The 65,095-nt window shown below is 35.9% G+C and overlaps 1 protein-coding gene and 1 long non-coding RNA gene across 4 annotated transcripts; both read left to right on the top strand.

The window, feature by feature from the left end:
* Positions 1-4,391: 4,391 nt before the first annotated feature.
* Positions 4,392-6,076, top strand: LOC147475562 (uncharacterized). The gene is made up of 2 exons (XM_086585455.1): positions 4,392-4,730; positions 5,621-6,076. Exons 1-2 carry the CDS (start codon positions 4,392-4,394, stop codon positions 6,074-6,076), a joined length of 795 nt encoding a protein of 264 aa, XP_086441581.1.
* Positions 6,077-9,120: 3,044 nt separating this feature from the next.
* On the top strand, positions 9,121-14,899 carry LOC147475561 (uncharacterized). Of its 3 annotated transcripts, XR_015209471.1 has the most exons (6): positions 9,121-9,498; positions 9,636-9,693; positions 9,786-10,539; positions 12,968-13,056; positions 13,162-13,221; positions 14,642-14,899. It is a non-coding gene; the product is annotated as an uncharacterized LOC147475561 (long non-coding RNA). The 3 variants fall into 3 exon arrangements; XR_015209472.1 differs by lacking the exons at positions 12,968-13,056; positions 13,162-13,221; positions 14,642-14,899 and having other exon boundaries at positions 9,791-10,657; XR_015209470.1 differs by lacking the exons at positions 12,968-13,056; positions 13,162-13,221; positions 14,642-14,899 and having other exon boundaries at positions 9,786-10,657.
* Positions 14,900-65,095: the final 50,196 nt, after the last annotated feature.

The raw sequence follows: 65,095 nt of genomic DNA, 5'->3' as shown, positions 1-65,095 counted from the left end.
ATTTTCTTACCAAACTAAAACTAAATAAAAAATGGCTAAGGAACTAAAATAATACAAGGTAAGAAAAAGAAGTCAAGGGAGTAAATGGAGTGTCCCCCCCTTGTTTTGTTTTCTTCTCTATTTGAGAGACATCTCATTTCCTCCCATGTTAAACATCAAACCACATTTACTTCATTTTTATCCACCACATTAAAACAAAGTGACACCTTGCCTTTTTTTTTCACTATTAACACCTAATCTAATTAATTACATGCAAGGTGTCAACTTTGTACCAATAATTTGTCATTTTTGTCTTGACATGCTCCATGATTGATGACTCATCTAATCTTGTGGGCCCGCATAGTGGGTCCTATGTGTAGTCCAGTGGCGGTCTGGTCTTTGGGCAATTTTACAACTTCTCGCCTATGCGTAGAGTTCATCGCCCTGATTATCTGAGAAGCTCATTTGTCGTATTTGGAGTCCTAGTTCAAGAGGTAGGAGCTTTGGAAGTTTGATGCTTCTGTGTGGATTTGGAAGAATTCATATATATGTCGTTCATCGTGCTTTATCGTAGGTTTAAATAATATTTCCATGTTTACTGCAAATACCTGCAAAAGTATGAAAACATATTTATTTCATGATTATTAAACACATAATTAACCAAATTTATATGTCTCAATGGGGTTTCATAATACACTTTTGGGTGCTTATCAGTTAGTATCGAACTTGAGTCTTGCCGCAAGGAGGGTCCACTCAACAAAGGCTAGCTACTTGTTTTGGCAGTTGCTACTACTTCCAGGTAATCCTCTTCTTCTATCCCTTATGTGTCAGGAGGCTATGTATAAGAAATTAGTGTAGTTGTAATGGCCCACATGTCTGTTAGTTAGTGGTCCAGGTGCCAAATTGTTAGGTTTGTTTGGTTCAGTATTTGAAACCAAAAGTGTATTTCGGAGATATGAATTGAAATATATTTCCTATCTTATTGTCTAAGTTCCCCTTCTCTGACTTCACCTCCCTCTCTCTGAATCCTCATTCTTCCTCTTCTTTCAACTCTATGTCCCTCATTTATTCATTTCTCTTTTAGAGTGCTTAACCCCCAAGTCCTATTCCACTAGGGCATGATGATAAGAGCCCAAAATTGTAGTTTTAACCCCTTAACAATATTGCTGTTAGACCAATTATGCGATTAATAATATAGGTTTATCACTAATTACGTGCTTTTGAGTATTTCAAGCTTCGGAGTTGAATAAATATAAATTCGTAACTAATTAGGTGCTAAAAGGAGCTAAAGTGATTGCTATGAAAGTTCTATGAAGAAAGTCAAGTTTCATGGAGAAAAAACCCTTAAAAAGCCCAAGTCAAAGCTGTTAAGTGAAAGTTAAACCGGATTAGAAAGCTGAAGAAAAGTTAACAGAACTTCAAAAAGGCCATATCTTTTGGCTCAGACCTCAGATTTGGGCCCATTTTATATCAAAATGACTGGCTCAGAAAGCTCTTTCCAATGGTCCAAACCTTAACTCGATCAAAGTAGTATAAGTTGGTGAAAACTCTTGCGACAGTAACACGACCAGAATGGGAAGTCTTGGATTCAACAAATTGGGTTTTGGGCTCGATTTTTTGGCCCAAAATATGGCTCCTCAACCCATGCACGAATTTGTGGATCTAGCTCTTCTATATCAAGAGACAAAAACTTAGCTCTTAAGCTATCTAGATCTAAACCTAGTTCTAGTTCATAAAATTTAGTTTTATAATATAGAATTAGTTTTAATTCATTAAATTAGTTTTTATAGATTAATCTAGTTAGTTGTCAATTTTATTAGTTGTTAGAACAAGTTTTGAATTTTATAATAAAATACTTAGTTTATATTTCAATATTTAATTTTGAATTCAATCTTTAATTCATAATTAGTTTGTCTTAATTTTATAATTAGTTAATCATCATCTTAGTTCTAAATTAGTTTTAAATCTTTTTTTTAATTCATTTTGAATCTTAGACTATTGTTAAATTAGATTTATGAAGTTTAATCATTTATTCAATAATGAGTTGTGCTAGTTGTTCTCATTTTAGAAATGATAGTATAATGATTCAAGGCTAAAACCTCTATTAGAGGGGTTTGAAGAAGCCTTGATAAAGCTTGATTGTTGTTAGCGTAGAATAGTTCGTAATATTTCATTCCATTCTAGAAAACAATTAATTCACCATGAGAATGGGTTTGAATGTTTCACATGCTAGTTGTTTGTTGGTAGAGATTACCATGAACAATTAGGGATTAGGAAGCCCCAATTGCTATGCGAAAGCATTGCAATTTGGATTACGACAATTCCTCACTAGTTGATTAAGTTGAATTAAGGTGGAATCAAATCCTCCTAATTCCTTATCATATTATCAATTTAGTATTTCCGTATTTTAATTATCGTATCTTGATTAGTAGTTTTTCCTTCATAGTATAATTTTCATCGTACTCTCATTAACTTTGATAGACTGATTATCGTAGTTAACTTGAATTCTAAAGAACTAGGAGTGGAACGAATTTTCTATTCCAACTATATTGCAATAACATCAAGAGTAGAAAACTTTGATAATATAAGCACAAAATAGCTTTAGTTTTACTTGCGTATAGTTTCGTAATTGTATTCGTAGGTAAAACTATCATTTTCCCTTTTATCACATGACAAAAGTGGTATCAGAGCAATAGTATCCTTATTGAGAATATGACAGAAGCAAGGTTGAAGGAGGTACTCGAACGCGATATCGACAAAAAAATGGCTGAGCTGCACCAGAGATAGGATGGGGTGGAAGAGAAAGTTCAGATTATGCAAGGTACTTTAGAATCTATGATGCCTAATATTACTAATCAATTTTTGAAATTAAATGAGAAACTTGAAAAACAGCCAGAAAAATTTATTGATAGTAGAGATCAAAGGGGAATATTGGGTAACCCAAATGGGATTTTTGGAGCACCTGATGTCATAGATTTAGATAGGAGACAATGCTCAAATAGGTCTTTGGGGAACTACAAGTTACCAAGGGCAGAGTTTCCAAGGTTTAATGGTGAAGAACTGAGGGTATGGGTGAAGAAATGTCAAAGGTTCTTCACGATTAATCCAATTGTAGAGGACCAGAAAGTACTTTTTGCTTCCTTATATTTCAAAGGTAAGGCAAAAACATGGTTCCAATCCTTCTACGAAACTTATGCAGGAATAACTTGGGATGATTTTACTAAGAAAATATGTGGAAGATTTTCTGATGAGGGTTATGAGAATGTAGTAGGGGAATTTAACAAATTGCAACAAATGGGTTCGGTGGCTTCATATTAGGAGAAGTTTGAAGAGTTGATGCCACTAATACTAGCTAAGAATAGACGGTTATTTGAGGAATATTTTGTCTCAATCTTCTTGAGCGATCTTAAGGAAGAAATAAGGAATCATGTGCAAATGTTCTGCCCCACAACCTTAACTCATACTATTCTTTTGGCAAGACTCCAAGAATCCACCCTTAATTCATTAGCCAAGAAAAATTATTTGAGGTCTTACTGTTCGAGTTCTAGTACAAGCTTAAACTCTAAGGCAAGTGACATCAAGCTTGACCCACACCAAACCGCTCAAATGCCAGCGAATTCCATAGATAAAATGAACCTAAGAAACTTCACAACATCATCAAACCCCAATAAGAATTTCCAGTCTAACACATCTTCTTTTCCGCCCATTAAAAGAATAACTTCCGCTGAGATGCAATTAAGAAGAGAAAAGGAGCTTTGCTACTATTGTGACGAGCGCTACTCCTTTGGTTATAGATGTAAGAAAATGAGCATCCATCTGTTAGTTACCGAGGAAGAACATCAAGAAGATCATAGTAACGATAGTATAGAATCTCAAGTCAAAGGGAAATTAGAAGAAATCATTGATGAAGGAGTCGACATGGCCATATCCTTACAAGCTATATCTGGTAGCCGGTGTTATCAGACCTTAATCATTCAAGGCAAGGTCAAAAAGTACCCTATCACCATTCTTATTGATACAGGGAGCTCCCATAATTTTCTGGATCCCATGATTGCCAAGCAAATCAGATGTGAAGTGATTCCTACATCAAAATTAATGGTCACCGTAGTTTATGGAAGCAAAACGTGCAGCAGTGCGGTTTGCCCCAAATTCAATTGGCGTATGCAAGGAGAGGAGTTTCAAGCTGAAGTAAGGTTACTAATACCCTTAGGTGGCTGCAATATGGTTCTCGGGGTCCATTGGCTTAAGAGTATTAGTTCAATGACATTGGATTTGAATGAATTACAACTTAGTTTTGTCAAGGACAACAAAAGAATTACACTCCAAGGCAACAAGGAAGAGGGTCAACTGTATACCATTTCGGAAGTAAATATGTAAGGTTACTTATATACCAGAAAAGTAAATATGGGGTGATGGCTCAACTGTATACCATTTCGGAAGTGCATACGGAAGTAAATGTCCCTCCTTTACTTAAATCAGTATTAGTTGAGTACAATGATGTTTTTAAGGAACCGAATGCTCTTCCGCCTAAGAGAGACCATGACCACAACATACCCCTCAAATATAGTAGTGAGCATGTTAATATTAGGCCTTATCGATACCCTTATGTGCAGAAAGCGGAAATCGAGAAAATTGTAACTGAAATGTTAGAAAGTGGGGTGATCAGACCTTCAAGCAGTCCTTTTGCTTCCCCAGTTATATTAGTTAAAAAGAAAGACTACTCATGGGGGTTGTGCATCGACTACAGGCTGGTAAACGACCTTACCATCAAAAATAAATTCCCTATTCCCGTAATTGATGAGCTACTTGATGAGTTACATGGTGCTTGTATTTTTTCTAAACTAGATTTCAGATTGGGATTTTTCCAGATAAGGGTATATGCGCCGGACATTCCGAAGACCGCATTTCATACTCATGACGGACATTGAGTTTTTAGTCATGTCATTTGGGTTGACGAATGCTCCTGCCTCATTTGAAACCTCATCTCAAAAAGTTCATCCTTGTCTTTTTTGATGACATACTAATATATAGTACTTCTATGGATGAGCACAAGGAACATTTGCGTATTACACTAGATTTCCTGTGACAACATCAACTATATGCCAAGAGTTCGAAATGTTCTTTTGGGAAAGATAAGTTTGAATATCTAGGGCATATTATTTCTAAGCAAGGTGTATCTGCTGATAAGTCTAAAGTGGAAGCTATGGTTAATTGGCCTTTACCTAAGACTGTAAAATAAGGATTGCAAGGATTTTTGGGTATGACGGGATATTATAGAAAGTTTGTTTAGTTTAAATGGACTCCAGCAGCTGTAAACGCCTTCAATTGTTTGAAACAAGCAATGGTATCTACACCTGTCCTCACTCTCCCAAATTTCAGCAGGCCATTTGTGTTAGAAACTGATGCGAGCAAAGATGGTATAGGCGTAGTTCTTATGCAAGATGGTAGACCTTTAGCATTTATTAGCAAGGCTCTTCCCCCTCGCAAGTTGGGTCTCTGGACATATGAAAAAGAATTGTGGACCATAGTTTTTGCAGTGGAAAAATTGAGGACCTATCTGTTTGATAACCACTTTTTGATCAAAACAGACCACCAAAGCTTAAAGTATTTGCTCGAATAGTGACTATCTTCTATGTTGCAGCAAAAATGGTTGACAAAACTATTAGGCCTTGACTATGAAATAGTCTACAAAAAGGGGGTTGATAATAAGGTTGCAGATGCTTTATCAAGAATACCAGAAGAAGAAGGCAGTTTCCACAATCTTTCTACACTCCAATCCTCTTGGTTAACTGAAGTACAAAAGAGTTTGGAAGGGAACGAATTAGCTGAACAGTTGGTAACTCAATTAGTAAGCAACCTTCACGATGTGTCTGATTGTTCTTTCAGGAATGGAACATTGCGATTTCAGGGCAAGTTGTTTATTGGGGATAATGATAGTTTGAGGAAGCGAATTATAGAGGAATTACATTCTTTGGGTACAGGTGGACACTCTGGCAGAAAAGCAACTATTAAAAGGGTAGATCAGCTTTTTCTCATGGCCTACTCTCAAACAGGATGTGCTGAATATTGTTGCAGCTTGCGATGTGTGTCAACATAATAAAGGTGAACATATCCCATACCCTGGCCTTTTACAACCTCTAGCTATCCCTACCCAACCATATCAAGATATCTCCATGGACTTCATTGAAGGTCTTCAAAATTCAACCTCCAAAAATACTATTTTTGTGGTAATCGACTGAATGACGAAATATGGCTATTTTATAGCTATCACTCATCCTTATACTGCTAACACAATCACCCAAAATTTCTTTGATCAAATCCATAAGCTTCATGGCCTTCCTACCACCATAGTTTCAGATCGAGATACCATCTTCCTTAGCCAATTTTGGACTCACTTGTTCAAGTTAGTTGGTACTAAATTACATCATTCCACTGCCTATCATCCCCAATCTGATGGCCAAACATAACGGTTAAACCAATGCCTTGAGAATTACTTTCGTTGTATGACTGGTGATTGCCCTACCCAATGGGCAAAATGGTTGTCCTTAGCAGAACGGTGGTATAACACAAGTTACCACACCACTCTACTTACTACTCCATTTGAAGCTCTTTATGGCTATCCACCCCCTCATTTAGCTATTCCCTAACAATTAGGTACCCGTAACCCAGAAGTTCACAAGTTTTTGGAGGAGCGAAAGTCTACAATGCAATTACTATGGGAACAACTTAAGCAAGCCCAACAACGAATGAAGTTTTATGCCAATAAGCACAAAACTGAACGGGTTTTTGTAGTAGGGGATTGGGTGTATCTGAGGTTGCAGCCTTATAGACAAACTACGTTAGCCATGCGATGAAACCTCATTTTTGCACCAAAATATTTTGGCCCATACAAAATTATTGAGAAAATTGGTTCAGTAGCATACAAGTTAGACTTGCCTGCAACTTCAGCTATTCATCTAGTTTTCCATGTGTCCTTCTTGAAGAAAAAAATTGGTGAAGATGTTAACCTTGTGCTACAATTACCTATCACCAATGATCAAGTCAGTTCTTGGTGGACCCCATTGATGTATTGGATCGAAGGATGGTTCAAAGAAGGGATAGACCAGTGACTCAAGTCTTAGTTCAATGGTTTAATACGCAGCCTGCTGATGCAACATGGGAAGACTATGATAAGGTTCTTGCGTAATTTCCAAACTTTGATCCTTTAGGACAAGGATCTTTTGAAGAAGAGGGGTATGTTAGGAGGCTATGTATAAGAAATTAGTGCAGTTGTAATGGCTCACATGTCTGTTAGTTAGTGGTCCAGGTGTCAAATTGTTAGGTTTGTTTGGTTCAGTATTTGAAACCAAAAGTGTATTTTAGAGATATGAATTGAAATATATTTCCTCTCTTATTGTTTGAGTTCCCTTTCTCTAACTTCGCCTCCGATCCCTCTCTCTGAATCCTCATTCTTCTTCTTCTTTCAACTCTATCTCCCTCATTTATTCATTTCTCTTTTAGAGTGCGTAACCCCCAAGTCCTATTCCACTAGGGCATGACATTATGCGAGTTTATTATTTGTTTGGTTTTGTTTGTGGTTTCTTTATCCTCTCTTCTATTAGATACTTAGAATTTCGGAAGAATAGTGTTAGATGCGTGTTTCTTGTTTTATGTAGTATAATTTGTTATTATTATTAGAAAATAGATATGTTGATCTCATGTTTATAAATTATGAGAAATTGGGCGCTTGGTCTATTTGTTGTGGATGCATGAACTGTCGGCAGTTAGTGGATTAATCACCTCTTGATACTTATTAAATCCACTACGGGGGTTTTAATCTCGCTAACCATTAAAGTTCTGAAAATCTAATTTAAATCAACTTAACAAAATAGCTTGGTTTCCTTACTCGCGGCCGGGATTCGATTTCAGGGGGTATAAATCGAGGGTCACCATGCCGCCACGTTGGATTAGGAATTAATTAAATGTCTTAATAGTGAAAACCCTCGGTTAAACTTTCACCATTAAGGTAGTTACTTCTCCCCAATGGTGGATTAGATATTAATTACCTATCTTAATTATGGAAACCGAACAAAGAGAAATCTTTTGGTCTTCACAATCAACAAATTGGAAAAAAAAAATAAACCCGCGTTCCCTTCAAAACCCTTAGTTCTCCAGAACTCGATCATCTGCCAGGTTTGTCTTTTCTCTTCTTCTCCTTCAGATGTTGTAATTTGTCCGTTTTCATATTTAGGCAACACATATATTGTGTTTTTGGGTTTTTTTAGATAAAACCCCCCTAGTTTGTCTCGCTTTTGAGTGAACCCCCCATGATTTGGCAACTCACACTTAACCACCCAGTCCGTCCCAATTCTGTTTGGGCAACATCCATATTTGCATTATTGCCCATTCTGCCCTTGTCTTCCTCTATTCAACAGTTAAACCCCTCTCTATTTTCTTCTTTATTGCTAAGAATTTTGTGATTGTAGTTGACTGTTGGGATGTGATATGATAAAGTTTAGCACGTGGAAACTGAAGTCGCCATGCTGAATTACAAAGTGATCTGTCCAATCTCTTATAGACGCGTGTTAATCCTTCTTGATTGTTGCACCAAGTGAAAATGCTGCCAACGAACCCCAAGTCCATCAGAGCACATTCATTAATAATGGTTCTAAATTGGTTTGTTTGAGAAATATTAATGGGCCGTACTCCACACTTTTCATCATGATTGAGAACATAATTGAAGTCGCCCATACATACCCAAGGTTCATGATTATGGGGTTGAAGTTGAGGAAGTGTTTCCCATTGCCATCTTCCCATAGCAGCTACAATATCCAATCAATCAAGAAAGTAAGAAAGCAAAGTACTGTTAAGGATGCCACACCTTTCAAAAGAGTGACACCTGATCCTGATCAGAGACAAACCAACAATAAAAGAAAATAGCTCGAACTCAACTAGAAAGCCTGCTAACTTTGGTCAAACACATTCGTTACAACTACAACACCATCGACCTCCTGAATTGCAGAAAAGTCCCCAAACCAGAACAATCTGCCACTCAACTGCCCGAAAATGAAAGCACTCTCACGGAAATTGTATTTACCACACCGAACGGGAAAATCTCGCTGCAGTTAGCTGTCGTCGAACGGTATTTCTCTCAGTAGGATTTTGTTGTCGTCTTTTTAGGGTGGTTTAACTATTCAGTACACTCCCCTCAAAGATTTCTAATTTAATTGTACATGCAGCTATAGAAACTAGCAATTTGAAGGAAGCTAGTTAAGAAAAAGAAGATCAATCATGAAAAAATCAGTGGAAACGGCTATAATTTACATTCTCTCTCTAGAAGTTATAGAGAGAGAGAGAAATACTGTATCAAGGACCAACAATTAGAAAGGGGTGGGTTGAACTGTTGAAGAGAGGAAGACAAAGGCAGAATTGGCAATAATGCAAATATGGATGTTGCCCAAATAGAATCGGGATAGACTGGGTGGTTAAGTGTGAGTTGCCAAATCATGGGGGGTTCATTCAAAAGGGAGACAAACTATGGTGGGTTTTATCTAAAAAACTTTTGTTTTGTTTTGTTTTGTTTTTGTTTTTTGTTTTTTTTTTTTGTTTTGTTTTTGTTTTTGTTTTGTTTTTGTTTTGTTTTGTTTATTTCTGTTTGAATTGAATTTAATACTCAGATTGTGTCGAATTTATGAATTGCACACTGGTTCTTCACGAAAGAGACGACATCAAGTAGTAAGTTAGTCATCCTTTTTAATTTTTTCGGTTCTTTCTCTATTGCCATTTTATTTAATATTACCATTTTTTAATTAATCATTCTTTTAAAGTTTAGTGTTTGTGAACGTGATATAAAGATGGAAATGAATATAGACTTTGGATAGCGTTCAATCATTCTGATAAGCTTTTTAGTTGAAGGTACTCTCAAGCCAATCTAAATATACATTTTTCATTCATTTCCATTTTATTGTACAATAAATGTCTCCATCTTGAATTTGTGTAATACCCAATCATCCTTAGTAATCTGGCTCATAGGTGTTTGACTAAAACACATAACTAGATGCATTCCTTTTAAAAGGAGCAAGTAGCACCCATCACGGTGTTGGCATGTTTCCAACACCCATTATGGTATTGAAATTTCATTGTAAATAGATATGCATGACTAAGTCACTTCAAGGTTTAAGACGATTTTCTCCTGTGTAGCTTAAGGGCTTTCCATGGATTTTGCAGTCGCAGTTATTGCACGACACTAATTCCCCTGTCGAATGGCACATCTTTTACCTAAGTAAATCATGGAATTATACTAAGAAGAAATGCTACCTTATTTTTGTTGATGCTTGGTAGTTTGTCTTTCCAAACAACATTTTCAGAGTATTTAAACCCCATTTCTAGCATGGTTAAGGAATTTCTCATTGAATTTCAGTCTTATTGGCGGGCTAGCTTAAGGTAAATTTTTCCTCTTTTGTTCCAATCATGTCTTTGCAATTTTTCTCAAGTCTGATTTTTTTCTTAATATAGGGAGTTGTGCAACAGTAGACCGACGTCATCAATCAGAAATTTCCATCAAAGAAGATGGTAACCATGGTGAGTTTGTATAGTTCGACATTGTCATTGAAACAACAATCAACTTTGTGCAGCGAGCAAAGAAATTTATGTATATATTGCAATGCTCAATACTACTAAAGTGTATTGGTTTTTTCCATTGTGATGGTGTATGGATATTTTTATATATTACATGCATTTATGATTGTATTCTATCATATGATCATATTTCGTTATATTTCTTTGCATCCATTTTTTGTTTAACACCAGGACATACTTTCACATTTTTTAGTTATTGTGTTGTAAAAGGGTCCACATTTAGTTTAGGTGTGCTAGAAAAATATTAACTAAGTCAGGACTTAAGATTCCTTGACTGCTACTTAGTGCATATATTATTTTCACGTAACAGTCTAAAATGATGCATTTATTGCGTATATTTAGGAGTCATTGACACGTGCTTCTTTTATGTATGAGATGGAATATGGATGATGTAGATAGATGATGGTCGTTGAACAAAATAGATGCGTATCAAATCCTAATTATCCCTCAATAAGTAAATGATGAGTAGGGTATCGTTCTACTTTTAAGTGTATATTTATATGAGGGATTAAAACTATTATTATAGATATTGTAGATTCTAATGCTAAACTAAACTAAACTAAACTAACTAAACTGTTGAGAATTTGTAAGAGAGGGAATTCAAGAGATTAGAATCCACTAATACTTTTGATCTATGACCTTCTGCTTCATGGTTGTTCTTATAAGTAGACTACAATTAGGTAATCGAGTGAGTGCCGATGCCCTCTTGGACGAAACATCGTTAACGAATAACTCTATTTAAGGTTGTTTCTATGTTCATGTTACTAGTATCTTCTTTCCTTTTATGTGAGCTTGGGCAGCTATTCAATGAATCACTATCTAAGGCAAACACAAGAAATACTTATTTTACTCTAAAACACTACACAACTAGAAGAAAAGTAGAGAATAATAGTTTAATATTCAATTACAATAAATAAAACCCTATTCTAGCATTATATTCAATTGCAATAAATAAAAGCATGTCACTAGCAAATATTCAATTGCAATAAATAAAATCCTAAACTAGCATGATATTCGATTGCAATAAATAAAAACCTTAATCTATACTTCCATCCCCTGGTCTGGGCAATGGAACTAATAACTAAAAACATAAAGAACTAACCTGATTGAAGAACACCATGAACCAGAAGAATCATTAAATCTTAAGCACCGACTTCATCTCCTCCTTGAAGGAGAAATATTAGCCTTCCGGAAAAGAAGGAAGAACACGAAGAACGAGAAGAAGAAGAAGAGTCGAAGAACATAAGACTAGAAAGACTAATTTATTAAGACTCGGCTAGTTAAAACTGAATCTTTTATTATTAATCTCTCTCGCCTCAAGTTAAGAGACAAAGAGTATAAGTGAATTGGAAAATTACATGAGGCACTTAGGTCCTCTATTTATAGGGGTTACAATGAGTTCTAGAAGCATTCCAAACCGCCATTTGTTTCCTAATACAAATCAAGTTCTTTCAGAGTCCAACTTCGTCTCCAAAACTGAGAAAGAATTGGCTACAGTGTTGTTTCATACATCTGGGCGCACGATCCATACGTCTCAGACGCAAGAGTCGCGTCTCAAGCGCGAGACTCTATTTTTCCTCTTTTGCTCCATCTTTCTTTCCTCTTTTGTGGGCTTTGGTCCAAGCGACGAATCCTTTTGCCTTGAACTTCCAAATAGGCTTTAAAATAGGTCCAAGTCGCATATTTAATAGCTTCAATTCCTTGGCCTTCTCCATGATTGTCTACGGGCTTCCCATGTGATCTTTAATGCTCCGAATTGCTCTGTTTTACCCCTTTTTCTCTAATATTCCACAAAACTCTCTTTCACTTGTAGAATCATAAAACATAACTTAAAAACACTATTAGTCCACTAAGATGGCTAAACAAGAGGCATAATCGAGGGTTAAATTGCATTTTTTGAGTACTTTTCAATCATCTGTTTTGATTTTGGTGGTGGCTGGTTCTAACTTTGGTACTTTGGCATACTATTACCAAATATATTCACTGGACTATTACATCTCTCACATTGCTTCCTCTTTGAAATTGATTTATAGAATGAAAGTACGATTGACAATGTGACAAAAAAGTGTAATCTATACAGATACTGCTAGCACAATCGTAATTGTAAAACTATGAGTTAGTGAGTGAGATCAAGTGTAATTTGTGCTCAGCGCAATCTGTATTCTCTGATTTTTTGTTTTTTTTTCTTTGGTAAGATTTGAATGTATTTGTAGTATATGAAAAGCTGTCAAGCAATTGAACTGTTACATACTACTGTATTTTACCATCACACAGACCAACTGTTGGAACAATGGAAAGTATCTACACTTATCAAGTATCGTAGAAATGTTTCGGGCATTCTAATCTCAGAATTGGTGTTGTCCAATGCTAGCATATTTATCACCATTACTTTCACAGTCACAAGTTCATCGATTAAACTTAAAGGAGAAACTTTGAACTAAAGCTGTGAAAGAAACCGAGGTACGTGTATATTGTGAACAAGAAAGAAAGGTTTCTTTTTATGTGAAGGAAGTTGGGGTATGCATATAATTTTGATTACTGAAAAATTTGTTTTTTTTATAACAGCCAACTGTTCAAGCAATGGTGAGGGAGGATCTTCACCCTCTAACTGTTAATGAAACCATGGTACGTATATCTTCTTCCACGATAAAAAAAAAAGTTGTTGTATTTTTTTTTACTTCATGTCTTACTTATATTGGATAAAAGGGGTATATAATACTCCATGAGCATGTTGCTGTCATAGTATACATATATAGAAAATTGCATTTTGCTAGCAAACTTTGGGACCTGATCAGCTCCCAAATGTGTGTTTCATTACCCATATATTGTTGCATTACAGTCCCCCTTACTCTTAACGAAAATACAACTCATAGCTTTTACTGCATTTTTCAAGTTAAAGAGTATTTCAGACCACTTATCATAAAAGCTGCATCTTAGCACCCAAAGGAGTCTTATTCATGCTTATTATGAGGACCAGTAACTACTATGGAAAAGTGCTAAAAAAGTCAAAGTCAACTGGTCAAAGTCAACCGGTCAAAGTCAACAATCAAAGGACTCAAATCAGAAGACCAAAGATTGAGGCCCTTATTTCAAATTATGAAGACTTATCCCTAAACCTACCTTGGTTAAGAAAGCACCAAAAAGCAAAATCAAAAGCAAAAGTGAAAAGGGTGAGGTGTCTAGTTTGTAATGGAGAATGGCAAATCTGTAAATGGAAAAAGTAGGGGTATATAAACAAAAAACAAGGGAGAGAGAACTTATCCATTGTCTTAAGATCCAAAACATTTGGTTTGTTTATTTTCTTGTCTTGTTTTTCAATTCATGTTTTTAATTTCTTATTATTTTATTTTATTTCAATCAAACTTTCTATTTCCTTTTCTTATTTCAATCAACTTATTATTTGTTCTTTGTTTTAATCTTCAATCTTGTTTGTACTTTCATTTCAATGTTTTAATCAATCTTCCTTTCATGTTTTCAAGTCATTTCAATCAAACAATCAAAGCTTTCAAGTTCATTAGCTTAGAACCATTCTAATATTCAAGAGTCTACATTTCTTCTTCTTATCTCCCTCACTCAAACTCTAAACAATTTAGGATAAACCTCAACTCTTAATCTAAACTATTTTGAAGTATACTCACTACAATATTAAAGCCTCAAATGGCACTGCTGTCATGGATTGAAGGGGTGAGATTGATTGGTTGATAATCTAAGAAGGGAGCATCATTCTTACCTCTCCATTTCTATTTTTTTTTCAATTTTTCATAATTTTATTTTTATTGTTTCTCTGTACTAAGACACCTCACTCAAACTCTAAACAATTTAGGATAAACCTCAACTCTTAATCTAAACTATTTTGAAGTATACTCACTACAATATTAAAGCCTCAAATGGCACTGCCGTCATGGATTGAAGGGGTGAGATTGATTGGTTGATAATCTAAGAAGGGAGCATCATTCTTACCTCTCCATTTCTATTTTTTTTTTCAATTTTTCATAATTTTATTTTTATTGTTTCTCTGTACTAAGACACTTTTTTGCAAATCAAGTTGTGAAACAGCATAGGTGGAGAGGAGTTGATCAAACAGGCGAAAGACGACTGCCATCCACCGGCGCAGGCGGGCATCACGAAGGCGACCGCCCGGGCACCTCTACAGAAGTGTGTTCGATTTTTTCATATCCCAGTTCATTTGTGACACACAGTTGTACTCTGAGCCTGGATTTTGTAATAGAGTAGGAGAAAACAATGGAACTTGTTTGTAATAGTTAGTGATAAAAAGAAAAAAGAAAAAAAAAATTGGTTTTTGATTGATTTATTATGATGAACTTGAGTTAAACTTGGTTTAAGTTTAATACTTACCAATGGATTAGAGTTTTAATTGGTTTGGGAAGTTCAAGTGTGTGAGGCAAGTTGTGGATCATAGCTCACACACTTTGAATCAACTTGGTAATCAACACTCTAAGTCTAATTGACTCTAGTTAATATAGGAGATTAATCTAAAACTAGTTAATTAGATTAGTATAATCTTAGTTTTGTTTTAAATTTGAGCCCTTGAAGGCAAAGTTGTATAAATTGTCAAAAACCCAACTTGTGGGCTTTTTAAGTGGGCCTTTATTTATAACTTAAAATAGGGTAAAGCTCGAAAGGTTGGGCCTGATTCTCAGATCAAGCACCCACCGACGTCGTCTTCTCCCCAAACAGCGTATAAGCACGGCTTGAGAGATAAATTCTAAAACTCCTCGAAGCCCAAGTAAGATGATACTTGTGTGTTCAAGCATGCTTACGTGATTGTTTGAAATTTACTTTTTGCACTGCAATTTACATTCGCACATAAGGCTGAACCCGAGCCATAACAACCATTGTCATTACCCAATGTAGATAAATTGGTCGTTGCTTGATTCTTGAAACCCTAGACCAAAAAAAAAAATTAAAATCAATCAACTAAAGCCCAAAGTAGTCACGCTCTTCTAGAAAAGGACAAAAATATAGCCACGAGGATTTAGAGTAATCAGTTACCAGATTCCGGTTGACCAACTACCTTAACTTCCTCACTCCCCTCCTCCAGATTCATCATGAGTGAGATTCTTGATAGCACACCACTTGGTGAAGTGACTGCCTACTTTTTTGAGACGTGTAGTAGAGCCATCCTAGTCTCGCGCCCAATTGTTATCTTGAACATGGCATAGTAAAAAGTTTTCAAAAAAAAAAAAAAAAAATCCAAAAAAATGAATTTCTACTGTTTGTGCATCATCATTGATTGAGCATTCATGTCTTATTAATTTGTATTGCAACCGTCATGGAATTATAATGCAAACCCAGAACCTTGTTCTTTTTGCAGTAGTCCTTATCATTGGTTATGCCATTATCCATCATATTCCGAATTCGAGTCTACTATGGGAAATCTTTACGTTTACGAACCTCAATTTTCAAACTTTCCTAGTACCCGATACACTTAAGAGTTTTCTAGTCATGCCGACAATTCATGAAGTTCCACCACAAATAGTCAACCACCATTCATATATCCATATGGTTAGTTAGAGTGAGGTTTCATCCAGAACCCATTACCATTCACATCACCATCCATATCAAATTCATATTCCACTCCACCATCAATCACAGACCAACTCTACTAGGAAATGGCTATGCAGACAATACTAACTCAGCAAATAGCAACTTCCTTATGTTTTCTCCAATCTAATTCAAAAGAGTCCACATCTAAGACTAAAATCCTTCCACCCAGTCCAGAACCTATCCAACAAGAGAAACAAGGTGTTACTATAACAACGCCCATTGCTAAAGCCCATCCTGATATTAATGACCAATTAAAATCCCATCACCATCCACCTGACTATCGTGTGAATTCCAGATCTTATGACGATGAATATCTTTCTAAAGTTACAGTTTCCCTCACATGCCTTAACGCGTCATCACCCATAAATGAGAAAAATCCGGCAGAAGAAACTCAAGAGCATGTATTGGACTCGACACATTTAGAAAATAACATTGAGAAAATTTATGAAGATCTAGCAAGAGAGGATAAAGAAAAAGAAGTGCTTGGAAAAGAGGGAGTAAATACTATGGTGGAAAGTGAGTTTTAATTTAGTTTGGTCGTTAAAGACTTATAGATGGAACAAATTTGTGACATCCTTACTATTGCAGATATAAACCATAATCTTGTGGAAAAGCCAAAACTAGATGAAGAATTCTCTGAGTCCTCGAGATCATGTGAAGAACCACCACCTAATCATCACTATCCCAATTTAACACCTCTTGAAATCCAACCTCCATTCATAAAAAATCCGCCAATTTATGAGGACTGCACCACTAAACCATTTCAAAGAAATCTCAAATTCGCACCTAAGCCAATTGCCTTTGATTGAAGTGCCAGAAAAAGAGGAAACAAAATCTATGGTGGCATGTGGATCCCAATCTAGTGTGGTCATTGTGGACTTAATAATGGACGAAATCGATGATTTTCTTAAAGATGTCGACACTAATCCCAATTTTGTAGATACACCCAAGCTAGATGAAGAGTTCTTAGAGTTCTTGAAAGAATGCGTTGATGAACCCATCATTCAAGTAGTTCAAAAGCCTAGTATATCATATTCTGCATTATCTGAGCTTCCTGAAGAACATCCACTACCAACCTCACACTCTTTTGTACAATTCAAACATGACGGGTTATTGCATAAGTTTCATGATGGGTTACATAAACTTTCTCTTATCATTTTGCATCTTACACTTCAAATACATCATTTCATTCTGTTTGGGGGTGTATGCTTTTACATGTTTTTCTATAAAGATCCCCAACTGTTTAGATTATTAGTATATATCTAATAACATATCATCCATCATATACATATAGTCTTGGGGAATCTGACTTAAAACGACCCCACATATAGTCTTGACTATAAAGACACATTGTGTTTTCTCAATGCATTCCATGGGGGTGCATCCTTAAGGTAACCGGACTACTCCACTTGGAGTGTGTGGTTGTAAGTGTCGGAACCATAGTCCATGTATATCTCGTGTGTTCTTTATAAAACCTTTTTACTCGTTGTTTGAGTAAGTGTGATCCTATGGAGCGAGTATACACTTTTCATTTCTTTATTTTACATTTCTTTTTCAAAATAGTTGTTTTTCTCCATCCTCATAATAGAAGGTTCTCGATGCATCAATAGTCATGTGATTTTTCAAAAGTAAAAAAAAAACGGGCAATGGATTCCACATAGACCAACCCTTAGAAGTATGCAATCTCCATTCTTCTAAGGGCGGTTTGAGGATCTGTTATGTGTTACTAAGGGTTACACATATCACCATGCACTTTCTATCTCAACTTAAACTAGATACCAATTGTCCCTTGCTCACCATCATACCATCACTTCCACCAGAAGAAGTATGTGTTTTCAATGTACCAAATGCACCATGGAGGCAACACTTAAAGCCACAAACCCAACCACCTCCAGGGTTTGTCAAACCACCAAATACATTCAGACAAGGACAAGGTACCTACAACAATCAGGACAGAGCTTTGGTTACACCCCATTTTAATCAGAACTACCAAAATCCACAAAAGAGACCTAGTTCAACCATCCACCAGTGTCCAATCAGATAAACCTTCCCATTATATCTTGTGTAGTAAATCCACCAACACACACATAACTGAAGCCACAGTCTGACTAGATTGGGTTCAATAAAGAGCCGACACGAAAGTTGCCTGAGATTACCAGTTATGGTTTGTTTTTAAAAACTAGTATTACGAATCACGACTTTTGAGTACGAGTTTTATTTATTTATTTTTTAAGTTAAGTTAGGGTTTGGTAGGCCCTCACCTGTTGTATTACTTAAGAATTTCTTACATAAACTCTCCCTTGCGTATCCTCTTCAACAATGTTGTTGAAGGTCTCATCAAGGGGTGGTATAAAGGAAGAAAAATTTACATAAAAGGCTTGGCTAATAGAAGCTAAAAAGTCTGCTACCCGGTTAGTTTCTCTGACTGCATGTCGAAAGGAAATGAACTCAAAAAGAGGGCACAAAAGTTGGATAGCCATGACTACGTCCAGGCAGTACCAAGGAGGCTTTTCCTGCTTATTAATCACGTTAACTGCTCTTAAAGAGTCTGATTCAACTTCTACTTTCAACAACCTCTCATTTAAACATCTTTTTAACTTGACTTCAATTGCCAAAAGTTTTTGGAAAAGCACTGATAGCATTCCTCCACTTCCTGTGTAAGTTGCAACAACCTGACCAAATCTATCTCTGATCGTTCCACCATGCCCAGTACCACGACTGCTCAAGCTACCATCAACATTAAGTTTATCTCGATTCTCTAAGGGAGGGTCCCAAGAACATCTGTTAAGGCTTTTGGGCTTGAACTGCATGTTGAGCCCAAGTCTATCATTCACGTCTCTTGACACATGCACGTCTTTTAGAGTAGGCCTAAGAACAACAAGATAATTTTTGAGGTCCCTTACCAGTTTGTTAAAGATGGCCGAAGCTGTCTTGGAATAACCTTGAAACCTACGGCCATTTCTCTCTTTCCATAATGCATCTACTGCAACACATATGTAGACTTTATGGACTTCCCAAATTTCTTGTCCTTTATAAAGCCTGAAAATAGAGGACCATTCTCGATTAGCAGATCTCAAATCCGTCATGATGCCAAGAAGCTGTTTGATTTTGGAGATGACTTGCTGGGAGTAAGCACATTTGAAGAATTGATGCTTAGAGTGTTCTCTACTGTTGTTGCAGAGACAACAAACTGAATAAGTTAACACTTTCTTATGCACCAGACGATCTTGGGTAAGTATGCTGTTGGAAAACAGTTGCCAGCATGTGAAGGAATGCCTAGGCAGTACCCACTTCCCCCACACAAAACTAGACCATCGCACTTCATTCCTTTCTGGACTAAGTGCAGTATAGGCACTACAAGAGGTGTAGATTCCACTCTGGTGGGGAGTCCACATAATTTTGTCCTGAGGGAGATGCCTTTAGACACAGGTGGAGAGTATTTCTTTCTTCATAGTTGAATTTGGGATCTGTAGCACTAGGTTGTTCCATTGCCCATTATCTAACAAGTAGCTAACCTTGACATTTAGAAGGAGTTGCCATGTTGACACAACTTTAGCATTAAACAAGAGAGGTGAAGTGCCACACCAAATATCATACCAAAGAAGGGTGTTGTCCCCATTAGCAATTGTATACTTGATAAGCTTCATAGCATCCTTTCTAGCATTTAGAATGTTCCGCCAAGTCCAAGAGCAATCCTTCGGGGTATTCATAGTCTAGAAGAATTATTGTTTTATGTGTTGCTGCCAAGTCCAATCTACCCATATAGTGTCTTCCTTGATAGCCACCTTATAGACTAAGCCACAATAGGCTCCTCGATTCCATCTATGCAGCCTTGAGGACCCAAGGCCTCCTTCCCTTTTTGGTTTACTCATAGTACACCAACTCGCATGGTGAAAAGCTTTCTATGAACCATTAGTAGACCATAAGAATCGAGCACAGATTTTCTCCACTTGTTCCAGAACCGTTTTAGGCAGGATAAATGTTCTCGCCCAGAAAACATGGAAAGATAAGAGTATTGACTTGATTAGCATTCCTTTACCGGCATGAGAGAGTTGTCGAGCTTTCCAATTAGTGACCTTTTGAATAATTCTTTCAATTAGTGGTTGACATTCTCTTATACCCAACCTCCCTGAGATCAGAGGGAGTCCCAAGTACCTAATCGGAGGTTTTACCAACTTGACTCCTAACAGAGAAGCAAGAGATAAAGCATCTTGATGATTTAAAGCGCCGGTCAAAATGGTAGTTTTGTGAGTATTAATACTAAGGCCTGTAGCCCTTCCAAATTTTACTAGACCCTCTTTAACTGCCAAGATATAGTTACTATCCCCCTTACAAAAGAGAAGGACATCGTCAGCGAAGGCCAAATGTGAGAGTTTCACTCTTCTGCATCTCGGATGAAATTGGATTCTCTTCTCATTGATGCTCCTTAGAAGGATACAACTGAGGATTTCCATGACCAAAACAAATAAATATGGAGACATAGGGTTTCCTTGTCTTAAGCCTCGAGCACCAGAAAAGAAACCTTCTGCAGAGCCATTGATCATAACTGAATCGGAGGGAGAGGATACACACATCTGGATCCAATTACATATAGCATGGGGGAACTTGAAAGTATTCATCATGATTTGTACAGTGTCCCAGCTAACCATATCATAGGGCTTCCTTAAATCCACTTTAATAAAACACCTCGGATTACCATGTTTTTGCTCATATCCTCGCAAAAGCTCATGGGACAGTAAGATGTTATCTTGAATGGACCTGCCAGGGATAAAAGTTGATTGGTTAGAGTAAACCAAATCATTAATCACCAATTTCAATCTATTAGTGATAACTTTAGACATGCACTTGTATATGGTGTTTCATAAAGCAATTGGTCTAAAATTTTCTACCCTAGTAGGATTATTAACTTTAGGCACAAGGCAGAGAAAGGTTGCATTGACTCCTCTAGGGAATTTACAACATCTAAATGCATTTTTAATAGCAGAAACAAAATCTTGACCAACAATAGCCCAACATTTCTTAAAGAAAATCGAAGTATATCCATCTGGGCCAGGAGCTTTATTGTCCTCCATATAAAAAAGAGCTAGTTTGATTTCTTCATCCGTCACTTCAGAGTCCAAAGAAATAGTATCACTGACAGTGGCTTTGACAAATAAGTTTTGAAAGAAAGCAGGACAAGAGATCTTCGCCCCCTTTTTCCCAAGAATCCCTTTATAGTACTTCACAATCATATTAGAAACCTCTTGCCCTTTGACTGTGTCACCTTATGCATCTTGAAGAGTCCAAATACCACTTCTAGCTCTCTTTTCCTTTAACAGATTAAAGAAAAAGGCAGTCCATTTAACGCCTTCCATCATCCATTCACTATCCTCCTTAGTCTGAATTTCAGACGTTTCCTCTCTAGCAAGCATTTGGTACTTGTTAAGAGCAGCTTTTTCATTTTGTCCTAGATATAGATTGAAAGGGTTGTCCTGCAACTACTTCTGGATGTCATATAACTCCTCTCTAGCTTTTATAACTCTGCCATGAAGATCAGAGAAATTCTTCCTGGCCCATGGCTTTAATCTTTCCTTCATAAGCTTTAGTTTCTGCATGAGAACATACATGGGATTGGTGAAAATTTCAGTCTTCCATACCTCTTTAAGAATAATATGAAACTACGGTTGCTCCACCCAGTAGTTTTTGAATCTAAACGGTGATGTATTTATGCTCTGTGCATTCCATTAAATAATAATAGGGGAATGGTCAGAGATTCCATGTGGCAGGATTTCCACTTTAGAGGAAGGAAATCGTGCCAGCCATGGGCTATTAACCATGCATCTGTCAATCTTGGTCATAATCTTTCCAGGCCCATCCACCTTGTTGCTCTCGATAAAGAAGAAACCATTAAAAGCTAAGTCAGAAAGACCACAAGCTACCAGACAATCAGTAAAATCACTTGCTTCTCTCTGGTGCATAAGTGCCCCACCGATTCTCTCCTCTGCCTTGGTAATATTATTAAAGTCACCAACAACATCCAAGGAAGATTAATAGAGTTCTGGATAGTTATAATGTCTTGCCATAGCTTTAATCTTTCAACTTTAGCACTCCTAGCATAGACCACTGTAAAAAAGAACACTTAATTGTAAGGTATATGGGTTACCTTACAATGAATTTATTGGTCGGATTCCATAATCTTGACAAATTGCAGTATACTTGGGTCCCAACATATCCATATTCTGCATGAAGGATCTTTGTTGTAGTTATTCATATGTTCCCACTAAGGACAACACATATTCCGAATGAGTTCACACTTGTCCTGCCTTACTTTAGTTTCTAGCAAGCAAAACACACTCAACTTCTTCTGTATTCTCATTTTATTCATTTCTTAGGCTTTTTGAACTTCATTAGTGCCCCGCACATTCCACACAAAGATTGGTGTAAACATTAATGACATTTATTTTTTGCCCCCTTGGGCTTACCCCTTTTTTTACTACTGCTTGGTTGCTCAGATGAACTTCCATGCTACACTTTCTGTTGTGATGCTATCCTTTGATTGGGGATAACACTTTGTCTCATCTCGCCTTGCCCACTCCTTGTACCTGCCCTTGTTATAACACTAGATGGAGGAGGGGCTAGCAAAGAATTCGCATTCAAAGTTTGAGGAGTTTTGCCTTGCCCACTCTTTGTACCTGCCCTTGTTACAATACCAAACGGAAGGGGGGATAGCAAAGAATTCACATTCAAAGTAACCTCATCTTGAAAGTGCTCAATTTCCTCCTCAGAAATCTCACTTGGGTCAAGAACACTTTCTAACTCCTTTTCAAGAGTAGAAAATCTGTTGTGATCCAAAACATAGAGCATTTCATCCCCAATAGTGATCGAATCATCAGCACCCAACATAGCATTAGGAATAGAGTTGGCAAATGCCAAGTCCAGCATCACCAACTCTTGTACTGTGGCCAACTCATCAAGGTCAAACTGCACCATTGCATTACTAAACTGGGTAGTAGGTTCCCTAGATTGGTCTGCAAGTCTTGGATTATTTTCCTCAGTTTGCACTGGTATAACTTCTACAGTATGCACATCATCTCTATGTTCTGCTTCTGCGCTTAGAGTATCTCGAGAATTTTCTGCTTCCCTAGCTTTCCTTCTTACCATTTTCTCTGACTCTTGGAAAGCGAAGGTTCAACTACCTCTTCATTACCTTTGTCACTGGTTATATTTTGGCCAGTCACTTTTCTGCATTCATTAATCGTATGACCAATTATTTTGCAGTGGTTGCAGAATTTTGGCATTTTCCCCAATCGAATTTCTTGCCAAAACTCATAACCAATCTCAACCACTTCTACCAAAATTTTGTCAGGAATCGGTTCAGAGAGATCAATGTCCACTAACACACTCGCACAGAAATAGTTACTCTTTCAACAGAGTTTTTATCTACCCGAATGGATCCTCCCAACCCTCTACCTATTGCCATAAGCATTTCTACTTCCCAATACTCAAGAGGGAGACCTAGGAATCTAACCCATACAGGAGCAGAAGTGTGTTTCTATGTCTCTGTACAAAAGTTAGGCATCCAGAGCATAAACCGAATGGGCTTGCCTGTAATAATCCATGGACCACCCAACTGTACTCGATTGAAATCAGCTTCATTGTCCATTTTAAACAATACAAAGCCTTTTCCCAATGGTGTAAGCTTTACCTTACTGATAAAACATAAAATTGATAGTTTACCTACGAAATGAACGATAAAACTCAAAACGTAAGTAAACTAAAACTTTCTTATGTGCCTATATTTTATCAAAGATTCTACTCTCAATCCTATGAGATATAGTAGAGTAGATGATTCGTTCCACTCCTAGTCCTTCCGTATGCTGTGTTCTCTACGTATAAATAATCTTAACTAAAAAGTCTAATGAGAGATTTACGAAATGGCAACTAGACTACGATGCAACTACCCACAAGATGCAACTAGTCGACTATTAGAACAACTATGGGAATGCTACGTTGATTCTATGATAAGGAGTTAGAGGGGGATTGATTCCACCTTAACTCGACTTAATCCTACTAACGACGAATCGTCGTAATCCGAATTGAACTGCTTCGCAGAACAATATGGTTACTCCTAATCCCCAATTACACATGGCATTTCTACCAATTCATAACTAGCATGTGAATGATTACACCTATTCTCATGGTGAACTAATCATTTCTAGAGTGGAAAGGAAATTACGACGACTCTACAATAATCGGAATCAAGCTTTCATCAAGGCTTTTTAACCCCCTCAAATTAATGGAGGGTTAGCCGAGAATCATTACGCTATCATTCCCAATGGAATTCAAACAAGACATGATATCAAAATTTGAACTTTGCTTATTTAAACTCAATGGAAACTAATCATGCAATAATTTAATTAAACTAATAATGACATCAATGAATTGCAATAGATGTTTAATGGAAAATGAAGCTAGATTATAAAAAACAACTAACTTTATTAATCTAATGAAAAGTAACAATGATTCAATAATCTATATTAAAATAAGGTATGGAAACTAATTAATTAATGGGATAAAACTCAAAACTAGATCTAGATCTATCTTTTTCTAACCCTAAACTCCATTAACATTAGCTTCCTAACCTAACTTATTTTTTAGCCTAACTATCTACCCTTAACAAAGAGTCAAGCTCTTGTTTTTATACTTTCAGATCCAAAAATCGTGCATGGGCTTGGACCCATGTTTTGGGCCAGAGAATCAGGCCCAAAACCCAATTCTTTCAGTCCAAAAAGGCCTCTTCAGCTGCAGTTGGATTCAACAGACTTTTCGTATAGTTCTGCTCCTCTGATTGGGTCAAAGCTTGGACCATTCGAAAGATCTTTCCGAGCTGGTTGTTTTGACGTAAGGTAGGCCCAATTCCGAGTTTTGAGTCCAAAGATACAGCTTTCGGAAGTTCTACTGACTTTGTGTGCTGTTTCTGCCCGCGTTGACTTTTCAGCTTTTGACCGGGCTCTAGAAAGGCTTTGTCTTCTTCAATCTTGGCCTTTAATCACAGAACTCCTTAGCAACCGACCTTTGCTCCTTTATCTCGCTAAAGTGGTACATTTCTGCACATAATGGACTTTGAAGCCTGAAATGTATAAAACACATGTCGATATTAACTCTTAATTATTACTCACATAATTGGTCTAAAAGTATGACTGTTACAGGGTTAAAACTACAGTTTTGGGCTCTTATCACTTACCTAGAAAGTCCCCATTTTGCATATACCTCAACTTTAATAGCTTCCAGCGTTAATACTTGCATATCCAACTGTCCCACCAGCGCATGCTTACATGTTTCAATACATTTTTCAACATATTTCAACGGTATTTTGATGGATGGTTTATCCCCTTTCGTAGAAGGGATGGGGATCTTTGATAAATCACAAGTTTGCTTCAATCCTGCTGAAGTGACTATAGAAGAAGAAGGAACGTCAATAGGTGTAGCTAACGATGCTGTCACATTATTCTTACCACCTTAGGTCGACGATTCACCTTAGAAGAACACCTGGTGTCTTCCACTACCCAAACCGAGAGGGGTAGAAGCCATTCTAAGGACAAACCAAAATGCATAGAAAAGGTATGGGGGAAGGAGACCAGAGAGACAGAACCTTCAGGGAACGAATAGAAGATATAACCAGAGTGTTTCCTTGTTTTGAACTCACTAAAGAGGATTTTACTAAAATAGGAAATGAATAAGAAAAAATACAAGATGTAGTGCTTCTATTCTCAATACTATAAACTGAGGAGGATTTACTACCCTAACCTTTCAGAACTCCCATTGTTAGTAAATGGAGGATTTTCATGAAAGTGAAAAAGCACGCAACACGTAATTATTTGTGTCGTTGTTTGTGTTACGTATCTTTTGCAAATCTTACTTAGCCTAATATATATTGATTAGTATAGTGGCTAGCAAGGTATCAATCCTACTCTAAATAACTAAGTGATGATAATAGAAATTCCTAATCTAAATTACTCTAATGGATGCAAGTAAAAGATGTGGCTAAGTAATGATGAATGTATAGTTGATTTGGTTTGAGATTTAAACTATGCATAAAATAAACTAAATTAAATATATGAATATGAATCAAGAGAGAGAATATCTTGGGAGAGATGAATCCACCAAAATCATATAATTAGTCTAATAAATCTACCTATCATGCTTAATATAAATCACCAATAGAAACTCACCATACCTACAAACCTTATGCTCATAACCATGATGATAATATGTGGCTTTCAATGTGCTTTCTATCTTTCCATCAAATACTTCTTCAATCTCCAATGATATCTTCTATCAAACCAAATTATGCTTTAAGTGACATTCAATATACAACTCTAGGTGCCATGGAAAATCCACATGTGGCATTAACCATACAACTAATTAAGGTGCCATAAAGAATCCAATCATCACACTAGAACACTAAAAACTAGAAGAAAAGAATCTAGGGTTTGTGGTATTTGGCTCTACACAATCATGAATTACCCTAAGACCTCCTAACCTCCACAGGAGCGTTAGATCAATGGACGAATAAGAAGAAACTCAATGAGGGATTTAAACTAAAACATGATAGAAGAAGAACTAAACTAAAACATACGAAAAAGGCTTCATCTCCCCTCCCAAGAGAAGGGAGAATATCCCCTCATACTATGCTATGAACACAATATGAAAATGAATAATATTTATAGCTATTAATGGTGAAAAGGTCTGAAATTTCTTCTCTCTTAATTCTAGATCTAAGATGCAAACACTAAATTTCCTAGATGATGTAAACTGAGGTTTTTGTGCCTTATATATTGGCTTACATGCTCGTCTGGATAGAGATCCGAATCCTATGTTTATTTGGTGTCAAACTCTCTGTAATCTTTCTAGAAGCAATCCTGGAAAAGTTAAATTTGGTTGGACCAAAGTTGGACGTGGCCCACTTTACCCTACATGCTATTTCCCAAGCTGCAGCTTCTGACAGCTTTAAGTTTCCTAATTCTTGTGAAACTCTGACTTCTTTTCCATGTTGATCTCATCTTCCTATGAAGTCGAAATTAAGGCTTTGAGATCAGATTGAAGACTCTTCTAACTCAATTATTATCCTCTTTTAGAGTCCCATTAGGCTTGGCACTTATGGAGACAAATATGACATTTTTGCCCTAGGCCTTTAGTCAGATTCCCAAAGACTCTTTTTTTGACTTGTTTGACTTCTTTTCCCTCCATATTTCATATTTAGGTTCTTTGACCTACAAAAACTCAAATTGCATCATATTAGAATATTTAAATATAAAATGGAGACTAACATACACATAATTGGGGTTATAAATCATTACTTTTGAGCACTTATCACAACCCCCAACTAGCATTTTGCTAGTCTCTTAGCAAATATATGTTATACTAGAGAAGTGTTCAAAGCTAACAATACTAATTAAATAATAAACTAACTCACTTTCGCAGGCATCGCGGTTGCATTTACCATATGCAACAATGCCTTAAACCTTTAAGTTACCCTTAAAGGACAAGTTATAGCCTCGTGAGGGTTTTTAGTTGATATACCCACAAAATCAATTTTACATATGAACTATGGTGAAATCTAGAGAAAACAACTTTTTCAGTTAAAATGTCTAAATCAAAAGGTTATTACTTATCACGCCCATGATCATAAAACATTAGGCTAAGGTTCTATTCATAAAGATAGAAAAGACTGACTAATCATCCTAACTAGAGCTTATTCATTTTTAACCATTTTGATTCCTTTCTCTTTTCCAAGCAACGGAATTTCTACCTCACCTTTGGATTAATATTTCGACTTCAAATCTCACCATTTCATACACTCACAAGGAAATCTCTCTCAGATAAGTTTTCTATTTTACTTCTATATGCAGGGAAATGAGTAAAAAATAGAGCATCCCACATATTTAGTCAGAAAGACGGAAATTTTCAAATATATAAATAAAGTCTCATGGAAAGAATGTCAATCACATTTGAAGTGTCGGGTCCTTCACTTTAGCATCCTCTCACCTATTGTACACTTCATATCATACTTTAGTGATAAGTCTGGGTATTAAAACAGGGCTTAGGACAGGTTAACAAGAAAAGGGTAAAAAGGATTCAAAAATTTCTGAGAATATACTAAAGACTTTGTCTTCTTGGAAATTTTCTTCACTTGTAGACTGCAACACTTGAACTCTATCACTACTTTTGCTCAATTATTTATTCTATATTTTTTCTTTTCTTTTTTTTTTTTTTTTTTTGTTGAGCAAAAGGAATGATTTTCTTCATTTGACTTTGGTAAAATTTCCTTCAAAATCTTCTTCATTCTAGCTTTCTCTTTAGTTCTTTAGAAATCCTCAGAAATATGGATACGGGTAAGAATATGGGATATACTCCTTATCTGGAGTTGGGTTTAAGATGATTGGTTTAAGAATAAAAGGTTTAATATATAAGGCTCAAAAGTGGTTAATATGATAATCCTACTAGGTGGGATAAAGGCTGATTGGTTCACTACTTGACTTATCAGTATGATATTCCGCTTTGAATAGACTACAAGACCTAATGGCTATCTCCCCAGTTCATGCCACCTCGTGATTGACCAAATCAAGAATAAATGAGACTACACAACGAATTTAAGCACTGAAAAATGGTTGAGTCAACTTGGACTCAGATTTACGTAAAGACTCTCCAAGAAATTAAAATTGAAAGGCTCAAGTCTCACAGGTCAAGTCTCTATACTAATCCTCTAGTTTGGTAGAAGTTTAAGTTGCTTTTTCATTTGAAATTCCTCTAGTGGTGTATTATATGAACTTACTCTAGACTAAGACTTTTATCAGTTAGATCTATTTCTAGTAATAGAAACTTAGTCTAAAAGTCTTACTAATCCTGGTCATGACTTATAATTTCCAATTTCATTAGCCAGTTTAAACGATAAAAATATACTTTTCACCTAGAATCACCATAATTCACATATAAACTTTCCAAATATTGTAATTAAAATATTGCAAAATTTTAATTCTCACCTGATAAGAGCCCAAAACTGTAGTTTTAACCCTGTAACAGTCATACTTTTAGACCAATTATGTGAGTAATAATTAAGAGTTAATACTGATTACGTGTTTTTATGCTTTTCAGGCTTCAAAGTCCATTATGTGTAGAAATGTGCCACTTTAGCGAGATAAAAGAGTAAAGGTCAGTTGCTAAGGAGTTCTGTGATTAAAGGCCAATTTTCAAGAAGACAAAGCCTCTGTAAAGCCCGGTCAAAATATGAAAAGTCAAAGTCCACGCAGGCAGAAACAGTGCACAAAGTCAACAGAATTCCAAACACCATATCTTTGGACTCAGACCTCGGAATTGGGCCTACCTTACGTCAAAACGACCGGCTCGGAAAGAGATTTCCAATGGTCTAAGACTTGACCCAATCAGAGGAGCAGAAGTGGATGAAAAGTCTGTTGAAGCCAACTGCAGCTGAAGAGGCCTTTTTGGACTGAAAGAATTGGGTTTTGGGCCTGATTCTCTGGCCCAAAACATGGCTCCAAGCCCATTCACGATTTTTGGATCTGAAAACATATAAAAACTAAAGCTTAGCTCTTTGTTAATGGTAGCTAATTAGACCTAAAAATATAGATAATTCTAGATCTAGATTTAATTGTTTTTAATTTAGTTTATCTTCAATTAAATTCTTGTTTTAGATTAAACTCTTAGAATCATTGTTCTTAATTAGTTTGATAAATAAAATAGCTATTTTATCAATTTCGATTTTGTCATTTCAAATTATAGATCTAGTTTTAATTCTTGTTGATTATCATTTCTGAGTTGTTAAATTAGATTGAAGTATTGTTAGTTAAATTAGTCAAGTTAGAATTTTGATATGATGTTTAGTTATAATAATATGGGAAATAATGGTTTGATGAATCAAGGCTAAACCTCCATTAGAGGGGTTGATGAAGCCTTGATGAAAGCTTAGTTGTATAAGTGTAGAATCGTTGTAGAGTCTATTCCATTCTAGAAGGTCGAGTTTCGCCATGAGAATGGGTGGACGACCTCACATGCTAGTTATAATTGGTAGAAATGCCATGTTAATTAGGGATTAGAACGAGCAATTCTTACCGTAAGAACGTAAGAATTAGATTACAACAGTCTATGCTAGGTGATTAAGTTGGATTCGAGGTGGAATCAATTCCCCTCTAATTCTTTATCTAGATTCACAGTCAGTATTCCTTAGCATTTTGTTATTCGTAAGTTGTTAATTTAATTCACCTCGTAGTATAGAATTCCCCTCATAAATCTCTCATTAGACTTAAGACCGATTAGTTAACTATGAAATCATTCCATGATAGAGAACTAGGAGTGGAACGAATTTGTTACTCCACTCTATTTCGATAGAATTGAGAGTAGAAACATTGATAAATATAAACTCGTATAAGTTTTAGTTTACTTACGTTTTGAGTTTCATCGTTCATTTTGTAGGTAAACAATTTTCTTTTATGTTTTATGAATTATCAAATGGCGCCGCTGCCATCTTAGTTTCACTTTAGCATTGTTTTTATAGTATAATTACTCATTTTTAAGTCCCATTAAACCCACCCACCCTTGTTTGATTCATACTGTGGTTGTCCGTTTCAGCTTTGAAAAGTTCCGCAAAAAAATATACGGAGCACGACCACGCCCAAAATGAGCGCACCTGCACCCAAACGCTTGGAACCTTGAGCGCGACCCGCCCCCATCTCGAGCGCGACCCGCCCTAAAACACTGTAACTTGAAGTTACACGGGCGCGACACAGCTCCTGCTAAGCGGCGCCCGCACCTAAGCTAAATTTTTCCGGTTTCTATAGGTTTGTTTTGAACCCGATTTTTAAGTTTTTCAGTGTTCTAACTTGTTATTTACACTGAACAACACGCCAACACAAGACGCTACTCATAAAAGCGAAGCAAGGACGCTTATCGGTTTTCTTTCTTCCATACCTCGCATCTCCGGTTAGAGGTTTATACTAAAATATCAAGATTGTTTGGAGTGTTGTCGTGTTTAGACTTAGACTTGCATGAGATTAAGGTCCGGTGGGAGAAAAACACCAACGTAATTAACCGTCAACGTCAACAAACAAATCTATCGAGTATACCAATCACTACACCTCTAGCTACTATCCCACCAACCACACCTGACATAATGGCTGAAGAAAGAGAGACTCCTCTCTCCGACTTTTACAAAGCCTTGAGCGATAGCCCTAAATCTTGCATCGTTCTAGCGGACCCGGTGGGGATTTTCAATTCCCCAAACATATTTAATTTGTTACCCGTTTTCCATGGTTTAGACCATGAAAAACCTTACCAACACATGCGTAGGATTGAACAAGTCCTTACAACATTCCATCATCCTACGGTTGGTGCGGAACAAATTAAACTGAGGGTATTTCCCTTCACCTTAGCCGATAAGGCAGCGTCTTGGTTAACTGCCCAAACGCCTAACTCTGTGGACTCGTGGGCTAAACTTGTTCAGCTGTTTATGGAACATTTTTACGCACCCCTAAAGACGGATGAGATGCTTTCCAAGATTTATTTTTTTCGACAGAATCCTCATGAATCATTTTCTGAGGCTTGGAATCGTTTCACCGATCTGCTTATAGAGTGTCCAGGCCACACCATAACCTAGCAAAAGACACGCTAGTTCGTGCCTTTTTCAAAGGACTTCAACATCACCATAAAGAAGTCCTTGACATAATGAATGGGGGTAGTTTCCTAAGTAAAGGAGCCTCGGAGGCTTACAAATTTTTAGAAGAGCAAACTAAACTCAATAACAATTGTGGGGGTAGTGATGATATCCCCCGCTCTGCTAGTTCTTCTTCAACAGTTAAGGCCGCCGGTATGTTTGAGATGAAAACCGATCCAGAACTTAAAAATTTAATCGAATCTCTAACTAAAAAGGTTGAGGCTATTTCTGTTCAACAAAAGCCTATCCCCGTCATGAATGTAAACTCCAACCCATGTAATTTCTGTTTGAGTCCTGAGCACTCTGACTCTTATTGTCCTCTCGCCTATGAACAACAACAATTAGAGCAAGATAATGTTTGCTCCATTAATAGCTATCCTATTCCTAATGCCCTATGGAGACAACATCCCAACTTTAGTTGGCGAAACAATCAACAAGTTACACCTCCAGGGTTTAATAACCAAAATGTTAGGCAAGCAAACAACTATAACCAAGCTCCACCTAGGCAAAGACAAGGACAAGGTCAGGGAAATTATAATAATTATAACAACCAAGCGCAACCACGACAAGGTCTAGCACAAGGTCAAGGTAATTATAATAGTTATAATACCAATAGAGGTATCGTTCCGGTTAACAATAGTAACTATCACAACCCACCCATAAATAATCAACGTGAGATAGTTCCAGTCGCACCACCTGTGACTACTACACCTACACAACCGGATCGTATCGACGCCTTTATACAGGTTACCCAACAACTTTTCCAATCAATGACTCAATCAAACCAACAGATCTTACAATCCATAAATCAGGGCATACAACAATTAGCCCAAGAGAAAACCCAACTAAAAGGCGTGTTTCCAGGACAAGCGATAACAAACCCTAAAACAACAAACACAGCCTTTGAGGTAAACAGTAATAATAGTACGGAAACTACAATCGTAGGTGGCCTTAATGCCATCACCACTCTCCGCTCTGGAAGAGTGGTTGATAACAAAGTAACTATGCCTATAGTTACCCCATCAGTACTCCCTACACCGGATATCGAACTAGATACCGAAATAGAAACTGAAGAGCCTACTACTTGTAGAGGTACCAAACAACAAACTAAGAAACAGAAAAGCCAAGGTTACACATCAAGTCGAGCCATACGCTAAATATAGAGCTAAAACCACTGTTCCCTCGAAATTAGCCATGCTAACCGGGGATACAAACTTTGAGGAGATTAGGAACGCGTTTTCAAAAATCTAACGATAAACCTTCCTTTTCTTGAAGCTATTAAAAAGCTACCTAACCACGCTAAGTTTCTTAAGGAGTTGTGCACTACTAGGCATAAGACAAACATACCTAAAGACGCCTTTCTAACTGAACAGTTCCCAACTTTATCCGAAAATAATGGAATTGTTAAGTACAAGGACCCTGGTCGTCCTACAATAAAATGCACCTTAGGAGATTCCCACACGACGACCGCTTTATTAGACCTGGGGCGAGTGTTAACTTACTCCTGTATTATTTGTATAAACAAATAGGTCTACAGGAAATGCAACCTACAAAAATAACGTTGCAATTAGCGGACAGGTCAATTACGTATCCTAAGGGTGTAGTGGAAAACGTGCTTGTTAAGGTTCAGGATTTCTACTATCGTGCGGATTTTGTTATCCTCGATATAGAAGTCGCTAACGACTTTGTACCGATCATCTTAGGGTGCCCCTTCTTGGCAACTGCCAAAGCGCTTATAAATTGCCGCGATGGTAAGATGTCCTTATCTTTTGGCCATCTTACTGTTGAGGTAAATGTTTTTAAAATGATGAAACAGTTACCAGATTCTTCTATAGATTGGGAGGTTAGCATGATCGAGTGCTTAGCTCAAGATTATTTTAACAACACATTTCCCGAAAACAATATGTACAAATTCCTTTCTTTTGGAACTTCAGATTTTGTAAATGACTCCTACTTAGAGGAAGTCAACACCATCCTTGAGTCCACACCAATTGTAGACCCTTCCGGTTTGCTCTATATATCGAGTATGAAGACTTGCTACCTAAGCAAGTATTCATTATGCAAAATGAGGACCACGGCCGAAACATCTATTGATTTTCCTTCCACCCTAGTGCTTAAACCTCTTCCCCCGGAGTTAAAATATATTCAACTTGATCCGGATGGTAGTCATCCGGTAATTATATCTTCTCTGTTATCTAAGAATGAAGAGACACGTTTAATCCGGGTGATTAGGGAACATCGATCTGCGATTGGTTGGTCCCTAGCTGACATTAAGGGAATTGACCCTAATGTTTGCACTCATCGTATCCATTTGGAGGATAACGCGAAGACTTCTCGCGAACCTCAGCGTCGCTTGAACCCTGCCATGAAAGAGGTGGTTAGGGAAGAAGTCTTACGATTACTCGATGCGGGTATCATATACCCAATCTCTGATAGCGAATGGGTAAGCCCCATTCATGTAGTTCCTAAGAAATTGGGAGTTACCATGGTACGTAACGGCAAGGGTGACTATGTTGTCACACAAGGTCCTATGAAATGGAGAACCTGTATTGATTACAGACGTTTAAATGCTATGACAAGGAAGGATCACTTTCCGTTACCTTTTATAGATCAGATGCTCGAACGCCTAGCTGGTCATGCTTTTTATTGTTTTCTGGATGGCTACTCAGGCTATTTTCAGATTATTATTGATATTGATGACCAAGAAAAGACTACTTTCACATGTCCCTTTGGAACGTATGCCTATAAACGAATGCCTTTTGGCCTTTGTAATGCTCCTGGTACCTTCCAGCGGTGTATGCTTCATATATTTAGTGACATGGTAGAGCACTTTATGGAAGTGTTCATGGATGATTTTTCTATCTATGGAGACTCCTTCACAAACTGTTTGTCTAACCTATCCAAGGTTTTGACACGGTGTGAAGAAAAGAGCCTCGTTTTAAACTGGGAAAAGTGTCATTTCATGGTGAAAAAGGGCATAGTACTAGGCCACATTGTATCTAGTGATGGCATCGAAGTAGATAAGGCTAAACTAGATAAAATAGCGACTCTACCTAAACCACGGACTGTTCGTGATATTAGAGCCTTTCTAGGCCATGCAGGTTTTTATAGGCATTTTATTAAAGACTTCTCGAAAATAGCTAGGCCTTTAACTAATCTGCTTTTGAAGGATGCAATCTTTGATTTTAATTTTAACTGTAAGCAGGCTTTTGAAACTTTAAAAGCCGCCCTAACCTCTGCACCAATTATACATCCTCCCGATTGGTTTAAACCTTTCGAACTCATGTGTGATGCTAGTGACTATGCAAATTTAGTGCGATCTTGGGACAAAAACTAGATAATAAGTCCACTTGTTATTTATTATGCTAGTAAAACCTTAAACGATGCTCAACGGAATTATTCAACTTATCGAAAAAGAATTCTTATCTGTCATTTTATGCTTTAGATAAGTTTCATCCTTATTTGGTTGGTTCTAAAACTTTAGTTTACACGGACCATGCACCCTTAAGTACCTTCTTGCAAAGAAGGATGCTAAGCGAGATTAATCCGATGGATCCTTCTCCTGCAAGAGTTCACATTAGAAATAAAGGACAAAAGAGGGGTCGAAAATGTAGTTGCCGACCACTTATCTAGACTCACAAACGACGATAATAGTGATTCTGAATCCATACAGGACTCCTTTCCTGATGAGCATCTGTATGCTATTTTTTCAGCACCATGGTATGCTGACATTGTAAATTATTTAGCGGCTGATGTTATGCCTTATAATTGGTCAAGAAATGAACGTAAGTTCTTGGCCAGAGTTAAGTTAAACTACTGGGATGAGCCCTACCTTTTTAAGTATTGTGCGGATAAGATTATTCATCGTTGTATTCCCCAGTGGGAATATAATGAAGTTCTATCGTTCTGCCATGACAAAGAGTGTGATGGCCATTTTAGTGGAATGAAAACAGCCGCTAAAATTCTTCAATGTGGATTTTATTGGCCTACCCTTTTTAAGGATGCCCAAGTGCATTGCAAGACGTGTATTCGTTGCCAACAACTTGGGCGAATCACGAAGCGTAATATGATGCCATTAAATCCAATCTTGATAGTAGAAATTTTTGACATTTGGGGCATTGATTTCATGGGTCCCTTCCCTATTTCCCACGGTTTCATTTATATTCTAGTTGCCGTGGACTACGTGTCTAAATGGATAGAGGCCCTAGCTTGCCGTAGCAATGACCATAAGACCGTTGTATTTTTTTTTATTAAAGAATACATTTTCTATCAGTTTGGCATTCCTAAAGCCATCATTAGTGATGGTGGAACATATTTTTGCAACAGAGTTGTTGCATCCCTAGTGAAAAAGTATGGAGTTACACACAAAGTAGCAACTCCTTATCATCCACAAACTAGCGGACAAGTAGAAGTTTCTAATATGGAAAATCAAAAAGATTTTAGAAACAACTGTAAACCCCGATAGGATAAGATCGGTCGGTTTTCTATCGGATGCCTTATGGGCATATAGAACTGCTTTCAAAACTCCTATAGGTATGTCTCCCTTTAGACTTGTATTTGGGAAACCATGTCATTTGCCCATTAAATTAGAGCACCGTGGCTCTCGTGGGCTATACAAAGCCTTAACTTCAATATTGATGAGGCGGTGTCAAACGAAGTTGCAATTGAATGAGCTTGAAGAAATCCGTGGCGATTCTTACGATCTCAAAAAAGGATTATAAAACTAACATGAAACGTGTTCATGATAAGCAAATCTTGCGTAAAAGAGTTTGTGGTCGGTCAAAAGGTCTTGCTTTACAACTCCCCGCCTACATATTTTTCCGGAAACTAAAACCCGTTGGTGCGGTCCTTTTCGTTATCAAGTCACCCTTACGGGGCAATCACCTTGGTAAATCCCAATGACAACAGTACCTTTCAAGTTAATGGTCAACGGTGAAAACATTTTCACGAACTTCTGTCCCCTGATGTAGAGGAAGTCCTTTTATAGGACCCTGTCTATGAGGATTGACCTTTGTCATTTGGTGTACTTCCTTTCACTTCCATATAGTGGTAAGTGCACCATTCAGGTAACCGGGACCTTCCTATGGAGTGTGTGGCTGTAAGTACCGGATCCTAAGTCCACGGTTAACATAATTCACGTTCTCCACTTTTGCATGTTTTCTCGGTTTTTGAGTCATGTTCCTCTATGGGGTGAATTATTTATTTATTGTTTTTCCTTTTTCTTATAATAAACTAATAAAAAATTTAAAAAAAAAAATCTAAATCGTAGAAATAGCAATCCAACAAGTCTTGGGAATCTGACTTTAAACGACCCACGTTAGAACAAAATTTGTGTTTAGAAATTTGTTTGGGGGTGGGCAGTCTTTCTTTCCATCCGGATTGCTCGAACTTTCCATTTGTGTTGCTTAGGCCCAGTAGTGTAGTTCATTTGGGTTGACATTATCTAAAACTTAGATTTCCTTCGTTCGCATAACTTACGTCACACACGCACTTTGAGGCATTTTTCCACCTTCTTATATGTCACCCATGGTTGGAATTGAGTGTTTTATGGATCATTGGATTGGAAATTCTCTACTGATCATTTCCATAACTCATTTGCCAAAATCGGACCAGTAACGAAGTGGCAAATTGAATTTGAAATTGCGCGAAAAATTGGAAAATTTCGGAATTCAAATTGGGCTTGGGCCCAAACTCGCGCGCACTAGCAGCGCACCTGCGCCCCCTTCCTTCCCAAAAATGCACAGTTTCTTTCCTTTTCCAATCCCGCCGGTTACCAAAGTTTAAAACAAACCTTGAACACCAAAATAAAAAATAAAAAAAAAAAAAAAAAAAAAAAAAGAGAGAGAAGAAAACCTAACTACACCCACGCCAAACATTTAAATCAAATTGAAATCTTCTCCAAACCATTACCACCACCAACCCTAACAATTTTAAAACTCCGAAAACAGCCACCAATTCAAGTTCCAACCTGCCACCGTACCTACCACCGCCACCACCATTGTTTTTAGTTGTTTTTCATCAAACTCGCCTCCCCCACAGTCTACAAAACCATTGGTTGTTTCAAAAACTTCAATGGCGCTACGACGAAGAATTTTACCGGAGCACGTCTTTGCTGTCGACAGCTTCGCTCCATTTTACCGAATTTTACAGGAGATGATGAGGAGGGATTGGAACGGACTGTGGTACTCGACTAAGGAATTTTATCACTATGATTTGGTAGAACAGTTTTATAAGAAGCGAGAATTGGAGGGGGATAGGATTTTCAATAAGGTAGTAGGAACGAGGAGGGAAGTAACGAGATAGTTGTTGGTTGAGCTGTTAGGAATTCCGCTTGAAAGCAACCTAGAAACGACCATTCAGGAATCCCAGTATACTGGAGTTCCTGCTTTGATAAAAGATACTGTCGCGGAGGGTGAATACAATCCGATATCTCATTGCGTCTGCCAGTCAACCCTGAGAACCAATCAACTGGTTGTAGCTCAGTGGATTGGTAGGAACGTCCTCGGGAAAGACAAAGTCGGCGATATCGGTCTGCAATGTCTGCACGTTCTTTGGATTTTGCAAATGAATAAGTATAATTTCTGCATCCTCGATTTAATGTTTAATGTGATTAGAGGAGTAGGAAAGAGCTTGGCGCCTCTTCCCGTATTGATCACTAAGATCATGCTCTCCTTTAGAGCTGTCGCAAAATTTGCTCCTATTAAGATCAAATTGCATTCTAATGCAAGTATCTATACGGATTGCATCCAAGAGACTTGGCTGTTGTCTGAAGAAAATGTGGTTGAGTCGGAGGATGAGAGGGAGGATATGACATGTTTGGATGACAATGCATTAGATAGTTGTAGTTCTAATTTAGAACGCATGTAAGTGTTGCAAACTGGCTTGCATTGCGTTTATGGTATTTGTGAAGATATCCGAGATAGACAGATTGTAGTTCGAAATAAGCAAACGAACCTTCGACGAGACTTTGAAATGCTGAAAAGGGGTCAGGACGATATCTTGTCTAACTTGGAGACTATCCACCAGCATCACCAAGCCCAAGATGCGATCTTTCGGGATGAGATGGAAGCACAACTTGTTCCGAATAGAGATGCTACGACGCATGCCACCCGTGGAGGATTCTGTTTTAGCCGAGTCTGAGAGGCATGAGCGTCGTCGCCGAAGGACAGATGGCTCAAGCCATTCTTCATCCCAGGACCAATCTCCATCTCAGGGTCCATCTTCATCACATGGCTAGGTGTTCACCAGCAGTTCGTGTTCGCTGTTATTTCATTGTTTTGATTTTTTTTTAGTTGGATTTGAATTCAGTTGTTAAAATTAAATATTCATGTGTCTGTTTTATGTTGTTTGGTTTTAAATTTTAGTTTTAATATAATTGGTTATTTTCGAGTTCTGCTTGTTTTTATCATTAATCCCACCTTCCCGACTTGTTTGGGGGTGGTAATATTTATACCGAGCATAATTCGTTATATGATCATTTGCTGTAAAGTTGTCTTGGAGGAAAGGTTGAGAATTTGGCCGATATCGACATATCTATGATTTTGTGTAGTGGTAGCATGAAATCTAGGATAGTTTAGAAGTTACTATTCTAAATCTAGTATAAAAGATACCAGGATTTTTAGAAAATCAAGAAGATGGGTTGTTTCCGTTTTCGGGTTTGGAATTTTTCTATTTCCGAAAATTGCCTTAAAACAATTTGGCAACTTGCCGATTCATTTTGGAAGCTCAGAACCTATTTAAACTCCCTTCATTCTACACTAACAAACCACACTACACCCCACCATCATCCCTCACCTTTCACTCCAAGCTTTTCCTTCTTTTTCCTCTAAACTTCGCTTCAAAGACTTACGAAGCGCCTTTTGCCTCGATGAAGCGCACCTGCACCTGTACACTTCCAGAAATTTTACTCAGAGCGCGACCCGCGCCCAAGTTGAGCGTGACTCGTGCCCAAACACTGTAACTCCAAAAACCCACGAGCGCGACCGCGCCCAAAGCGAGCGCACCCACGCCCTGACCTCTGTGAACACGGAAAATTCCAATTTTCTAAGGGTCATTCCAAGATTTTTGGAACTGTTCAAAGAGTCGTTGAGATGACATCTCCTATAGTCATACCTGAACAGTCTTTCAAAGACGTGTTGGGAACCGAGACCTATGAACATTGGTTCCGACACAGGATCCTGCAGTTAGGATGGCGTCATCTATTGGTAAGTGATGATGATTCATATTCACCACAGCTTACTGCTTATTTCTACGACCACGTTAAATTCTATTGTAATCAGGATGGAGAACAAGAATTCTCCGTCGTAGTCGATGACACGACACTAGAATTCAATAAAAATGTGGTCGCTTTAGTTTCAGGATTACCAATACCTGATCCTGTTCACACATGGGCATATATGACCGATAATGCATACCTTTATGATTATACATATTTCCATGAGTATTATAGGGGAGGGTATTTTTGAGTAATGGACCGAGGCGATATAGCATTGCCCTCGGTAGCCTTTCCCTAAATGTAGGCACCACCATGTTATTCATCTTGATGAATATTTTGGGGAATAATGATTCATTTCTGCGCAAATAGTATACTTGCTAGGTGACATTTTCCTCGCTTTAGGCGAGGGGCGTCGCCCGATATGACATTCCCCGAAGTTTTAGTCGCTAGTCTTAAGAGAGCCCAAAGCATGAGGCGTATCTTCATATGCCTATTTTGGTCACCCGCATCATGCATAGTAGTTGTTTACGTATTACGTGCACAATTCCACGATTGGAAAAGGGTTGAAGTCATGAGACCCACCAATTGGAATTGGTTCGTTCATTCATGAATAATGATTTGGCCGGGATGGTAGGTGCAGCCTCATTTGGTCGCCCCGTACATCCCATCAGACATAATAACACTTAACATGTTAGCATTAGTAGATGATAAGTGGCGGCAAGCTTGGCAAGTTATAATGGACTGGCAAGATGTGAAGGAACCTCATCTCTTTAATGAGGAGGAGAATGCTTAAGCGGGAGATAAGGTAAGTTTTTAGTTTTGTTATTGTCTGCTTATGTCCCAAGCAATTTAATTCTGTTAACCCCATAATGGGTGGAACTCTTATAGAGTTGCGTCAGTATTTTTATTTTCCCTATATTAGTATGTTCTAACCTTGTTTTGCAGATGTTCCAGAATTTCACACGTTTCCATGGTATTTTTCTACCCTCTTTATTTAAATGCTTTGAGGACAAAGCATGCTTCTTGTTTGGGGGCATAGAAACACGTGTAATTAAGGCATCTGTTAGGATATAGATATGTATAACATGCATTTGTTTTCAAGTTAAAAATTTTAAAAAATATAAATAAATAAGTTTATGCTATACACTTAGGAATATTGGTATTGTTTTCTTTCTCTATGCTCTTAACAATCTAGAAGTCTCACGTAGCTTTTGCATCGAAATAATTGTTAGAAACTTAGGTTAATATGTAGGTAATAATCTTTGCATTTATCTATAAATATATTACATGAGTATCTATGATTGTTAGCAGTAAGTTTCTGAAATCTAGGCTAGAGTACTTATTCTACAAATCCTGTGAGAATATAGCATAAAGCCTTATATGAGCGAAACATTTGAGAAATGACACAAGGGAGAAGTAAAATCCGGATAGAGAAATCACACGTCCACTTGCTTGATCACTATGCCATATCCTAAGCGAGAATTTAGGCCCTCTTTGGATCGATATTGCCAGAAATTCAAACCTATGAATTATTTTCCGTTAGTCGCCCCTCTGAGCCTTTCTTTAGCCTTTCATAACCCACAAATCCTTTACCCTGTTACAAAAACAAAACAAAATAAAAAAATAAAAAAATCAACCTACCTAATTTAGAATAAGTCTGAGAATAGAATGAGGAAGAAAAAAGAAGAGAAAAACCGGTGTAAACAAAAGTTAGTTAATTGCTTCATAAAATAAAGAAAAGAAGTTTCCATCCAAGAAAAGAAAAATAAAAATAGAAATAAAATAAAAACTCCAAAAAAAATAGAATAAAAGGAGTCAAAAGCCAAAGAAAAAGAAAAAGAATATGGCTAAGGATGGAAACAAAGTGTAGAAGCAAAAGTAAATAACAAGGTTTTCTCTAAGTTACATAATATGAAGACTCTACTATCTCAGACTTGTCCTTTTGAATATCCATTTCCTTCCTTCTTAAACCATCTCCTAATCCCCGCAACACCTAATAAAGACCTCTAGCTTAATTAGGAATAGGTTAGTGTGATAGTAAGTGGCAGATGTGTTTGATTGACTCCGACTTCCTTGTTGTCATTGAGATTGTAAGGGAAAAGTGTGCCCACTGCACACCGGAGTAGCGAAACTTGAGCGGAAAAATCAGAGTGGTTTTTGTCTTGACATTTATGTGAGGACCTACTTAAGGACGCTATTTCGAGTTTTCATAAATGAACCTGCTAGGCATTTCATAGTATTACTCATAGTATATATATTTGTATCATAGATGATTGATTATTATGCATATATTAGTTTAGGTTTTTGACTTGGTTATTCTTATTCAATTGCTAGTGAGATGTATAGATAGTTGAGACATGAATGAGGAAACAATAGTTTTATTTCTTAGTCGTTGTAGTATAGATGAAGTTTGTGAGTACCTTCACTGGAAAACTCTCCATGGCTATAACTCGTCCACTAGGGAATTCCTAGTGGTTTAAGGCCTTGTTGCATATGGTCAATGCAATCGCGACTCAAATAAACGAGTAGATAGAACTCAATTTTTGGTCACTTATTCTAATTTCTCATCTTTGCTTGAGGACAAGCAAAATACTGTTTGGGGTGGTTTGATAAGAGCCCAAAACTGTAGTTTTAAGCCTGTAACAGTCATACTTTTAGACCAATTATGTGAGTAATAATTAAGAGTTAATACTGATTACGTGTTTTTATGCTTTTCAGGCTTCAAAGTCCATTATATGCAGAAATGTGCCACTTTAGCGAGATAAATGAGCAAAGGTCGGTTGCTAAGGAGTTCTGTGATTAAAGGCCAATTTTCAAGAAGACAAAGCCTCTGTAAAGCCCAGTCAAAAGATGAAAAGTCAAAGTCCACGCGGGCAGAAATAGTGCACAAAGTCAACAGAACTTTCGAAGACCATATATTTGGACTCAGACCTCGGAATTAGTCCTACCTTACATCAAAACGACCGGCTCGGAAAGAGCTTTCAAATGATCTAAGCCTTGACCTAATCAGAGGAGCAAACGTAGATGAAAAGTCTGTTGAAGCCAACTGCAGCTGAAGAGGCCTTTTTGGACTGAAATAATTGGGTTTTGGGCCTGATTCTCTGGCCCAAAACATGGCTCCAAGCCCATGCACGATTTTTGGATCTGAAAATATATAAAAACAAAAGCTTAGCTCTTTGTTAATGGTAGCTAATTAGACCTAAAAATATAGATAATTCTAGATCTAGATTTAATTGTTTTTAATTTAGTTTATCTTCAATTAAATTCTTATTTTAGATTAAACTCTTAGAATCATTGTTCTTAATTAGTTTGATAAATAAAATAGCTATTTTGTCAATTTCGATTTTGTCATTTCAAATTATAGATCTAGTTTTAATTCTTGTTTATTATCATTTCTGAGTTGTTAAATTAGATTGAAGTATTGTTAGTTAAATTAGTCAAGTTAGAATTTTGATATGATGTTTAGTTATAATAATATGGAAAATGATGGTTTGATGAATCAAGGCTAAACCTCCATTAGAGGGGTTGATGAAGCCTTGATGAAAGCTTAGTTGTATAAGTGTAGAATCGTTGTAGAGTCTATTCCATTCTAGAAGGTCATGTTTAAATTTATGAGAATGGGTGGGCGACCTCACATGCTAGTTATAATTGGTAGAAATGCCATGTTAATTAGGGATTAGAACGAGCAATTCTTACCGTAAGAACGTAAGAATTGGATTACAACAGTCTATGCTAGGTGATTAAGTTGGATTCGAGGTGGAATCAATTCCCTATAATTCTTTATCTAGATTCACAGTCAGTATTCCGTAGCATTTCGTTATTCGTAAGTTGTTAATTTAATTCACCTCGTAGTATAAAATTCCCCTCGTAAACCTCTCATTAGACTTAAGACCGATTAGTTAACTATGAAATCATTCCATGCTAGAGAACTAGGAGTGGAACGAATTTGTTACTCCACTCTATTTCGATAGAATTGAGAGTAGAAACATTGATAAATATAGACTCGTATAAGTTTTAGTTTACTTACATTTTGAGTTTCATCGTTCATTTCGTAGGTAAACAATTTTCTTTTATGTTTTATGAATTATCATCACCCCCCTAACTAAATTAGGCATTGTCCTCAATGACTAAATAAAATAACTGAAAGCTTACCATAATTGAAATAATCAGAGAAAAGGAGGGATATTACCTTAAATACATGCAAAATTACATCAGCTAAAATCTGTAAAATTTATATCCTTAACAAAACAAATAAGAGTGATGATTTATAAGGATCAATAATTACTACAACGACTAAATATTTGTCATGTGCTCAATCTGTAGAGTGATACATCTCTAAAAGGGTGGAGGTAGAATGTAAGAGTTACATGTACAAATGACATGACTGAAAATTTTACACAATGAATAATAATAATAATACTAATAATAATAACTTAAATTAATAGTTTCATTATTGCTAGATTTGTCTCTGCCTACAAATAAGAGTGATAAAACCATAATAGACAATCAAGTACATGAGTGATCATTTTAAGTTATTAAGAAAATGCGGAAATGTGAGAGTCCAAATTTCTCTATGAGAAAATCAGTTATGATAATAAGCTCAGATTCATTATCCCATTACAACTCCATTTTCCCAGGCCACTTGTGAAATATTATAGAGGTGTTCGTCAGGAAAGTTTTCTCGAATAGGTGGGGATTCTACGAGAGACTCACACACTAACCTAGATAAATGGTCAGCAACTACATTTTCCTTTCCTTGTTTGTCATGGATTTCTAAGTCAAATTCTTGTAAAAGAAGGATCCAACGAATTAAACGTGGCTTAGCATCTTGTTTAACTAATAAGTGGCTTAATTGCATGATCAGTATAAACTATAACTTTAGATCCAATAAGGTACGAACGAAATTTGTCAAGGGAAAAGACGATAGCTAACAACTCTTTTTCAGTTGTGGAATAGTTTCTTTGAGCATCATTAAATGTTTTACTCGCGTAGGATATTACATAAGGTACTTTGTCCACTTTTTGGCCTAGAACAGCTCCTACGGCATAATCGGATGCATCACACATAATTTCAAAAGGTAATTTCCAATCAGGAGGTTTGATAATTGGTGCGGTTGTGAGTGCATGCTTAAGTTGTTCAAATGCGGTAAGGCAGTCTTCCCCAAATTCAAAATCACTATCTTTGACTAAGAGATTTGTTAAAGGTCGTGCAATTTTGCTAAAATCCTTAATGAACCTACGGTAGAAACCGGCGTGTCCTAAGAAGGCTCGAATATCTTTTACACATTTTGGGACAGGGAGTTTAGCTATTAACTCAACTTTTGCTCTATCCACTTCGATACCCGCATCAGACACGGAATGACCTAAAACAATCCCTTGTTTTACCATAAAATGACATTTCTCCTAGTTAAGTACTAGGTTGGTGTCACGACATCTTTTTAAGACTAAAGATAAATGGTGTAGACAATCGTCAAATGTAGGTCCAAAAATAGAGAAGTCATCCATAAAGATTTCTATGAATTTTTCTACCATGTCACTAAAAATACTCATCATACACAGCTGGAAGGTAGAAGGTGCGTTACATAAGCCAAAAGGCATACGCCTATAAGCAAATGTTCCAAAGGGACATGTAAATGTAGTTTTCTCTTGATCGTCAGGATGAATAGGGATTTGGTTATATCCAGAGTATCCATCTAAGAAACAATAAAATGCTTGGCCGGCTAATCTTTCTAGCATTTGATCTATGAAAGGTAAAGGAAAGTGATCCCTTCTAGTAACACTATTTAGCTTTCTATAGTCAATACACACTCTCCATCCGGTTTGCACTCTAGTAGGCACTAACTCATTGTGATCGTTGGCTACAACCGTTATACCTGATTTCTTTGGTACTACTTGTACTGGACTAACCCACTTACTATCTGATATTGGGTATATAATATCGGCATCTAGAAGTTTGATTATTTCTGCAAGTACCACTTCTTTCATGTTAGGATTTAGATGTCGTTGTGGTTGGCGAAAGGTTTTGGCATTTTCTTCTAGGTGAATTCTATGTCGGACAACTGAAGGACTTATCCCTTTTATGTCACCTATAGACCATCCTATAACTTCTTTGTTTTCTCTTAGAATTTCTAATAGTTTAGTTTCTTGTTTACTAGTTAAGTTTGAAGCTATCACAACGGGTAATTCCTTTGCCTCATCTAAGAACACATATTTTAAGTTTGCAGGTAAAGGTTTTAACTCACGCCTAGGTGGTTCCGTTAATATAGGTGGTTCAATTATATCCTATGTCTTTTCTTTAAATTTATTAGATGCACCTGGAATGTTGTCATCTAGCAACACATTAACCTGACATCTAACACTATCCTTTTCATAATCAGTAACTAATTGTGATAGGCACATTAACAGTGGATCTTCTGGATAGGTTTGTTCAAATGTTTCGGATGCTAATTCCTCAATCAAACACATATCATCTACCCCTTCGGTATCATCAGGATGTTTCATAAGCTTAAAAACATTTACTTCCACTTTTAGATTCCCAAATGTTATTGTCATGCTCCCATTTCTACAATTTATGAGAGTTTCTGCTGTTGCTAAGAATGGTCTACCCAAAATGATAGGAATTTGGTTTCCATTTGTAGGTTAAAGTGTCAAGAACTATAAAATCAACGGGGTAATAAAAATCAGAGACCTTGATAATTACATCCTCGATTACCCCTCGTGGAATCTTAACAGATCTATCAGCTAACTGTAGTCTAACATTTGTTGGCTTCAAGTCTTTTAACCCTAGTTGTTTATAAACTGAGTAAGGTAACAAATTCACACTAGCACCTAAATCCAATAATGCTTGATCAGTGTAGTCCTCTCCTATTCTACACATAACTATAGGACTACCGGGGTCCTTATGTTTTATTACGACTTTGTTCTGTAGAAAGGATGAACACCCTTGTGCAAGGAAAACTTCTTTTGGGATATTTGTTTTCTTTTTTACTAGGTCTTTTATGAATTTGGCATAGGAAGGCATTTGTTTAATTGCACTTAGAAAAGGAATATTGATATGTAGATTTTTAAAAATATTCATGATCTCATTATATTGTGCTTCCTTTCATTATCTTTTAACCTAGAGGGAATGGTGCGGGTTGAATTTTTTTCAGTTACCTGCTCTTTGGTTTTCTCGGTTTCAACCGGCTTTTCCTTATCTTTTGTTATAACAACTTCATCGAATCGGTATGTCAACTTTGTTATCTACTTTCTTTCCCGACCTAAGGGTAGATATCGAGTTAACTCCTTTCGTGGGTGCAGATGAGGGGGGTGGTTTCAACTTGATAAACATTTCTACCTTTAGGGTTTTGTTCGAGGTTGACTTGGTAGAGTTCCTTGGTCCAATGCGCTAGACTAGCTAGTATTTGATTGAATTGTTGGCTCATCCGTTGAGTTATTTGTTGAGCCATAATATCAATTTTTTGGTTAATTCTTTTGAATTCATTCTCGGTTTTGGTGGCTAAAGCTTTCATGGTTTCATCTGCGGTGTTGGGTTGGGTTTGGTAATTAGCCATAGGATCTATGGCTAATTCTCTGTTCATGTTTGTTTGTTGTTGTTGTGGGTAATATTGTGGAGAAGGTGCGCTACCGCACCTTTATTATTCATGTATTGTTGCCTATTGTTCCCTTGATTACCTTGAAAACCATATTGGTTTTGCTGTGGAGACATGTTTTGTCTCCATGAATTGTTTGAGTTATTCCTAAGATCTGGGTTATAGTTATTGTTGTTGTTAAAATTATTTTGATAACCCTGTCTTTTGAATGTATTAAAAGCACAAACATCATCAGATTACCTTGAGAAAGCAACAAACATAGAGCAAAACGAGGTGTCATGATCTCGTAGTAAAGGCAATTTTCGCAAAATTGATTGGCACTCATTGCTTATTGAGGTTGATTATTCTTTGGAGGGTTTAAAGTGAATGAATCAAATTTCTTGTTTAAGTTTTCGATTCCTGTGGTTAAACTAACTAGTGTGGCTTTTAATTCTTGATCACTATCGTTTCTAACCTCATACATACCGGTTTATTAAAACTTATCCCCCATCTACCCCGCAAGTACATGTCCTCATGGTCACTACTATTAATGATCCTTAGAACTCTTAGAAAAGTTTTGCAAAAAAGTGTATGCTTCATCAGGAGTAAGACTAGTAAATCTTCCTCCATTCATTGATTCAATTAACTGACGGTTCATAGGTGAAAGACCTTTTATAAAGTAATGTACGATATTAAGTACGTCAAAACCATGATGTGGACAGCGGACAAGTAAATCATTAAATCTATCCCATGTTGTATGAAACTCTTCATTAGGTTTTCCTTTGAAGGTTGAAATAGCCAATTGCATGGCTTTAGTTTTACGTAAAGGGTAATATTGTTTCATAAACTTTTGGGATAGTTGCTCCCAAGTAGTTATAGAATTAGAGGGTAGGGATCTATACCAACATAGTGCGGCATCCTCAAAAGTCAATGAGAACAACCTTAATCTAGTCTCTTCAGGGGAAAGATGAGGTGCTTTAAAAGTACTTAATATGCTCAAGAATTTACTCAGATGATTATATGGTTCTTCATTTGTTTTGCCATAATATCTTGGCAACATATTAAGAATAGTAGGCTTAATCTCATAGTTATTGTTGTTGTCGGGCATCACTATGCAGTTCGGTGGTTGAACCGTGATAAGTTGAAACAAGGTGCTAAGAGTTCTTTGATCAGCCACGGTGTCTAATGGCACTCTCTCTGGTGTATCCTCTAAGTTTACTAGTGGTGTGTGTGTTTCAGAATCAGAATTAGATCCTGAGTTTGATGGTGTGGTCTCCTCCAAAACCAGAATTGGAAGATTGTTACAAGAATTAACTCTTCTGATTAAACATTTACGAGGTGAATCACGAAACCAAGTTTTCATGCACTAAGTAATAAAGCTATGTAAAATAATCTAATATGCACTTAATTAACTAAATTATATTATCAAACTATATGATGCTAACTATTAATGCTAATTATGAAACCGCTAACAGGGATTCACGGTGGAAGAGAAGTACTTACTGTTACAGCAAGCAAAACAAGTTCAAAAATTTTGAAATTTTTATAGCAGCTACCTGATACATCCAGAAAGTAGCCTGTAAAATTTCAGAGCAATCAGAGCTTGCTAAGTTCCTCTTCTGTATTGTTAAATCCTGCAGAGTCTAGTGAAGAAGTTTTCTGCACACAATGTAAACAATCGATTAAATAAATACGTAAAAGAGCACTAAAAATCACGAAATTTTTACTGGAGTCTCCTGACGTGTCAGGGATGATCCTGTAAAAAGTTTGGATTATTTAGAATTTTATAGATCCTTCTTCTCGACTGTTCTTCCAGAGACCTTGGTCCTGAAAAGCTGCAGAAACACACTGAAAACAAGCAACTATTTAAGTAGTCAAAACAGGTCAAAAAGTACTCAAATTTTTACTTGAAGCTCCTGACGTGTCGAGGTTCCTCCTGTAAAAAATTTAGAATTTTTGATAATGTGCAAATAACTCTGCTCGACTGTTTTTACAGATGCTTGCGTCCTAAAAACTGAAAACGAGGTACTGCAAAGACGATGTTAGTTACTCAGGTAAGACAAGTACTAAAAATTCCAAAAAATTTCAATAAATTACCGATACTGTACAGATCAACTCTTTAAAATTTCAGAATTTTTTGAAATTTATAAATATGTTTTCTTTACTATTCTTTTCTGTTAAACAAACACTAAACTTTATGCAAATACTTTCTACTATGCAAATCTAATTGAATTAAACTAAATTAATCTAATTATGCTAAATATGCAATTTATACTATATGAATTCCTAAATTAAAGTAATCTAAACTAAATATTCTATCACCTAATCAATTTAGAGCGGCAGCGGTTATTGAAAAAAGCACGCAACACGTAATTATTTGTGTCGTTGTTTGTGTTACGTATCTTTTGCAAATCTTACTTAGTCTAATATATATTGATTAGTATAGTGGCTAGCAAGGTATCAATCATACTCTAAATAACTAAGTGATGCTAATAGAGATTCCTAATCTAAATTACTCTAATGGATGCAAGTAGAAGATGTGGCTAAGTAATGATGAATGTATAGTTGATTTGGTTTGAGATTTAAACTATGCATAAAATAAACTAAATTAAATATATGAATATGAATCAAGAGAGAGAATATCTTGGGAGAGATGAATCCACCAAAATCATATAATTAGTCTAATAAATCTACCTATCATGCTTAATATAAATCACCAATAGAAACTCACCATACCTACAAACCTTATGCTCATAACCATGATATAATATGTGGCTTTCAACGTGCTTTCTATCTTTCCATCAAATACTTCTTCAATCTCCAATGATATCTTCTATTTAACCAAATTGTGCTTTAAGTGGCATTCAATATACAACTCTAGGTGCCATGGAAAATCCACATGTGGCATTAACCATACAACTAATTAAGGTGCCATAAAGAATCCAATCATCACACTAGAACACTAAAAACTAGAAGAAAAGAATCTAGGGTTTGTGGTATTTGGCTCTACACAATCATGAATTACCCTAAGACCTCCTAACCTCCACAAGAGCGTTAGATCAATGGATGAATAAGAAGAAACTCAATGAGAGATTTAAACTAAAACATGAAAGAAGAAGAACTAAACTAAAACATATGAAAAAGGCTTCATCTCCCCTCCCAAGAGAAGGGAGATTAGCCCCTCATACTATGCTATGAACACAATATGAAAAGGAATAATCTTTATAGCTATTAATGGTGAAAATGTCTGAACTTTCTTCTCTCTTAATTCTAGATCTAAGATGCAAATACTAAATTTCCTAGATGATGTAAACTGAGATTTTTGTGCCTTATATATTGACTTACATGCTCGTCTGGATAGGGATCCGAATCCTATGTTTATTTTGTGTCAAACTCTCTGCAATCTTTCTAGAAGCAATCCTGAAAAAGTTAAATTCGGTTGGACCAAAGTTGGACGTGGCCCACTTTGCCCTGCAGGCTATTTCCCAAGCTGCAGCTTCTGGCAGCTTTTAGTTTCCTAATTCTTGTAAAACTCTTACTTGTTTTCCATGTTGATCTCATCTTCCTATGAAGTTGAAATTAAGGCTTTGAGATCAGATTGAAGACTCTTCTAACTCAATTATTATCCTCTTTTAGAGTCCCATTAGGCTTGGCACTTATGGAGACAAATATGACATTTTTGCCCTAGGCCTTTAGATGTAATTCCCAGTGACTCCTTTTTGACTTGTTTGACTTCTTTTCCCTCCATATTTCATATTTAGGTTCTTTGACCTATAAAAACTCAAATTGCATCATATTAGAATATTTAAATATAAAATGGAGACTAACATACACATAATTGGGGTTATAAATCATTACTTTTGAGCACTTATCAGAAAGGGAATGAAAAAAGAGGATGGAGAGGATAAGACTAGCTCACCAAATGTTTTTAACTAAAAGTGGCAATTATGTGGAGTACTAGATCAAAAAAAGAGCAGAGTTAGAGTAAGCTTAAGTTACTCCTTTTCTCCTCCTCAAGGCCCCCATTGTTTCTTTATACGAGTACGAGTCTTTTTTATAACATCTCTACATAGTTTTCAAAACCTGAGAATATAAAAATGAAAATTATACACCCCAGAGTAACCAAAATGGAACCGGGTCAACGTATAATTTTATCTTCTTGTCAAAACCTCTATATGGTTAGAGATACCTTTAGATTGAGAAAAACAATTATTATAAAAAAAAAAATCCACACACACACATTTCATATGTGTATGTATAGATAGTTGTTTACATACTTTACATTTCACACTTTTTATTTCTTCACTTGTTAGTGTAATAATATTCATACATTTATGTTACATTTCATGCATTTCATATATGTTTTCAAAAATACAAAAACCTAAAAAGATTTTATAGTAGAATAAATATCCCTAGTATAATAAACCATGTATTTCTCGTTTTATACCAAACAACCTACGCCCCAAACTTATTTGGGGGTGGCATATTTTCATCATGAAGAACAGAATACAAGTGTATTGCTGTTTTGCTCATGTTTCTATGGTAATCTTTTTCCTTATCTCTTCATACTTTGACGACAAAGCATAGTTATATCATAGAGTTGGTATATTAACATTTTGCAAAAAATAGGCATTTTCTATATATATATATATATATATATATATATATATATATATATATAATAGTATATTTCTTCCTTTCCAATTTTTTTTTCGAAAAAGACCAAAAATATTTTTCCGTTCAGTATTAAAAAGTCTTGTTTCCTTTCTATGATGAATAAAAAGTTTAGAAGTCTCATTCTAGCAATAGAGTAAGGACTTGTTCTTCGTACTTAGACTAATATACATACAATAGTTTCTAAATATTTCATGAATGACATGCATCAGCATTTGTTTGTATATAACAGTGAGTTTCCGAAGCCAAGGTTAGAATAATTAAGTTCCATATCCTGTGAGAATCCAGCAAAAAGCCTCATCTGAATGATTATTGAGTGATGATACAAAGGATGTCCGAATAGAAAGACCACACGTCCACTTGCTTGATCACCATGCCATATCCTATGAAGGAATTTAGGCCCTTTTGGGATCGATATAGCCAAATAAACGTTAAAAACCCAAAAATATAGTTTTCCTCTAGTTACCCCTCTTGAGTTTTCACCTTTTCTAAAAGCCTTTTTATTCTTCACCAATAATTCCTAACCCATCACAATACGTACACAATAAAAAGCTTAGCTAGCTGATGAGTTGAGAACTAGATGGTTATCAGAAAAAGAGAAGAGAAGACCGTGTACAAAAATAGAACAATTAATTGCTTCAAAAAGAAAAAGAAAAGAAAATAGAAGAAAAGAAAAGAAAGACCCATCCAAAACCAAAACTCCAAAAATCCAAAGGAGTCAAAAATCGAATCTCCCAAAAGTTCAAAATCAAAAGGAGATGATATCAAAAACAAAAAGAATCAAAATCAAAGTTAGAACTCCCAAAATTCAAAATCATATGGAGTCACAAAGCCAAAGGGCTAAAAGAATGTATTATAATTCGAAAGCAAAAGAACAAAACGAGGTTCTTTTCTGGTTACAAGTATCTTGAAGACCCAGTTTATCTTCTTATCAGATTTTTTTTCTCTTCCTTTTTCTTTCTAAACCATTACCCTTGCCCCGTAACTCTTAATAAAAGACCTCTAGCTCGATTAGGAATAGGATGGTGTAATAGTAAGTGGCAAACGTGATCAATCGACCCCGATTTCTTTGGACATCATTTAAGTATGCGAGGAATATAAGTGCCCACTACACTTGAGAGAACGAACTTTGAGTGAATCTTTCAGAGAGTTGTGATTGCAACACACCCCTATGAGAACCCACCTTAAGGAAGCTCTCCAAAAGCCTCAGAAACAACTCTTCTTTTGCATTTCATTGCTCATGTTTTGTACAATTATCTTTAGATGCTTAAATTACTGTACATATATTATTCTAAGTTCAAAGGAGCTTGTCCTTCTTCACCACTAATGAGATGTATGAACTTCTGAGAATAAATAAGGAAACAAGACCCTTTGTACTAAATAAAAGAAGTTTGTGAATACCTTCACTAGAAAACTCTCATGAGGCTTAAAGCTCATCCACTAGGGAAATCCTAGTGGTTTAAGGCCTTGTTGCATATGGTCAATGCAATCGCACTCTGCGAAACGAGATTAGTGTAACTGATAATAAATCACTCATTTGTGATATTAGTTTTTCCTCTCATCCTTGCTTGAGGACAAGCAAGATGCTATTTAGGGGTGGTGATCAGCTCCCAAATCTGCATTTTATTACCCGTATATTACTGCATTACAGTCCCTCTTACGCTTAATGAAAAGACAACTCATAGCTTTTACTACCTTTTTCAGGTTAAAGAGTATTTCAGACCACTTATCATAAAAGCTGCATCTTAGCACCAAAAGGAGCCTTAATCATGCTTATTATAAAGACCAGTAGCTGTTGTGGAAAAGTGATGAAAAAGTCAAAGTCAACCTGTCAAAGTCAACATTCAAAGGACTCAAATCAGAACACCAAAGATGGAAGCCCTTATTTCAAATTATGAAGACTTATCCCTAAACCTACCTTAGCCAAGAAGGCACCAAAAAGCAAAAGCAAAAGCAAAAGTGAAAGGGGTGATGTGTCTAGTTTGAAATGGAGAAGGGCAAATCTGTAAATGGCAAAAGTAGGGGTATATAAACAAAAAGCAAGGGAGAGAGAACTCATCCATTGTCTTAGGATCCAAACCATTTGATTTGTTTATTTTCTTGTCTTGTTTTTCAATTCATGTTTTTAATTTCTTGTTGTTTTATTTTATTTCAATCAAACTTGTTATTTCCTTTTCGTATTTCAATCCACTTGTTATTTGTTCTTTGTTTTAATCTTCAATCTTGTTTGTGCTTTCCTTTTAATGTTTTAATCAATCTTTCTTTCATGTTTTCAAGTCATTTCAATCAAACAATCAAAGCTTTCAAGTTCATTAGCTTAGAAGCATTATAATATTCAAGAGTCTACCTTTCTTCTTCTTATCTCCCTCACTCAAACTCTAAACAATTTAGGATGAACCTTAATTCTTAATCTAAACTCTTTTGAAGTATACTCACTACAATATTAAAGCTTTAGGACCAAACAGACTGATTCCCATAGTGAAAGCGTATAACATCTATCTAAAGTTTGTCAGCTACTTTCGCTTCTTTTTATACTAAAGACACTTCTTATTCCAATGATATCATGTCCTGTACACTGTCCTGTATTTTTTAGGACTAAACAGTTGGATTCCCATAATTATAGAGTATAACATCTGTTTAAATTTTGTTAGCTACTTTCGATTCTTTTTTGCTAAACACACTTTGTGTTCTTTGCAAGTCTTCTTCCGGTTATATCTTTACTAATCTACATCATTGAATAATTTATTTTTGAGCATCAATTAGACTTTTTATTGAGTTGCCTACTTATCAATTTTTTTTTCCATTATAATAAACAATAAATGCATGTGGAATTTTAAATCACATTATCAATGATGCCTCTTGATGGAATCCATGACGTAGACACGAGCCTTAGCTAGTCTATTATAATAAAACAAAATGGATAGACAAAGGGTGGTGGGGATCTTCTCGAGATCTGAGTTAGATGTATTTTGGGTTTTTTAATACAAATTCATTGGCATGCATTAGTTATACATTGGATGGCTAATGTAATCCATATTTCAATTAATATCTTTTTGGCTAATTGCATTGCAAACTCTTAAATAGTTGGGCTTTGGCCTTAATCCCCAAGACTCGCCCAGCAGTTAGAATTCTTATTTGGGCTATTTATTAACCCACTTGAAAACATTTCATTTACTTTAGCGCGAAAACAGTCTTCCCCTTCCATCCAAGTACTACTCTCACTCTCTCCCTTCTTCTTCTTCTTCCACCTCCACTTTCATAATTCCACATTTCCACCGTTTCCAACTTTTCAATTAGTAATTAAGGCATTAAACTCCCTAAATTGAAAACCTTCCCTCTTCCACTAAACTCTCCCCTTATAGGTCTTCTCGAAATGGTAACTATAAATTCCTGTCTCTTCCTTCCTCCTTGACAATCTCTCTTCCTCAATGGCAAAGAAGAATGCCTCATTTTCTCTAAGCGGTAGATTTTTTCTATCAAGTACATCCAACTATGCAAGGACACTTATACTTGAGGTAAGGTTTTTAGCCTCTTTGTAACCCATTTGGTTAGTTATAATAGATTTTATGTGTAACTTCATTGTCCACGTGCAGAATTTTAAAATCATTGCATCTCTTTGATCTTCCTCCCCGTTTGAGTCAATAACGATAGGTTGCGTACCCTCGATCACCATATCTCCCTAACATGTCTTTCGCTCTCAACAATTGCATTTATGAGGTAAGAAATCCTTTCATGCTATGCTTTTTCTTTGCATGTGTACGGTTAACTGCATGCCATGAGTATTGCATCTTTTAAATCCTTGCATTGTGTTTCTGCATCTCTATTTTTATTTTTGCATTTCTTTTGGAAACTAGAATTTCAGACAATTTTACGATATAGGTTTTGTTTCTTCCAATTAGTTATATTTGATCATGCAAATTCTTTAGCCCATTAGTGAACCCGACATTAACACATTTGATCATGTTAAAAGTAATCTAAGTTCTCTATCCCCTAACCCTGAATTTACGGTGTGTTATGTCTTTGCTATTTGGGTTTTGATTTGAAGTGTTGCCCTTGTTGTGGTGCTTTATTAACCCTGAATTTATTGTGCGTTATGTCTTTGTTATTTGGGTTTTGATTTGAAGTGTTACTCTTGCTGTGATACTTTATTATTGTCACACAACACAGTAAAATATTATATCAAGCTACATAAGAGTGAACTGCCCTTGATGAAAGGTTGTAGCATATCATATTGTGATTGCTCCCGGTATATCAAGCTACTTAACCAGATATTATATTTTCATGCATGTCTATATTTTACACCCATCTTTTGGCTTTTGAGTACTTGGATTTCTATACCTAAATGACTGTTAGCAACAGTCCCCTCAAGCGTTGAGTTGTTAATTTATTTCTTATATAAGCAACTCAAGAATGGGAGCGCTGGATATTTGGCTTTGTATACTGCAATTTTGCATATTGCGCTAAATATTCCTCGGTTTCCTTTTAAAATAAGGAACATGTTTTGCATTTTCTATTTTAAATAGAGCTTTTTGTTTGTGTTTTTTGGTTTTTTGTCTTTCATATTTTCTTTTTCTTTTTGGTTGTATTGTTTTAATAGAGGAATGTTTAGGGCATTTTCGAACCTTCGTCTATGTCTTTGTAGATTTTTCTTTTTCCTTTGATACTTAAGAGCTTATTGAAATGGCATGCACCTACTGATCATGTTTGTATGTTAAAAAAAAAGTACATTTTGGAAGTCTTTTATGTCTATAATCTATTATAACAAAACAAAATGGATAGACAAAGGGTGGTGGGGATCATCTTAGGATATGTGTTTGATGTGCATGGGGATTTGCATTGATCTCTTTTGAGCTCTTGGTCGCTTAGTTTACTATATATTCATATCTATCATAAGTTGCTAGAAGTTCTAAAAATAAGTTTTGCCCTTTTTTAGCTTCATTTGTTTTTTGTGTTAAGTAAGATATTTTCTTATGAAATTTTTAGGTTAGCACATTGCAATTCTTACTGTCTTACATTCTAATTGTGTTATAATACTCTTATAGAGGCTGAATCTATTGTTTAGGTTAGTTTATTTGACTTATAAGGGTGTGCAATATTTTGACATTCTTTTTTACATGCAATTGGAATTTTATGCATTTTTGTTGTTGTTGTTTTCCATTAAATGGTTAAGGAATTGGAAAATAAATAAAAATAAAAATTAGAATGAAATGCCAAAAAAATGTAAATGTAGGGCTAGGAAGAAATAGATATGGATTTTTAATATGTAAAAGCTGACATCACCTTATAATTATTGGAAAGCATTGAGAATATTTTGTGCGTGTGTATGTGTGTGTAAAGTTCATATGTATCTGTGAATGGTAGTTGTGAAATTTGAGATCTATGGCCTTATTATTAGTGCTCTTCATTACTAATGTATCATCATTTGGTTCATCCGCTGACGCTATAACCATTCTATGTGTGTATTTGTGTATCCAAATCTTTTTTTTTTTTTTTAATCGTAATGTCACTTGGTTGAAGAAGGATTGCTCGGCTACGCTTCCTCAAGTAATATAAAGAAGTGCTTCAAATTTAAGCAAATGATTGGAATGCCAGATTTGTTATTAGGAAGTTTCAATCCACAGGTACCATGGAGTTCTTTCAATTTTATTTTCAGACTTTAAGTTAGTTCATATCTATTTGTCATGCCCTCTTTCATGACCTTAGCCCATGGACTCAAACCACTTTCATTACACTTATATTTGTTGGTTGTTTCATACACCACAAGAAATTCGAGATAACTCGATAGCTAAAAGTTGTCACTAAAAGGATTTTGTGATAATTATGGTTGTTAGAAAAGTTGTCGGTTAAAAATGTCACTACAGTCGTTGGCAATGCTTCCACATCCGTGGCACCTATAAGACTATTTGTTTATTGGGATTTTGAAGGAACCACTTTCATGAAACAAGCTGGAGAGGTGGTTCATTACAAAGCACAAACTTTAGAGCAATTAAACCCAAGTCTTGTCGAGGAGGTCAGGGTTTATACAAAATCGTGAGGACTTCTACTCTAGCCAGTTATGCCTAGTTCCTTTGTAGTAAGTCGCTTATTGTGTATAAACTATTAAGTGTTATACTAGTATATTTTTTCTTTTAGATTATTCAAACCCTTTGCACTGGCAAAATGCATTATTAATTTATATGAATAGATCTTATAAACTACTATCCATGTGATCAAACATCTAAGACTAACCTTTGTAGCTAAACACTGAATGTTATGAGTGGTAAACTTTTTTTGAGCATCCACCATGACTTGAGATTTGGCAAGCATATCTTATATTAATACAATTCAACTTTGACTTTTGACTAATGAAGAGTATGGCTTCAAGTTTTGTAGCTCTCAACTATAAGAATTGTTATCGGGAAAGAAGCTGAGTACATCCTCAACATATGGTAGAAGCTAAGGTGTTATTGCTTATAATTGCAAGTGAGGTATGATGGTAATTTCATTGCAGCAGAGATGAGCATGCTACTGCTTTAAATCTAATTTGTATATCTTATTTGTGTGGTAAAATGTAATTCGTATATTATATCAATTTTGTTGCTGGTTAATATAATTCCAAAGGAGGAAGGGGAATAAGGTGAGTGCATTAAAAGCTCAACAAAAAATGAAATGTAATTATTTGAAGGATCATATATTATCCTATTGCAGTGTGGCTAGGGGATAAGGTAATAGTGGCGGCCACATTTTGTTTGTGTAGAAATGGTGTATGTTTGTTTTGTAGAGAATCAAATTGTTCTCCAAGGACTCTCAACACCCAAATCAAATTGTTTGTGGTTGTGATTATTAGCATTGTGGAATGGTTAGATTGCATTGTAGAAGGAAATTGGGATACAACTAAAGAGCATCAAAATAGGTCATGCGAATGGAGTGCTGAAGACTTTTGGAAGTACAACTACTTTCGTTGATTGGAGGTTTAGACCTTTCACATAACAATGTTTATATAAGTTTGATTTTTTTTTTTTTATTTTTGTTCTTACTTATTACTAATAAGTTGGTAAAGCCAATAATCTACCAACCGCAACAATTTCTGCAATGATTTCAATGAAAAGTTAAGGACTGATTGAAAAAATGAAATTAGTGTATGTGTCAATGAACCCTATTAATTGGTGTCCACTCCTGATTTTTATTCTGGTGATATTGATGAAAGAGTATCGGGTGGAAAGCTCTTGGGCTAAGGAATGTGTTATAAATAGAAAAGCGTTTGATAGCTGTTGCTTTGGACTTGGAGGTCTTGAAGTGATGCAAGCAAAGAACGGTGAGCTTATATATTGCTTGGTAAGGGGCGAAATCTTGGTTATTATGACATCCGAAAGAAGCTTTTTAGGCCCATTGAGATTAACACTAGTGAGGCAGATCCTTCCAGTGGGGAGTCTTTTTTCACCTGAGAATGTTAATGAGAAGGGAACAATCTAATTTATGTTTTCAATTATCGATTGGTATTGTGGCATATCTTAAGGTATCTAATGGGGCTGAAATTATTATCAAATACCATTTTACACTTTGTTATATATTGTATTCTCTATGCTAATTAGTACTTTTTTCATAAGCACATTCACTACTTCTTTCACAAATTTAACTTTGGAGAAGCAATTACTATTATACTACATTGAATCCCTAATAATGTTAAGGAGCCTTACATAGTTCTTTAGATTTATAAAACAGATTAATTGTGAACAACTATCCATTAGTGACAGTACATTGGATGAAATTGCGTTCATTTCATGACTTCAAATTGGGGTTTGTAAATAAAGCAAGATTTACACTATTTCGAGAATTGCATTCGTTATGACATAATGGAATCCACAAAATAAATAACGACAGAGACTGTCATCCAACATGTAGTTCCAATTCAAAGTAAAATGTCTACAAATTCCCACATAGGCCACACATATGAACATGCTAGGGTATACTGATTAATCCCACAAACAATATAATTAGCACCTCATAACCAACCATGTTGTAGGCACGGGTAATACCTAGTTAACTTAACATTAGACATAGTAGTTGTCATTGCTATCTTTGGTGCTCTGATGCTCTTAGGAAGCAATGATTTAGGAAAGCTAGTCTGGAAAAGGCCTCAAGTTTATGATGTGTGTATATTGTCTAAATTTCTACCCAAGTCTATAACAAATTCAGCTAGTACCTTATCTTTTGTGTTTCTGCATGTAAACAGAAAGATTGGATATTGTTTTGCTTTGGTTGCGAAAGATATATTCTACGCATTCATTGGAATGCATTGGAATCATGGAAGCTTAATGGGTTGCCATGCTTTCTGAAGGGTGAGAACTATATGGCCACGGTTTTAGGTGACTGATTCAACTTCTTAACTATTTGTCATTAGCCCAAGAATGACCTTTCATTGCCAAAAGTCACTACCCCTTTTTTAAAATAAGTGCAAAATTAAAATTAGTACACCTCATCTCCCTGTTGAACCAAGATTATATGTCAATGATAAAGCCTTTTTTACCAATCAAAGTGGACACAAATAGAAATTTGTTTCTCCAAAAGCTTGCACTAATAATTTGAGAGAATACAACATCAAATTTAACTCGTATATTCACCAGGATCTATCGAATTTGTGAACCCTTTATCCTTCACAAGAGCTAATGGGCATGAGAAAACTCAAATTATTATAGAAAGCTTGCTAATTACAAGTCGACAGAAAGTTGTTCTTATCCTTATGAATTGCTTGATTTTATCTTGCTTATCGACCTTTTTTTTTTTTTTTTTTTTATGTATGTAGTAGTCGTGTACTAAATTTTTGACATTGGGTATGGATTAGACTTGGATGTCTATGTATAGACGATAATACGAGGAAGGGGTCGAGTATTTTATAAAATGTGTTGAGATGCATGTAGGCCCTAACAATCTTGATTTCATAAGATGTCCATGCCTTAATTGTAGGAACCACCTTAATGAGGTTAGAAGATCTGCAAAATGTTATTGTTGGTGTTATCATAAATCTTAGATATTCATATTTAGTTTTAGTAATTATGACGGCTTAATTACAGAAATATACAACATACTTAGGTCCTCTTAACACTTGTATAAACATACAATTTTTTTTAACAAACGTATCAACGTACTAATATCGATTTAACAAAAATAGCAATCCGTTAGGATCTATCAGTTAAGTGCTGATGTGTCTATTTTTTTTCAATTTCATTTTTCTGCATTTTCCACCCGACATAATACAAGGATGAGATGTGGCAAAATGTTGGTTACAAAATATGGATCTTTCTAAAACCCACAGTTTGAGTAAGAATAGGTCTTAAACCGACCCATTTGTCCTTTTCTTCACACATTAAACCCGTTTTCACCAACTCAGATCTGAAAACACCAACACAAACTTAAACACCAAAGTAACAACTCCAAAGTAAATTCAAGATTTCAGCCACAAAATCCAGATGCAATCCGACCAAAATAGCTATAAAATTAGTGATTCTTAATTACATTATTCATCCTCTGTATCCTTTCAAATTCATTACACTAGTATGCCAGATGCATTCTTCATGGTGTTATGGATTGTGTTAGTATTGAAAATGGGTTCTTTTGACCCGTCAGATTATTCATTTATGGTATTGGAACAATGGAATTAGGAAACAATGAGAATTTTGAGGACTATAATCATGTTGATTATGTGGATGTGACTATTGATTTGGTGGAAAATATTCAAGAGATAAATGATGGGCAATTCGGTGGAGAATGTAGTATGGGGCTGTTTAGGTCAATTTTGGTGTAAAGACCTTAGATGAGATGATATATATCTCAAGATTTAAAGTATATGCAAAAATTTTGATTTTGATTTGCAATTATGATATTTTGATATATGCGAGAATCTTATTTTTTTTTTTTTGCTAAAAGGTAATTGATTAATAATAAAAGAATAAGAGTTACATGGAAGTGAAATACAATTGAAAATTAGTAGCTAAGGAAAGGTAACAACAAGTGTGTATCTTTCTTAGTACAAGAGACTCTAGTTGACAAATCTAAAATAAGTACTATAGTGGTTCTCTAAATTCTTCATGAAAGGAGGTCCGGAGTCCCACCCCATACTTTCTCCTTGAAGAAGAGCAGGTCCATGTCGCGCACAGCTATCTACTCCCAAGTTAGTCTCTCTCCATATTGGAGTGACATTGATCCATGCTACTGCAGCCTTTATCCTTTGCCACATATGCTTGAATCTCCAATGCACTGTATTATTCTGGAAAGCTTTAACCACCGAGGAGGAGTCACATTCCACCCATATATATCTCCAACCCATTTCCAAAGCTTTTTTAATGGCTTGCATAATTGCCATTGTTTCGGCCAAGTAGTTGGTCGCTATGCCCATGCCACCTGCTGCTGCTCCTAGAAAATCCCTCTTATAATTTTTGAGCACCAATCCCCATCCTGACCTTCCTGGATTTCCCCTCGAGCATCCATTAGTGTTAATCTTAAGAATTCCCAGAGGAGGTAAGAGCCAATAACATTTTGGTATTTTGGTAAGAGCCAATATGTGAGAATTTTAGTATTCCAGTAGATGTCGGCATTTTGTTTCATGTGTAAACAATTTTCTACATAAGCTACTTGTATCTTGCCATGTGGAAAATACAAATAAAACGAAATTGAAAAAAAAAATGGGCACATTATCACTTAACTGATGGGTGCTAACAGGTTGCTATTTTTGTGAAATCGGGCATAGTACATTGATACTTTTGTTAAAAAAAATTCTATGGTGATACAAGTGTTAAGAAGACCTAAGTACGTTGCATATTTATGTAATTAAGCCTAATTATGACTATGTCTTTTCTTTCTCTAGGATTCTTTATGATGAATTTGTGAGCAGTCATGATGTTGTTGGATTTTTGAACCCTTTATCCTTCACAAGAGCTAAACTCAAATTATTATAGAAAGCTTGTAGAATACAAGTAGAAAGAGATTTGTTCTTATCCCTTACAATCTAGGGTAAGGATATTGTCTGATGTTTTTATTACTACCGATGTTGTTTTGTCATTTTCATTGGAATGCATACTATAGTTTTAATGTCTATATTTTTAAACTATACATGCCTGATTTTTTGTAGTTGACATTGGGTTTTGATTGTCATTAATTTATCGCGAATGACTTTTAATTGGTTGGATTCGATCCATAGTCTACCATCTAATGATATAGATATCTATTTTAATAGGTTTGTCATGAGTGTGTATGTATATGAAATCATTCATCACATGTTTATTTTTTACTTGCTAATTAAGTTTTACAATGATCCTTTTTTGAAGTGTGGCTAGGACAATAGAAAAACTTGAAGGGAAAGGAAGTAATGGTCCAATAAAGTGGGAGAGGATTATGGTAATAAATAAATTCTTATGCATATATACTATGTGTTTGGAAAAATATATGCTTATGAATATTTTCCATGTTTGTACTTATTAGGGCCCGTACCAACCTGGCAGTGTAGAGTGTGGGTATTACATAATGAAGTTGAAGTTTATGAGAGAAATAATAGAAGCTTGTTCAGATAATTCTTTTGAAAATAAGGTTTAAGTCATTATATAGTAGCTTTCTTTGTTTTGTGTTACTCTTCATTACTTAGTTATTATATTACATCTTGATCTTTGATCATGCAGATGACAAATCTAATCCTTAAAGATACATACACATAAAAAGAACTTGATGTTGATGACTCAAAAAAGTTCAAAATTCTTTTAGAAATTAAGTGTTACATGTTGAATGTCTAAATTTATTTATTTTGTTTGTTGCATTATAAATTGTTTATATTAGGGCTTTTTAGACATTGGTCCTGCTATTACTATGGTAATTAGACTTCGGTCTAAAAATACTGAAATATTAGTTTTTGGTCCTACTTCTGTTACTGGACTGTCAGTCAAATAACTTGATCGTCCTCTCTCACTCTTAAAAATAAGTTAGTATTTAATATTATAATGTCATCGCTAGGCCATGGTCCTTATTGTAAGTTAGATATTAGAGTTTAGTCATACTTTCTGATGGTCAAGTAACAGAAGTAGGACTAAAAACTAATATTTCAGCATTTTTGGACCAAAGTCTAATTCCATTAGTAGGACCAATGCCTAAAAACCCTTTATATTAAGCAATTTGTTTTTAAATCCAGTGTGGATATGGTGAAAATGGGTAGGTTGAATGAATGAATATGATGAAATTCAAATAATTAGTGGTTTTTTTTTTAAATGTCTATAAGCCACTATTTTGTAAGAACTGAGGTATAAGGAGATTATATAAACCACAATTTTTATCCAACCGTTGTAATTGACATCAGTATTTCCCACTGTTAACATTAAATAGAGCAAATTGTAGGGACTATTAACCACGGTTTGTAAAAGATAATACTACAATTTTGAAATAAACCTTGGTAAATAATATGTACTTATTACCACGGTTATGTTAGAAGTATTTGTCACAGTGGCTATTACCACGATTTTAATAACAGTTCTATATGAGCTTTTCGTTAGTAGTGGTGGCACAAGTTAGTGTGGAAAAGTTGTATTCACCCCAGGACTTTTGGTACAACATGGAAGTTAATGAGTAATTGTGCAGCTACATAGGAGAGAGTTTAGAGAATAGGAGTGTCCCTTGGTACCAGATGTTGTGTTTGCAAAGGAAGTTATGAAAATCTACAACATTTGTTTTGGGAATGTCCAGTTGCAAAACAGTTGTGGAGGTAGGTTGCAAACAAGTTCAGATCAAGTTAGATATTTTCAGAATCTAC

The sequence above is a fragment of the Coptis chinensis genome, chromosome 9, assembly GCF_015680905.1.
Source record: "Coptis chinensis isolate HL-2020 chromosome 9, ASM1568090v1, whole genome shotgun sequence".
Lineage (NCBI taxonomy): Eukaryota > Viridiplantae > Streptophyta > Magnoliopsida > Ranunculales > Ranunculaceae > Coptis > Coptis chinensis.
The sequence above is the reverse complement of the archived record's forward strand: the minus strand, read 5'-3'. Positions and strand labels throughout refer to the sequence as shown.

Bases quoted from the DNA above. Each gene is read 5' to 3' on its own strand.
- LOC147475562 (XM_086585455.1), top strand. From the start codon at position 4,392: ATGGCTCAACTGTATACCATTTCGGAAGTGCATACGGAAGTAAATGTC. The intron at 4,731-5,620 runs GTAAACGACCTT...TCTATGTTGCAG, and splicing joins TGTGCATCGACTACAGGCTG to CAAAAATGGTTGACAAAACT.